Genomic DNA, 72089 nt, shown 5'->3' with positions numbered 1-72089 from the left:
AGCCTAACTTGGCACTTCAAGAACCTTGATCTATCATCCCATTTGGACCATCCTTTTGCTCTATTGGCCTAAAAAACCGCTTTAGATATACATTTCGGCTACCCTTGGGCTGCCCAGGACCTTGGTACTTGCCCTAGCCTGCTGCACTGCACCTGCCTGCAGCCTTTGCTTGGCATTGCACACCTTCCAGCTCGGACCAACTTTGGTTGCACCAATGTTGGCTTGTTGTTCATTGGATGTGCCTCCTTTCTCTCTCCTCAATAAGGCCCTCCAAGTGAACTCCACAATTCCCTAATGTAGAGTTTATCTACGAGATCAAATACACAGAGTGGGTGTCACCAATTGTAGTGGTACCCAAAAAAATGGTAAACTACGAGTGTGTGTAAATCTCAAGCAGGTATATGCTGCTTCAATTAGAGACAACTATCCCTTATCCACCATCACTGATCATGTGATTGAAAGAGTTGCTAGAAAGAAAGCCTACAACTTTCTTGATGGATTTTCAGGCTAATCTCATGATCAAGTTGAAGGATTAACACAAGATGACCTTTGCTACTACAGAATGGGACATATTTGTATATAGGGTAATGCCATTTGGCCTAATCAATGTGTTGACCACATTCCTGAGAGATCTATATGGATGACATGTGTGTGCATTCTCTCAACTAGATTGAACATGTCAAAAATTTAAAGGTCTTTAAGAAATGTAGAACATATCGAATCTTCCTAAACCCTGAGAAGTGTATTTTCATGGTATCTTGGCTCAACCTGAAGAAAAGAACATGGATTTTCCGTTCTATTACTCCAGTAACAGCTCAACAATGTGGAAAAGAATCACACTACCACAAAAAGAGAAGGCTTGGGAATGATCTATTCTGTAAAAAAGTTTAGACATTACCTTCTCGCGAACAAGTTCGTGTTTTTGTGGATCATTAGGCATTGTTATACTTGGTGAATAAGACATGCAATACGGGTTGCATCATTCAATTATTTCTAATATTGCTGGAACTTGATTTTATTGTGGTGGTAAAAAAGGGGACTACACACCAGAGAGTAGACCATTTGTCGCGAATGCTTCATGGGGAATCTCCTTTAGGGGTTAAAGATGATTTGCTTGACTCTTATCTCTTCAACCTCTAGATGGTCCCAAGGTGGAGCAAATAGATTATACCATTGCTCACCGTTGGTTTTCTACAAATTGAGAGACAGCCATCAATTATCAAGCAATCTCACAACTTAGTACTAATTGCAAGATGGTTATATAAGCAAGGACATGATGGCATACTGAGATTATGCATTGAGCCATTTGAAAAAGAGATATATTTGAAGCAGGATTATGTACAAACTACAAGTATCCCTACTTGGAGTGTATTGGCCCCCACATGTAGAGAAGCATACACAACTATGTTAGCTCATATAATGTTTGCGCAATCACACGCCAATTGAGTATGTCACACTTTTCAAAACAATAACGGCACCCAAGTGGGCAAAGTACATTGTGGAGTACTTGGAGCAAGGAATTTTACCAGGGAGCTTGAGCAGAGCCAGATTACGATCGATTCAATAAGAAGCGGAAAACTATGCTATCATCAAAATCCACCTTTATTGAAAAGAAATGGAAGGTAACTTGAGGATTTGTGTTGCAGAACATAAGTACCTGCCGATACTTGAGCAAGCACATGTCGGTCTAGCAGGACATTTTTCAATAGACAAAAACGTAAAATCAATTTACTCCTAGTAGGTATTTGGTGTTGTACTCTGTTGATGGTTGCCAAATATTATGTGAGACTATGTGACGCTTGCGATCTGATGACATGCCACTACAACCTATAACAGGAGCACGTACTTTTTCCAAATGGGGAAGAGACTTTGTAGGACCTATCTTACCACCAACATATAGAATACATTATAGTCGCCACGGATTATTTAACCAAATGGGTTGAGGCTAAAGCCACACAAAAAAGTGATGCTAGAACCACATCACATTTCTTGTACGAGAACACTTTCACGTGGTATGGCCTTCCAATTAAAATTGTAAGTGATCAAGGCACTCATTTCCTCAATGACATGATAGATTATCTATTGCATGAATTTATGGTGCTTCATTCTAAATCAGCTCCATACCACCCTCAAGATAATGGATAAAGCGAGAGCACCAACAAAGTATTGTGCACAATGCTCACAAAAAATGTCAATGAATTAGCTCCATACCACCCTCAAGCCAACAAACAAGTCAAAATAGCCAACAGACTATTGTGCTCATTGCTCACAAAAATTGTCAATGAATTTAGAATAGACCGGAAACAAAAGTTACATTCACCTTTATGGGTGTATTGGGTAGCATTCAAAACACCACAACAAAAAACACCTTTCAACTTAGTGTTTGGGATAAATGCAATATTGTTGATCAAATGATTGATTCCTACACTATGTGTAGCACAAGACTTGGGGTGAAATGGGTATGAGATGTCTGATAGACTAGACCAACTATTGCAACTAGACGGGATAGACTCAAATCGGTTGTAGCTATGTATACGCAAAAATGAAAAATGAAATAATTCCATGACCAGCATGTGAAAAATAAGGAATTTCAAAAGGGTGACCACGTTTTAGTCTACACCCTTAAGCAACATTCCAAAAAACGTAAAAAGCGGGGTAACGATCCATTTGTGATCAATGACATATCGCCAAGTGGTTTTGTCCAACTTGCAACATTAGAGGGAGAGGTGATGTCTAATTGGATTAATGGGTGCAGATTGAAAAGATATCAACACCTCTCACCGCAAAAATGCTCGAAATGATACATTTAGCTAAGGAATGGCGACAAAGAGTACAAGCAAATAAAGATAATGTTTAGAAAGAAGTACGGTTATGGCAATTAAAGCAAAAGAAACAACATCAACCACCACCTCCTATTGGATTAAATCAAGTCAAACAAACCTAGCTTGAAGGTATGGATATTTGAATCGATGTCCAACTGGCCAATGGTAGAAAAGAAAGAGTACTTATGAACACTGGTGCAGCGGTAAATTCTTTACAATATTCAACCTACTTAAAACTTTTAGAGTCCATAATTGAAGCAACTAAGATTGAAATCAAAGAAGATAATCGCAAAACCATGGTTAGTTTAGAATAAGCCAATGTCTAAATTAACATTGATGGCAACCAATACCTACATCAATTCCACGTCATGGCCGACATAGACCTCAACGAGCAAATCATTTTGGGACTTTCATGGATGCACACTTATAAGTCTATTTCACATTGAAAAGATGACACTCTGAATTATTATCTCAAGGATGAGCCCTATATTATGCCATTCATGCAAACAGATCACATTTGGGATGCACATCAACATCCAAATGAGTACACAAGAGGTGAAGAGCTACTTGCATCTCCAATTGAATTACATGCAAGTAAACACAAAGGAAGGGTGCATAAAGTTTGGATCCAGAAATTACTTTCGGAATTAAATCCAAACCAAATATGGATTCCCAAAACAATGCTTGCTGAACAATCTTTCACCTTGATGCAAAAAAAATCCCCAGTGACAGAACCAATAAAGGTCCACAACAACGACCATGCCGGCACTCCAATCAACCATTCAATACTTCAAATGGCTTATGAGATTACAAATAGCTCCCCAAAGATAACCTCAAAAAGCCAAATGAACCAAAGGTTGTCACATGGGAATGGAGGCCAAAACCACCCAATAGACAAACCATGTCACCATCTTCAAAACCAAAACCCAAATGGATCCCTAAAGTCAGATCTCCTTCACTATTGGAGAGCAAGCCAACAAAACAACCAACAAACAAGCCAACCATTCTAGAACAAGCAACTCATCTTTAACTACTATTGATTGGACAACATACAAAGGATGAAACCTCGACAACAAAAGCCACTGAACCATTGATTCAAAACCCACATCTTGCACATCACCGTGTTACCCAATGCATCTTTCTCTAAGCATAATAGGGACACCTTACGTGGTCTTGCATAGACACATCAATTTTTCCCAAGCACATAGCACATACCTTCATCTGAGGCAACTCATAATGGGAAGGGGGGAGTAACAATGGCTACAATAGATGAAGCAGAAAACTACATAATAATAGGCTGCAAGATGTTGGGAGATTATGTGTACAATGTATAAAGTGTGGTTAATGCCTAAATTTTTTATTTTTGACAGCTTTTAGCAAATTTTTACTCTTATCTGGCAAATTATTTTTCCTCAATTGTAAATAATCGTGATTATTTACTTTGGTTGCAAATTTTTGTTTTGACCATACATTTTGTTCCTTGCATGACTTTATGCATCTTTGCTTGTTCAAAAATTGATTTGAAGCAATTTCGACCAGATTATCAGCATTTCAGTCTAAAGGACATTCCAGAGAAAAATCCGACAAATCTACTAACTTTGCACTCTATTCACTGAACAGGAGCAATGCAAGCAGCGGAGAGGGCCAAGAAGAAGCTAAACCAAAAAGAGAAACTACAAGAACTACCTGCGTATCAACTGGACCCCGAGTCAGTCAAAGCGGCAAAGGCATCCTACCTTTCTAAAGAACAGTTGGAAGAGCACCACACTACGATCTTCACTGGCAGGTTCAAGAGTGAAGAAGAGCATCAAGTGGAGTTGCAAGTCCTGCCTAAAGAGGTCTATGATGTAGCTGCCAAGCCAGAAACCAAAGAGGCTAACCGCAGGTTAGGGCTCAGGAATTTCTACGAACAAGAGCCTTGTGGAGTGGAATTTCAAAAAGCTTACGAGCTCTATCCACCATCAAAGAGGATGGAAACACACAAATATCCGATATCCAAGGGAACAAGGTCGAGGTAGTAATCATCAAAGAGATAGTAGCAGAGGCACTCAGATTCCCCACTGAAGGAATGACCATGCGGGCAAGAGACAAGAAAACTGCAAGCACATTTACCAAGAAGACAGTTGTGGCTACATTCGTCGATCTTATCCACAAACAGGTGGAAGAGCTAGCCCGTTTGTACCATCAACACTTTCATTTTCTGGCAAAAAGGCCACCAAGGTACACTACACCAAATCACATCGTGGCCACCACCTTCACTCGGGTTCTTAAGTCAACAACAAGGGAGCCTGTGGACCACGCGCAGTATGTCTTGACAACCTTGAAGGGCACCAAGAAGGAGGGAAAAATCACATACTTGGGCACGCCAGAAGTGTTGACAAGAATAGGCTATCATGCCATCGGCATGGCCAACAACCTACCACCTGCCCCTGATCAGAATACATGGATCTTGGCAGCACAACCCTCTCCATGAGCTACAAGGTCAAGTAAAAGGTCACAGAAATCAAATGATGAGTCAACTGACAGCTCACCAGAGCGGCACAGCAGCGAGAGCTCTGACAACGAAGAAAAGAGAGCTCGGAGTGAAGAGATGAAGAGGAAAGTTGTGACTGTCCACCAAGAGGAGCCATCTAAAAAACAAGCACGTTTTGAAAGAGAAAAATAGGCTTACCAGCACAGTAGGCAAGCACAAGGAAAGGACCCAGAAAAGTGGGTACCCACAGGATTGAAAGGACCTCAAACAAAGCATCATACAAGAAAAGAGGCAGATGATCCAACAGATTATTTAGAAAGAATGTACCAAGAGGCCGAAGCCTTAAAGCTGAAAGAGGCAGAAGAAGCGGCAAAGAACGACGAGGAAATGGCTACACAAGAGCAAAGCCAGGGATCTCCCCGACCCACCTCACCACCTCCGGAACAACAGGACCATCCCATGCCTAGCCCCCCACCATCACCACCAGGCAAAGGTACCAATGAAGAAGCAGAGACTGAAAAAGTGAAAGATTCTAAGTCCACCCAACGAACAAAATCTACACAAAAAACTGACCATATCGACGTACATAAGGAAAAAGAAGCCGAGCCAAAATTGGAGCAGGCAGCAGAAGAGACTCAAAAGCCGAAGGAAGAAACTGATAAGGAAGCAGATACAGAAAAAGAGCCTACCACTACACATGAGACGGAGCCCGAGCCAGAGAAGGTAGAAAGGCCGGCACCTGAAGAGACAGTAAGGGTTGAGACCACACCATCTACTTCTACTCAGACAGAAACTGTCGAGGCATCAAAGCCTTAGGATGGCCAAGAAGAAGACCGACCATCTACCTCCACACAAGAACCACCAGCAATTACAATGCAGCAAGAAGCAACACATGAGGCTGCATTCAAAATCCGAGCTGGCAAGACAGGAGGAGTGGCAGTCAAATGATGAAGTTATAATACAGGTCAGTAAATATGCACGCCAGATTCAAGAAATGATGGAGAGACTCCGTTCAGCAGCTTTGAACCGCAGCACAAAGGCCAAGGAATTAGAAATGGTGATCGACGCTCTTCAAGGAGAGCTTGAAGATAGGATGACTATCATCAATGATATCCAAAGGCAATGCAATAGCTGAAGGCAGAAGTGGAACATCATCAAATAGCCAGGGATAAACAACAAAAAGAAATGGAGGAGTTAGGTGACCTCCTCACCAAATTAACTGATGCCTGCAAGGTAAAAGACGAGCAGCTGACAGAAGTCACGAATGAACTTCTTATGACCTTCTGTCAGCTCAAAAAATTCAGATGGAGTTAGATGTTGCCAATGCTTCCCTGCAATATTCTGAACAGAGAATCAATGATCATGCCATTTTCTTACGGCAAATTAGAGAAAACCCAGCCTTGGCCTCGATCAAGGGAACCGATGAAGTGTACAAGGCACTTGAAAAGAAAAACAAGGACTTAGAACTAGAATTAAAGCTTGAACAGTCATAGTGCAGAGACCTGGCACTGATGCGGGTTCAAAGAGAGGAGGAGCTCCTAAAGGAGATAACAGAACTCAAGCAGATAAATCAGCTCCTCAGAGATGGAAAGCCAGACACGCAGGAAGAGGTGGGAACTTCAGAGCCACCACAAATAGACATTCCCTTGGTCTAGTTTGCTAAGTTTGAGACGCAGTCCACAGCAGAGCCGAGTGCTGATAAAGATTCTCAGATTCACATCAATGATGCAGATACAGTGCCAATGGTCCAGCTATCAAAAGCTAAAGAAGAGGCATTGAAGGAGAAGATCACCTTAGAGGTGGATGAGCAGTGGAAAGCCGCTATGGATTGGGAGTTGAGAATTTTACACTCTGTCAACGTCACTCAACTCACTCCCAATCAAATCAACACTCAATGGAACCAACTATCCCTGTCGTACCCTCTCATCAAAGTAGAACTTTTATAGGTAAAAGAAAGGCTATACAAGGATATGCAAGAAGATGGCGCAGATAAAGACCACCCAAAGTGGCGGTTAAGCTGGCTGAACAAGAATTCGAGATACATGATTCTATTCACAAGAGCACCTGCAGCCTTACAAAGAGATCCAACATTCTGTCCTGTACCCAGAGTAAGGACATGGCAAGCGCATGAAGCACTGCAAAAGAAGAGGCCAACTTGGCTCAACTTCCCTAGGCTACCAGCTCCAGAGAGAGGCCAAGAGACAGAGGAATACATGGTGAAAACCCTAACGGGCGCCATGTCATTCTTCAAGAGTCTGTCAGATCTCTCATGTGCAATGTTATATAAGATCTGCAGGATGCTACTCACATGCATACAAGTTTTCAATGAGCCTGAGTAGACAAGAGCCCCATGGCTCTCATTCTTGGAAGGAAACAAAGGCTTATGTAACGATCTAAGTGGGCAACCTTTAGAAGAAATCCTTTACGGATTCTATGCCAGATGCATGTTCCTACCCTCGCATAATATGCTAGCCTTTGAAGAAGCGTTCTACAAAGGATTCTTCACCTAGTGAATGAAGATATTTGCACCGGTGATAACCAACCTCACATCCAAGTTTGTAGGCTACTCAGCGGTGGAACTGAAGAATCAAGTCACCCATGCAATTTCTGAAAGTGCCTGACAAGGAACAAAGAATCAGATACCAAAAGGCACTGGAAGCACTTAAAGACCGCCTCGCCCGCCGTCAACCTGAAGACTACTTCAACCCATAAAGCTGTGTCAAGGGACGACACAGGCAAGGAGGGGGGGAATGTTAGCAGCAAGCTAATGCGGACACCATTTTTTGGAGTTCTCCTTGTAAACCAATTACTATTTTGATAAATTGGGAATATTGTAACTCCTATTTTCTTGGTAAACTTTGTAATTAATGAGCCGGGGCTACAAGCTTCCAGATTGTATCAGCCAGTCAATTCCCAGCTTTGGTAGAACTCCAAATTATTAGTTTTGACCACCCAAAAACCTTGGCTAAGGTATAAAAGCCAATTTTTGTAAGTCTTTTATAAGTTTTTGGATAAGAAATACACAGCATGAGCTAACAGCGCTCACTTCTCTCCTTCTCGCGCTTCCTACTCCGTCTCCGATTGTCACATTGCGAATGCACTTGTTGCATTGTAACCGCAGGTAAGACCTCTATGCATTGACATAAGCCATTGACAGTATTTTGTAGCTTTTGGTGTCGTCGACCCGCGGCCTAATTTCATCATAACTAGGAATTTACACTTTTAAATCAAAAACTAAGCATAGGTGGGGTATTGGGGCATCATTGCTAAGCATTTAGATGCATTCTGGGTTGAAAACGAAATTCATTGTTGTTAATAATCACGATTTTGGAACTTGACCTAAAGTGGGGTTTAAGACCATAGGCATGTGTGCTTAGGTCTTATAAACTTGTCCTAGAAGTTTTGTTACGTTTGGATGTCATTTGATGCTATAACGGATGTGATTTGCTTGCCGATGAGCGATTGGCTTTTGGTGATTTCAGTCACTTGAGTGTAGCCTGAGTTAGATGCGAGTTGTTAGTTGTTTTTCCAAGAGATTGACAACCTCTTGTAGCCTCTATGCACTACTCGAGTCAGCTTCGTCCCATGGTTTGACAAATTAATCATGGTTCTCGCTAATACTGCAATAAGATAGGATGGTGAGGTTAGACATGCGTCCCACAGAAAGCTACAGAGAAAAAGAGAGAGCGAGAGAGTTTTGGTCACGAAAAAGAGAGCGGACGCGTACACTCTCGGTGGTGCACACACACATGCAAACATTGTGTGTGAGCCTCGACGAGTAAACCAAGGCATCCCCCGTCATCGGTCGACATAGGCTTTTCTTTGGCTTTGCTGTTTGTTTTTGGATTTCTACGACTCGGCATAGGCTCAATAGCGGCTTCAACGTCGACTTGGCGGCTATTCGGCTAGCCTACTTCTGTCCGACAGTAAAAGATAGCATCAAACAAGCTTTTTCTTGGCTTTGACATAGCAAGAGTGAGAGAGAGAGAGCAGTTGGGCTCTCCTCCAGCGTTGGTTTGACAACGACTTCTCTCCCACACCTATTTTGGAGCGGTTTTTCTCCTATGGCCTCTCCCCAATATTCCGACTTTGATTCGTCCATTTTAGCTTCAACGAGTCCCAGCTTCCAGCTTTGGCGGTGCACATAGGTGCATAGCAGCTCTCATGGACCATTCCAAAATAGCTTTTCCTACAAGCACGGCTCTTGGACGTCGATTTTGACCACAGGCAGTTGGTGGTGCTTTACACCTAATTTTTGATCGACGTGCTTATCAACTGACAACATGGTGTGCGCTTGTTTCCAAACATTTTTCTCGCAGTTTGCACTTTCTTGTAGTGCATACTATGTATGATTGTGTGGGGCATCCCACAGAGCAGTTTTTAGCATGGTTTTGTGCAGTTCATGCCATTTATGCATATGCGGATACAACTTGAGCTACATTTACAACGTTTTTGGACAGGTACAAGTTCATAGAGTCGCTCATTCAGAAGTGAGCTTGTTTGCCAGGGTTTTGGCATTACCATTTGTGCATCTATTTACAAAGACACCGAGTGTCTATCTATGCTTTATGCGGTATTGATGATATTTTTTTTAAGTTTTCACTCATTTTTCAGGGGAAACTCTGTCAAAGTTTTCCCAAATTCTCACCATGTTCAATGCATATTTGTAGTTTTACTCTCTGATGGTTTAGTGGTTGAGTTTGACTCCCACTTTGACAGTGATTGAGTGTTCACTCTCACTTTGACAGGTTTTGGTCATCTTGGACATAATTTAATGTTCTTGTATCTACTCTTGCAAGAATGAGGATTGTGTATGCTTGTGTGGCTACAGATAGATAGTCACAACTTTCACAGTTTTTTTTGCAAATTTCTGCATGTACTTTCTCTTGTGGGATGCGTTTTGAGCTAGTTTGATCAGTACTTGCATATATGGTTATGCGCTTTACACTCAGTTGACCTGTTTCTCCCAGATTGTATGCTTGCAAATATAGAAAATTGTGGATATGTGAGCATCGATTTTGATGCGATTGATCATGGTTTCATGATTGTGTATGGGTCGAGTGACCTCCTACTTTGTTGCCAGTTTGACATGGTTTATGGTAAAGATTGTACTTGAGTTTTTTTCTCAGTTTACGGGGGAGACTTTGCCAAATTTCTCCCAAGTTTTCTCGCCATAGTTTCTTGACATTCACTTATGGTTGCAGATATGTGTGACAATTTAGAGTCTACAATGATGACGCGTGAGAGACACGGTAGTCTCGTAGTTGCCGATACATGCGATGTTGGCATTGTGGTCACACATGGCACGTATGTATGAGACAACATCGGAGATCTTTGCGTGCTACACATGAGGTTTTGACACATGCTAGAGCAGTGGCTTCATATGCCAGTGATGGTGATGTCACGTTTGCCTTTAGCGTTCCTCCTTATTATATGTCTTTGAGAGGTGACACTTCTCTATGTTGTTGCTAGATGAGGATGCAGTCTTGCACGTCACACCACATCGTCATTGGTTTAGCACCTTGTCTAGTGGGAGTCTAGTGGGAACTTTGGTTGTGTGCACTTGGCCGATGGTTTGGCGTTTGACATTGCAGGTGCAGGAGATATTTGCTTGTCATTGCCTTGTGGTACATCCTATATGCTACGACATGTGAGCTATGTTCCTTAGCTGAGATAAAGTTTGACCTCAGTAAGACAACTACCAGATTGTGGGTGTTCGACACTGCTTAGAGAGTAGTCTTTCCAAATGCATTGTGGTTCATTAGTGATTTCCAGAGGAGCTCATAGTGGCTTGGTATATCCTATGCATGTATATGGTGTTTGGGATGGTCTTGATGATGCAGTACATGTAGATAGAAAAGGAGAGGCAAGTACAACCAAATTTGTGCAAATGTTCTCAACATTCAAGCGTCTCATGTACAACACACTAATGTCGAGGCCCAACCTAGTAGCTACAGTGGGATCATTTGTAGCAGGGATTGTCAGTTGTATGGTGACTGACACTAGCATGATGCATAGTGGAGTTTTGCAGACCATACAAAGTAGTTTGTGAGATTTACATGCAAATTCTAGCATGGATACGCACACTCACCTACCACAAGAGCCGATATGGCTACATTTAGATCGATTGAGAGAGCCAATGGATGTATGTTGAGAGAGTCTCTCACTTGTTTTCTTGTACATATTAGTAGTTTAGCTAGTAGGACCCACTTATCAATACACTCGCTTTTAAGTGGGAGATTGTTGGGATAAAGACGTCTATATCTTGCTCGGCTACCCAGGCTATGGGCGCCTGCCCACTGCTCACTTTATTCTTGTACATATACCAAGAATAAGGAGTAGCTCAATTGAGCTCTAGTCCACCCACACATGGTCTACTCTCTCCCTCTCCCCTTCTCGCACACACATACTACGCTGAATCCGCACCGTGCACACACACATCTATGCACACACACTCTTCAATTGGTATAGAATATGCCAAATTCAAGAAACAAAAATGTATCCTTCTGTAACCGGACCTTGATAAAGCCTACGATAGGATATCCGGGTCTTTTGTGCAAGAAACATTGCAGACTTTGGGGTTCGATCCACAAATTTGTCAAGCAGTAAGTACTCTTGGGGAAGGGAGCTCCATAACAATAGAAATGGGCAGACAAGAACACCAATTTAGTGATGAGGAGCACTCCATTCCAACCATAGAAATGAGCCCCATGCACTTGTACCATCTAAACCCTTCACAAGGATGCTCCCTATCCACACCTATTTCTAGACGGAGAGACACCAAGGAAGGTAACTAAACGTAACAGACAAGTACACTGGTGTAGTGATGAGGAGAGCTCCATTATAGCCATAAAAATGAGCCCCAAGAACTTGCACCATCTAAACCCTTCACAAAAAATCTCCCTATCCAAAACTATTTATAGGTGGATAGACACCCAAGGGAGGTAAATAAACATAACATACAAGTACATCAGTGTAGTGATAAGAAGCACTCCATTCCAGCTTTCTTAATGAGTCCCATACACTAGCACCACCTAACCTTCCACGAGGATGCTTCCTACTACCCAAACCTATATCTAGGTGGATAGACACCCAAGGGGAGGTAATTTAATGTAACAGAACAATATGTAGGTGTAGTGATAAGAAGCACTCCATTCTAGCCATAGAAATGAGCCCCAAGCACTTGCACCACCTAAACCCTCTACAAGGATGCACCCTACCCAAACGTGTTTCCAGGTGGATAGCCACCCCCCAGAGGAGATAACTATTCATGGATTTTTAAATATATAGGGATCAAAGCTACCGGAATGAAAGCCAATAGGTGAACCTCAACTAAACTTTCTAGTGGAAGCTTTGGAGAGTGTCCCAAAATGGAGGGCTAGAAGGATGGGACAATGTTTATATAGCCACCTCCAAAAATGGGGGACGGAAAGAGGATATAGACAAGCCTTTTGGGCATTCCTGCTAGCCTAGCGTGCCAAGAAGGATGCCCACTGATGGGCCAACAAGAAGGCCCTTTTTTAGCCAATCATCGTGAATTTGATGTTATTAACATTCCCATGGAGTGTTAACACTAGACTGGTAACATGACATTTTTATGTCCTTGGACACTTTTGTTAAGTAACCATTTTGCTTGAATTATTTGAAGAGTATGAAAATGAATTTGTAGGTGCTATATATTGCCACATGATCTGAAAAAAACTTGACATTTTTTTTAAGCTATCGATCTCACCATTAACCTTACTCTGGCACAACAAACCTAAACTGTGTGAAACAACGGGTCTTGTTTTTGGTTTTTCTTTGAAATTTTTGCAACTATATCACTCTAAACCTCATGTTTGTGAGGTTTAGATTGCTAGAGGATAAGCCTTTGTAGTTCTCAACATGTTTTGACACTTCTAGGGAGAACTAAGTATTAAAATTGAAAGTTATGACCAAATTACAAGAATTGCCTAATCCTGTTTTTTGGCCAAAATTAGCACTTTTATGATTTTTCTGGTGGCTTTCTTGATATCCAATGAAATTTTGATTGTGTAAGTGGCATGTATAACATAAGGATAATCTTCCTTGAGATTTAGGGGACCTAATATTCTATATAGCATAGTATATGATGATGGTTGAGTTTTTCGATTACTGAAGAATACGAGACATTTTAGTGTAGCAAGTGTATCTTTCTCAATATTGCTAGTTTCTTAGACCAATAATGTGTATTTTGTAGGTAGTAACCATATCTAATCATAAAATATAAATTTGGCTAGATATTAAGTAGTTTCTATGAGATTCTAGAGGTCATAATGCTAAACCCAGTTTTTTCATGTTTGCTGCATTTATCACTTCATCATTGTCCCCAAGGTTCCACTTAGTAAGAGATCCATAATGCTAAACTTTCTATGAGATTCTAGAGGTCATAATGCTAAACCCAGTTTTTTCATGTTTGCTGTATTTATCACTTCATCATTGTCCCCAAGGTTCCACTTAGTAAGAGATCCATAATGCTAAACCCATTTTTTTCATGTTTGCTGTATTTAACACTTCATCATTTTCCCCAAGATTCCACTTAGTAAGAGATCCATTATTCTTTTGACACGCTCCATGGCCCCTTTTGGATCCAAATGCCCAAAGGGAACTAAAAAAACATGTTTATAGTATGTGTATTGAGTGTGACTATAGAAACTTTGATGATAGGTCCACAGAATGGAAAAAAATGTAACTTTTTTGTACCTATTTTTTGCCCCAAATTAACGAGAAATTTTATCGCATGTCCTACAAAAATCCCCTCTTATTTACATGCAATCAACCATAAGAAATTTCTTTTTTTTGGAAAAAATGCAGTAGTCCATCAACTTTGGAGGCTTGTAGTGACCAAGACATGAGAAATGTTGTAAATTTTTCATTTTTGCCATATGTAGTAATTTGAACCATAAGCTCATGAAAGGATTTTTCAAAATAAGTGGATCTACTATGGTTTTGGAGTTTTTTTCCAAAACCCTGAAAGGACACTTTTATGTCCTGCTAGGTTACCAGACTAGTGTTAATAACATGAGTTATTACCACTTCACACTTCACGTGAAGACGTAAATGAAATCCTTGTGTAAGATGAACTTAGCTCTTTTTTGGTGGGCATTGAGCATAACATTATCCAATTATAGATATGTAGGTTTGGATTTGTTTTTGCTAAAAGCATGCGCACGAGGTCTTATGGGCCCTAGTGTTTAGCAACGGCTGATTTAGAGGGGCATGCACATTCATCACATTAGTAGCTTCTAAAGCATTTCTCACTCTATGTGCACTATCTCTATGAGATTAATTGTAGATCTATCAATCACCAATAGAGGTCATGGCTCAGTTTGGGTGCTTGTCGATTACCTCATAATGTTAACCAAGATGATTGTTCCAAACACTGTTGATTAATTAGCACTGATAAAGAATTGTGATCCCTGTTTACCAGTCATTTTGGTGGATTTTGTCAATAAACGGTGGGGAAACACATCTCAGTGTTGCCAATCATCTAGAGAGGATAGATAGATTACAAGTGTTAATCTTGTGCTAAAGGATATGCTAAGTGCATACGTTAGCACCATGAAATCCAATTTAAAAAGGTTATCTTTCTAGTTGGAGTTTGCTTACCTTGAGACAAAGCATGTTGCAAGACTAAGTTTAGCCTAATTATGTTCAAGTCAGGTTCTCGACCTTGAACACCGGTTATGGTGGAGTTGTTTCCTGATTAAGAATCATATTAAGTCAAGGAGTTATCCTTTATTGATGAGCTTCATGAGCCAGTTACTTTTGTGGAAAGTGAAAAGAGGTACTCTTTTAGATACATTTGACTTATGATAACTCGTTTACCATACTCAAGTGAGTTCTAAAAGGAGTTTATATGCTATGTTAGTTATGGAAAAATTACAAGACGATGGCAAAGGGACAATAATATGAAAAATCAAGATGCTCTTCTTGATTTCATTGAACCTCCTATTGGACCGTGCTCAGTCCAAAGTACAGCTAGATCTATGAGGAATGCCAGTTCCAAAAACATTAGTGTTCTTTATGCCGTTATCACCACTTTTGTTTTTTAGGACAAAAAGGCTTCTCCAAGGGGGGAGTAATGTAAGGCCAAAGGAAACCCAGGGGGGTTATAGACCTAGGCCAAGGGACTGGATATCTTAGATGTGGACCTGGGATCCAATTAGGCTAGGGATAAGACCAACAAAATCTATATATAGGGTGGTAGGGAGGTGGATCTCCTAAGCTAATCCACTGGGTTCTTACAATTCTATTTCGTAATCATCTTAAATATTCTTCCATTTTTTTTCATGTCATGCCATATATATAGAACAAGATTGAAACATTTAGAGCAATGCAATTACATCTTTCATACGAAGGCTTGCTGATAAAGCCCTAGTTCTTTCATAGGGTTCCCCATGAGGGTGATACTAATGAAATGAAACTCTTCATAAGTTTGATAATACTTTGGGCATGTCACATATCACATGCACCAGACAAATAGGAAGAAGCACAAGCATTGCAATAATATAAGACTCACCTTTTGATCCAAAGAGACTCTTGTAATGTTTTTGCAATGGGACCCCCTCTTCGGGTATTAATCTAAGTTGTCCCTTTTCAAGCTAAGGCGGGATATGGGAGCTACTAACCCTCGAGCCTAGACCTCTCTGGTGCATATAATCCAATCAACGATAAAACACGTAGGGTCCAAAGTGAAAAAGGCTCAAGAGGATGCAAATAAGGAGCTAAAGGAAGAAGTAGAGGAACTAAACAAAAGAAAGCAAGAACAAAGAGCTCTTGAGGAAGAGAAAAAATACTTTTTGGAGGCCAAAGAAAAATCATAAAGAGAGGCTAATCTCTATCAAAGCAAAAGCATTGGAGAGGCCAATATCTATTGATGAATGTTGGATTGCCTTGTAGGCAATGGGAAAGGAAAAATCCCCTGGATGGGATGGACTAACTGTCGAATTCTTCAAAGAGTTCTGGGAGGATCTTGAAATCCTGATAGCACAACTAACTAACAGGGATCTGTTGGAAGGGCAATTGGATGGTAGCATGAAAAGAGGGCTAATCAAACCTATTCCCAATTTGGTATTCTGCTCTTTGCTAAAGGATCGGTGGCCTATCTCCATGATGATAGCTGCATACAAGATTAGTGACAAGGTAATTGCTCTAAGAATGGCTCCAACCTTGAACATAATCATCACCACCCACCAACATGGATTCATAAAAGGAAGGTCAATTTACGACAACAGCTTGGCAACCATGGTTAGCATTTGAATGCTCTTCTTTCATCGAGCAAGAATGTATCTTCCTCCAACTTGACCTAGATAAGGCTTATGATGGAATCTCATGGTCTTACATTGAGGTAGTCTTGAAGGTTTTAGGATTTGGACCCAGAATGTGCACAATAGTTTGTAAGCTTGGGGAAAGTATTCACTCTGAGCTTCTCTTCAACAACAAGATAGTGGGAGAGTTTGAGATCAAGCGTTCAATCAAGCAAGGATGCCCCCTAACCCCACTGCTTTTTGAGATTGGCTCTCACAAGCTTATGTCTACACTTGAGGATAGCTCAATGAAAGGGGAAATTCAAGGTCTTGCATTTCATGGAGGAAAACAACTACTTGCAAAGATCTTTGTGGATGACTCATTGCTCTTTCTTCAGGCCAAGACAAAAACGCTAAGAAGAGACCTTAAGATTGTTCAACGTTTTTCCACTTCCTTGGCTCAATGTGTATTGAGAAATCAAGGTTGATATCGCTCTCAGAAGGAAACTCCTTCAACCCCACGGAGTGGTCACGAGAACTCATAGGCAAGGGCAGTGTGTTCGGGCACTTAGGTGTTGCAATTGGGCTGGGCAAAACGGATAAACAGACATTTGACTGGCTATTGACTAAAATAAACAATAAAATGAGAAGATGGAAGTTTGTGATACCCTCCCCTTCCATAGCAGTCATGGTGATTAATTCTTTCATGATACCATACATTTCATTTGTGTCGTCGCTGCTAAAATTGAGAAAATCCAATTGGAAAGAATTCTTGAAGCCTATCAAACGGTTTCCATGGAAAAGCAACGTGAAAGCCACAAGTCCTTACCAATGGGGGAAATGAGAATGGGTAGGAAGTCCTAAGGATCAAGGCTAAGTAGAGATTATTGACCCCATGGTGCATGCAAAAGTCTTGTTTGCCAAACTTGTTGTCTCTTTGATGGACCAAAATAGGAATGGGCTATCATGGCTTGGGATATGATAAATGGCACAAAGCTTGTTTTGAAAGGGGACATGTGGAAGAAGGCCACTATGCTTGACAAGATTTTGGCACCTTTCTGGACATTACTAAAGTTGGGGGGCTACACATGGGAATTAGCACAAAAGAGTAACAAAGCAGCTTCAACCCTGGAGTGGAGGGAGAATTTCAGATATTTCAAGGATTCTTCTTGCAATTGGTCTCCCTAGCTCTCCAAACTTGGAAGGGGCTCCATGGACCCTTTTTGGCGGGAAGTTGCACTACTGGTAACAACAAAGGAATTTCTAAACTTTCTCATCTTTGGGATGACAAAAGCTTCGATTGGAAGGATGTAGATCTCTTGGTGTTGCAGCATAATCCGCATCCAAATGCATCTCAATAGCACTCTCTTTATATAAATGAGATGTAAATTTTGGGTCCTTATAAAGGCCTACAATAACAATTCATCCTAATCTTCTTCCGGGAAAACCACATATGATAGGGATCTACTCTAGAGAACTACAAAGATGAGTAGATGCTTCTTGGGGGGGGGGGTCACTTAATAATTGTGACACTATCACGTGACTACAGTAGAAGGGGTTTTAAAATTTATTTATTTTTTCACATTTTCACATACAGAAGGGTATCGTAAAATGAAATTGGGAAACAAATTATAGATTGAATAGGAAAAGGGTGTATTTTATTCTTCAAAAATTCCTAGATAATGAGTTTAAAAAATAGTCCTTGAACGTACGTGATATATAGAATTTATACATAGTGACCCCCGGACAGATGCTTCAATGTAAATGATGCACAATCTACATACGTGATGTCAAGGCACCTTAGAGGCATAATTTCTAACTTCTAGCCTAACTTCCTCATCAATTGATATGCATACAACGAATCACTTTGTATGTTTAAAAACCATGTTATGTAACAATATTTAAAATTCAAAACTTAGTTCTTACACGAAATATACGTTGTAAGCAAGAAACCCGGATCTTGAAAATGCTGAGAGGGGCAGAAAAATCTAGCCTTGCAAAGCCTGTTTCACCTTGGAGTTTCTTTGTTTTCCAATGGCAATGATTATTACCCTGCTTACTTGGACTATCTTTGAAAACTTAGCTATTTCCAAGGAGTTCTCAAAGATCTTTGGCTTCCAAATGTGTTTGTAGTACTATGTCATGACTTGTGTAGCAATGAGCAGTTCATGGATCTTGAACACCTCGTTGAACACCTTCCCTCCCATGAAGATATCATTCTTGAAGCATCCTATTTCTAGGTCCTTTGGACCCATTTGAAGATCTTCCCTGCAAGGCCACATATCCTTCGGCATTCCTTGAAAAGGTGAATGAGGCCTTCACAAGCTGTTCTTCATTGTAAGCATCTATCTGGACCAATTACCTTGGCAAGAGCCTTCACTCCAGTCGGCATGGATCTCCAAAGCACCTTCCATAAGAAAACTTTCATCCCATGAAACCATTGAAGGCTCTGGATATGTTCTTCATGATTGTTTCCCATCTTGACCCTGGCCAATTTAAGCCCCATTTCTTTTTAAGTGGGGAGAACCAGACCTTTGAAGCCATAAGGGTGAGATAAACATCAGTTTGTGGTTTCAAGAAATGTCTATTCATAGGCCACCACCAAGGTTTCCACTCGAACTTGGATTCACAGTTCGATAGATACCACCTGTTAAGCCGTTCAAGGGATCTGTTGATTAGTAAGATTTATGTCCCACTGAGGTTGAACTGGATAGCCAGTTTCAATAGTCCCAGAGTTGGCTAATGCCCTTGTTATTATGATATTTGGAAAATTCCCTCCAAAAAGGGGTAAGAAGGATACCTCCGACCTTGGAGACCCAAGGGGACAAATGAGGTATAGAGTTGTGGAAGCACCTTTATAGATCTCCCCATTCCAGGGACTCCGTTGCTCTATTGCATTTTTGAATGAGTTCACTTGTCCTACTCCCAAATTTAAGGTTGGCCCAACGAGGGTCCACAGCTTGTCATGCACTTAGAGCCCATTTCATCAGCCTCGAGCACGCATTGGAGCTATCCATCATATCCTTAGCCATAATCACCCAAGCTTGGTCTTGGTTTGTGAGTGCAACTTGCTACACTTTGATCTTGAGGCTAGGAAAAATGTTTGCACAATTTCTAGGGCCAACTTGATAACCTCGGGTCAAGCCTTGAGGAAGAGCAGGGAGTCATCCGCAAAAAGCTTCTCTATGAGTTGGTCATTGATGCAGGGCCAGCCCTTGAATTTCCCCTTTCGTAGCAGTTTCTTCAAGTAATGTCACCAGGGGATGTGATCCAATGCGACCATTAGGGGGTAAGTGGGAAACCCTATTTTATAGATCTTTCGACCTCAAAGGTACCCACAGTTCTCTCATTAAAGAGGAGATCTGAATGGCGACATGCACCAAGGGTGTTGACTAGGCGGCACATCCATGGCCTAAAGCCTAATGACTTCATGACATGATCTTCAATGAATGACCATGTAATCTTGTGATAGGCTTTATCAAGATCCAATTGCAGCAGGATAAAATCTTACTTACTCAAAGCAACATATTCAACGCCAACAATTGTTGTCAAAATGTTTTCATAACCTAACCTCCCCTTGATAAATCCATGATGGTGGGGAGTGAGTACTTTGTAGAGGAGGGGGGAGAGCCTAAGGGATACAATTTTGGAGATGATTTTATAGGCTATTGACATCATTGTTATGGGGTGCCAATGATTTAGTTGGGAAGATCATACTTGTTTGAGGATAGGCTTAATGAGGACTCTTTTAATGCTTGCATCCATGACTCCATCGATGAGGGCTTGGTTAGTCATTCTCGTGATAGGAGATTTAAGATCATCCCAAAATCCCTTGAAGAAATCAGTTGTCAACCCATCCCAACTAGGGGACCTCCCTTTGCCCAGAGCTTGCAGAGCAAGAGATCATTCATCCTCAGTGTGAATGCCTTCTCTAGCATGTTGGCTTAAGAAAGGGATATCGTTCTTTTGATGCTCCCCAAGAGAGTAGATCTGACATTTTCTATCACAAAGGAGTGGATGTCAGGTTGTCCTATAACTTGTTGTAGGTGGTCAAGCATTAAGCTAGTTATTTCATCAGGATTCTTTATGTCATTTCCATCCATATCAATGAGAGAGTGAACTAGGCCCATATTTCTTTTGACTTTGAGGCCCATAAAGAAGTGTGCACGGTTGGTCTCCTCTGGATGGAGAAAGGCTTCTCTGGATAAGATTTCGGCCTTCCTCACCTCCTCTAATTGGTGATCGATTAAATCTGCTTTAGCTTCTATCCATATTCTGTGCTTCGCCCAACGGTGGATCCTTCCTATCTTTTGGCGGTCAAGAGATCAACTTTATTAGCAAGCTGCTTCATCCGTTTCTCTTGGTTCTTCTTCCTTCTAGGGCCTACAATTTTAATAGCTTTTTGTATATTCTTGGCGAAGGTATCCCAGGCCCTATGGCTTTCCGAGTCCACATCTTTCCAAAGTTTACTTAAAGCTTTGAGGGCCAGGATTTGAAGAGCGGATCTTTGAAGAGGTGGGCCCCTGTTGAGAGTAACTTCTTAGATTCTCGGTGAAAGTGATCATCTCCTTGGTTTTCTTCAATTTTATGCTCAATGACAGATGATTTGACACACACTGTGCAGTTACCACCTTCAGTTCAATCCATGAGGGCAACCAATCGGCTTGATGCGAGGAGTAGCAGCGGTGCAAACGAAACGCCGAACCAGCATATTGCAGGCTAGTGTATGTGAATCCTTACGTGGTGCTCCATGGGCCTACCTCCCACATGTCCACCAATGCCCATTTCTCGCAGAGGATTAGCCATTTGAATCTTTTAGATCCAACAAACCTAAAGATCATACATATGTCATAACAAAAACTCTCCTAGAAACATACATGTGATGCATAGAAAGAACTTATAGTTATGGAGCAAAACTTAAGGTCTATATCATATCTTTGGGGCATGAACGATTAAATAGATAGCTTTCAAGGTCTGAACCTCACACATAACTTGCAATTTAAACTCCTTTTAGAAATTTCATTTTGCAAAATCACTTGCAAAACCTACATTGTTATAAAAAACGTACGAAAGTGTGCTTGTAGATTCCCTAGTTGCGTTCGTATGAAATATTTGCACTCAAAAATAAAAAAACCCAAACCAAGCATCAAGTATGAGGTAAATGTTGCAGAAATTAAAATTGAGAATTTTGACATGCGTAGTTTTGGGGAGTTGACAATATTTACCAAATGTATGTCGCATACACATCAAATGAAACCACCTTAGTACATAAGAACATAAAATAATAATATGTTTGTCCTTGCTATCTAATAATCCGCTAAAGTGGCTAGTAACAAAAGGGTTTTATTTCACATGAAGCTTGGATTACCCCATGCTTCATGTTCATTTTTATATGAGACTAGGGAGTGACTTTTAGAGAAACGGTAAGTGTTATTTTCCATATGAGTTTGTGTATAAACATGAGTAAATATAATTTTTAAAGACACGTTGACTAACATATTATAGGCATATAAAAAAAAGATTTTTTAAAGAATTTAAATAGCATTTTATGTGGATTCGAGGAAAAAGGACATTGAAGTGTATACCAAACTACTGTTACGACCTGGGCCTCCAAAAAAGAAGGCAGCACCCCAATTTTTGGCAGAAGTATGTGATAGGGAATAGCAAGCGGGATTAGTAGTGAAATATTCTATAGAACCAGGGTCAGAGGAGACGAAAGAAGAGGAATCTACAATTTGGAGGGAGCGCAAAATAAGATGCCTTTCCATAACCCTTATTTGCAAAGTGACCGCTTCCCATTTGAGTGGTTGTATATAGGCCCTCACTGATAAAATTTGTTATCTCTCCTCCCCATTGAGCCTTTGTTGCCTTTTCTAGTAGACCATTTCTGAACAAGATTGCTGGCTAATAACCGACGTTAGTGCTCCCAACCCGTAGCCACCAATTTCCTGTGACTTTGTCCTACTAAAACAAAATATTTTCCATGTTACTTGGAGTATGACAAAATATGGAATGTACTTTTTCTAAGACAAAGATAGCTAATGATAATTCTAATAGAGAAGTAGAGGACCCTAGTTTTGATGAGTTTCCTAGTTTTGATCCCTCATAAAACGGGATGCTACAAAAGTGGATCTAAAATCCCTATTTCGTTTGGATATGTGCATATGTATGTATATAACGTTTGTGTGTGTGTGTGTGTGTGTGACTGTGATGACACGTCTCTATGAGTGTGTGTGCATGATTAAGCGTATGTGAGTGATTGAGTGGGTGTGTGTGCACGTTTGTGTAATGAACATTCCTCTTGTTAAGTATGGAGCCTGATTTACCCCTTGTAATTTTCTGTGTTAAAAACGCACATTTGTAAGGCCCCCATATGAGGAGAAGCCATGCTGTGTGAAGAAAAATAACTCACCAAAAAATAAAATCACTCGTCGAAAACCAAAAATTTTAACGCCCAGGCTCGAGGCTGACTTTGTCGGAGTATTCCTTTTCCCTGGAATAATATGGCTGGACGGCAGTCGAAAAGTGGTCGAAAATCGATCGATCGGTTGGCCGATTGGCTGGTGGGCGGTAGTCAATGGCCGGTGGCTGGTGATCGGAAGTCAACGACCGGTGGCCGGTGGCCGAATTCAAAATCGGACTTGTCTTCTCAAGGGCAGCCACACATGGGTGGATTGGAGGGTCCGATTTGGACTTAACTACACAAGGACGGCTACACATGGCTGTCTCTCATGAGAGAGGGCAGCCCTTTTGGCCTATAAAAGGAGGCCATTTCTACACATATTTCATAGTGTGAAGTTGATGCAACAAGGTGGGTGTGAGGTGGTGAGAGTGAAGCAAAGCGGGAGCTCCAAAAGGGTATGATCCCTTTGTAACTTACTTCTTGTTTTGAAGTACTAAAGCCATTGAGTGGCTGCTTTCCCGTGGACGTAGCCCACATTGGGTGAACCACGTATATTGTGTGTACTCTCTCTCTCTACTCTATAATCTCTTGTGTGTGTAAATTATCTCTCTTCATTAAGTAATCTACTCAATTATCTACTTAGCTACGTCATATTTCCTAACAACTGGTATCAGAGCAAGGTTTACTCGTAGCTAAAGTATCTCAAGGAAAGGATTCCTTGAATTGAGTGGAAGTCATGGCGGAGAAAGGGAAGCTCAAGATTGAGAAGTTCAACAACAAAAACTACCAACATTGGAAGATGCAGATTGAAGACTATCTCTACCAGAAGGACCTCTATTTGCCATTAGGCGGTCTTGCAAAGAAGCCCGCAACAATGGCAGATGAAACATGGATCGTCCTTGATTGAAAGGCAATGGGAACAATCTGATTAAGCTTAGCTTCAACGGTGGCCTTCAATGTTTCGGAGATGAAGACCACGGAGGACTTGATAAAGTCACTTGATGACTTCTACGAGAAACCATTGGCATCCAATAAGGTATTTCGTATGAAGCACTTGTTCAATCTAAGGATGGCAAAGAATGGTTCAGTCGCTGAACACCTAAATGACTTTAACACAAACATAAGTCAACTTCGATCGGTGAAAATCAATTTCGATAACGAAGTGCGAGCTCTCCTTATACTATCATCTCTACCGGATAGTTGGGATAGCCTTGTGATGGCTGTAAGTAATTCTATTTTTGGCACAAATACTCTTAAGTTTGATGATGTTGTGGGTGTTATCCTAATCAAGGAAATACGAAGGAGAAGCACAGGAGAATCATCAAGTGTTACACTGTCAGTGGAAACAAGAGGAAGGCCTAAGGAGAGGTTCAAAAACCAAAAGGGTCATGATCGCTTAAGACGGAGCAAGTCACACACAAAGTCAGTTCTTGAATGTTGGAACTACGGCAAGAAGAGCCACGTCAAGAAGGATTGCCGGTCTAAGAAGAAGAAGAAGGAGACCGAGTCTCAAGACAACAAGCCAACATCAGAGGCCAATGTGGTAGGTAAAGTAGAGCAAGATGCTCTAAATTCTCTCATTAGACAATGTGTCTAATTCCTGGATAGTAGATTCCGGGGCTTCATTCCATGCGACACCACACAAGCAACATTTCCAAGATTATACCAAAGGTAATTTTGGATATGTATACTTGGGAGATGATGAATCTTGTGAGATTGTCGGCAAAGGTACAATTTTTGTCAAAACTGCTAACGGAAATGAATGGAAGCTTAAAGATGTTAGGCATGTTCCTTCTCTTCGGAAAAATATGATCTCTACAGGACATTGGACGATGAAGGTCACAACATTGCATTCGGAAACTAACGGTGGAAGATCTCAAAGGGATCTTTGGTGTTTGCCAAGGGAGAAAAGGTCGGTACACTTTACTTGTGTACTATCAGCACGCAGTCTTCAGCTTGTGTAACAACTATAGACGTCGACAGTGCGGTGTGGCACTACCGGCTTGGGCATATGAGTGCCAAAGGAATGCAAATCCTTCAAACAAAGAAGCTTCTGCCAGGTTTGAAAGAAGTGGACTTAGAGTTCTGTGAAGATTGTGTTTATTGTAAACAAAAGAGGATAAAATTTCAAAAATCAGGAAATGAAAGAAAAAATAAAAAACTTGAGATGGTTCATTCTGATGTTTGGGGTCCTGCAAGTACACCATCACTTGGTGGCTCATTGTACTATGTAACATTCATAGACGATGCGACTAGAAAAACATGGGTTTATGTCATGGAGAATAAATCCGGTGTACTTTCCATATTTCAAAGGTGGAAAGCCTTTGTGGAGAATGAAACAGGTACCAAGGTTAAATGCCTCAGATCCGACAATGGAGGAGAATATTGCAGCCAAGCTTTTGAAAGCTTTTGTGCTAGCAATGGAATTCGGAGGCAAAGGACAACCCCAAAGACACCTCAACAAAATGGGATTTCGGAAAGGATGAACAAAACAATCATGGAGCAAGCACGAAGCATGCGACTACATACAGGCCTACCGCTTGAGCTTTGGGCGGAAGCTGTAAGTACGTCTGTGTACTTAATCAACCGTTCACCCTCAACGGCATTGGATGGGGGAGTTCCAAAAGAGGCATGGACAGGTAAACCGGTGATTTATGCATTTCTCAAAGTGTTTCGGTGTGATGCTTTCATGTACATAGATAGAAGCCTAAGATCAAAGCTAGATGCAAAGTCCAAAAAGTGTTTTGGCTATGGAGAAGGTGACTTTGGGTATTGCCTATGGAATCTTGAAGATGGTAAAATCTTAAGGAGTAACGATGTAATTTTTAAAGAACAAAATATGTACAAATTAGATTACTTGGAAAGAAAACAAACAAAAGAAACAGGTGATGAGTACATGGAGCTTGAGGACGGTGAAGACTCAAGGACTGCAAACGGTGACAATGTGCAACAACGTCAACCAAATGAGAAGCCTCAACCTATTCTCCAAAGATCTACAAGAGCAACTAGATCTCAGATTCTAGAGAGTCGGAATCATACGAAAATGCTATGAAACACGAATCCAAAGAAGAATGGACGAAGATCATGCAAGTGGAGATGGACTCACTACATCGCAACCAAACATGGGAGTTGGTTGAGTTGCCTAAAGGTAAGCGGGCACTTCAAAACAAATGGGTGTACAAGCTGAAGGAAGAAGAAGGTGGGAAGAAAAGGTACAAGTCTCGGCTTGTGGTAAAAGGGTTTTCTCAAAAAAAAGGTATTGACTTCAATGAAATATTTTCTCTTGTTATAAAAATGAACTCAATTAGGCTTTTCTTAAGCCTTGTGGCTGCTCATGATCTAAATCTTGAGCAAATGGATGTAAATACGGCATTCCCTCACGGTGACTTAGAGGAGGAAATTTACATGCTTCAACCAGAGGGGTATGAAGTAAAAGGTAAGGAGAAAATGGTTTGCAGATTAAAGAAAAGCTTGTATGGTTTAAAGCAAGCATCAAGAAAATGGTACTTGAAGCTCAATCAATGGATTTTAGATCATGGATTCAGAAGATGCAACTCAGATCATTGCGTCTACACAAAGAATTTGGGAGATGGGAAGTTCATCATCCTAATGTTGTATATTGATGACATGCCGATTGCAAGTGCTAACATGCAGGACATCAGAGACCTAAAAGAGGAGCTGTGCAAATCTTTTTCAATGAAATATTTAGGTGCTACAAAGAGGATACTTGGTATAAAGATATCAAGGGAAAGGACGAAGAAGACAATAAAGCTATCTCAAGAGGATTACATCAAGAATGCAAAATGCAAAAACGGCTTCTACACCTTGGGCTGGTCACTTTAAACTAACCAAGGATATGTGTCCAAAGACACAAGAGGAGATAGCCTATATGTCTAAAGTTCCATATGCTGTAGTGGTAGGTTCTCTTATGTATGCTATGGTCTGGACGAGGCCAGACATTGCACATGCAGTGGGAGTCGTAAGTAGGTTCATGGACAATCCAAGTAAAGAGCATTGGCAAGCTGTGGAGTGGATACTTAGGTATCTAAAAGGGACAACAAAAAATGCTTTATACTTTGGAGGAGCTGATATTTTTCTAGAAGGGTATGCTGATGCAGATATGGCAGGTGACAAAGATACTCGAAGGAGCACTACTTGTTACCATATACATGTGGTAGTGATGTGTGTGAACACACTAGGACCGCCGGCGCATTTTTTTCCCTCTTTAGGAGGTTTTTTCCCCCGAGCATTGTATATACGCCCATCACTCTAGGGCTATCTATCTTTCCATTGCACACTAAGTAACACACTCTCTATTGTGTGCCTTGAGCTTCCTTCGTCTTCTCCAAGCTGTGTGCGTTTCTCTACAATCCTAATTCCAACAATTGGTATCAGAGCAGGTTACATCCTCCAGGGCTTAGTCGCCAGCTGCTCTAGCACATGCCTCCTCACTTTCTCCGATTTGAGTGAGCTTTGGAGAGCGTTCGTAGGTCGACAAATAGTTCGAACAAGCTCGTGGAGCTTAGTCTGCTCAGATTTGTGATTCGGACTTATTTCGGCCTCCGTTTTCACTACAGGTAGTGCTGCACAGGCCATTTTGTCATTTTGTGTAAAATTTCTGTCAATGCCGTTTTCTGCATAACATGTGCCTTACAGTCTTCTATGGTTTGTGCCATATAGCATGTGTTGTCCCCGCTCCGTTTCTCCTATTTTCGGGCAGTTTTCACATCAGGTGCAGCATTTATCATGGCTGACAACAACACAGATGTGTTCAAGATGTTTGCTGTTGAGGACAGGTTGGATGGGGACAACTGCCCTATGTGGGCTTATATGATGCAACATGTTCTTGTGTCAAAGGGCGTCTAGAATATTGTGCGGGGCATTGATGTACGTCCTGGTTCTGAGGATGCAGCCGATGTTGAGGATGTTGCAGGTCTTGCTGCAAGGATTGTGCTATTAGAATTGTTTTGCCTATGGCGGAACAATCTCGTTGGGATGTAAAGGATGCGTAGGCTCATGCATTGATTGCGTTGTCTGTGAAGCGCACCATTGTTCCTCACATCTGTTCAGCAAAACCTGCAAAACTGGCTTGGGATATTTTGGCTAGTCTTTATGCAAGACGCAATGAGGCTAAAATTGCTTTGCTACGTAAAGAGCTAGTCGAAGATTATGCATGAGGAAGATGATATGGACACTTTCCTTGCTAGTGTCAAGGATATCAATGAGCAACTTATTTCCGCAGGTGAAGTCATTTCAGATAGTTCCCGTGTGCAGACTGTTCTTGATGCCTTACCAGATTCTTACCAAATTTTTGCTAGTACTTGGAGACTTATGACCCAAGGAAATCCTAAAGTTGTCAAGTTTGATGCATTATGCACATTGATGTTGCAAGAGCCACTTTCCATAAAAAACAGGACTAGGCAGCGTGCAGTTGAACAGGCTTTTATTGCTTCTCAAAGAAAGGGTGGTAACAACAATGCAACCACTTCTTATGGTTCTGCTGCGAGTGGAAAAACTTATGTTCCTAATGCTTCTGCTGGCAGCAATTCGTCTGAAAATTCTAGTAATAAGGGCTAAAAGAAGATGCATTGCCATTATTGTAAAGCTAATGATCACTTGATCAAGTCGTGTCCTAAGTTGAAGGCCAAAGAGGCTAAGAAGAAAGAGGGTGGTTCCACTGCAAATGCTAGTTCCACTACAAATGCAGCCATTGTTGAGTCTTCTGTGAAAGGATATAGTAATGCTGATGTTGATGTGGAATGGGCTTTTAGCGCAGAGTGCACTTACAATCCTGTTGTCCATAATGCATGCTTGTCAGTTGCTGCAGATTCACATGTGTGGTATTTCGACAATGGTGCTACAAAGCACATGACCTCACATCATGAATTGTTCACCTCTCTCGAGTCTATCCCTCATGGAAATTCTATCACTTGTACCAACAATGCCTCTTATCCAGTTCAGGGAGTTAGAAACATTTTTCTTACTGTTGCAAATGGAAGTTCCTTCACACTTGTTGATGCACTTTATGTACCTAGGATAAAAAAGAATCTCTTGTCTGTATCCGCACTTGCTAGACTTGGACTTGTAGTCAAATTTGTGGATGTTGGAAAGATGTACAGTTCATGATCTCAGTTTTGGTGATGAAATTGTTGCATCTGGCCTTTTGTGCCGTGGACTGTATAAGCTCACTTTGTATGACAAGTGTGGATAAAATTTTGCAAATGCTGTTGCAGATTCAAGGGCTATTTCAGATGCAAAACTTTGGCATGCATGTTTTGGTCATCTAAATTTTGCCAGTTTGCTACATTTGCAGAAAGCTGATATGGTTGCTTCTTTTCCGCCTCTTGAAGCACCTGTCAAACATGTTTGTGAAGGTTGTATTCTGGGTAAGATACAGCATTCGAAGTTTCCAAAGGATGGCTCAGTTAGGGTCACATGCAGGTTGCAGCTTGTGCATAGTGATGTTTGTGGGCCCATGCAAACTCCGTCCTTGGGAAATTACCTGAACTTCGTGACTTTCATTGATGATTACTCCAGGCATGCATGGGTATTTCCGCTTAAAGTGAAGTCCGAAGTTTTTATGTGTTCCAAACAATTTCTGGCTATGGCTGAAAATGTCTCGAAATGTACTATGGGCACCCTCCGTTCCGATCGAGGGGGGGAGTATATGTCTCATGAATTTAATGCATTTCTGGCTAGTCATGGGATAAAACACCAATGTACAATGCCCTATACACCTCAGCAAAATGGTGTTGCTGAGAGGAAAAACAGGTCACTGACGGAAATGGCACGATGTATGGTCAAAAGTCAAGCTTTACCGCATTCTTTTTGGCTTGAGGCCATCATGTGTGCCACTTATGTACTAAACAGGTGTCCTACGAAGGCTTTGCAGTCTATTACTCCATATGAAGCATGGCATGATAGAAAGCCTTCTATTGAGCACATGCGTGTTTGTGGCTGTTTGGCATATGCTTTGGTGCCACAAACACAACGCAGAAAATTGAATGATAAGGCTATCAAATGTATTTTGTTGGTTATCGTGCTGAAAGCAAAGGTTACAGGTTGTATCATCCGCAAACAAAACGTATTCTGGTTTCACGGGATGTAGTGTTTGTGGAAGATTCTATTCAGTCCTTGCTGTCATGTACTAGAGACAGTAATGTAAGCTCACAGGACATTTATGACACTTTCTTGCCTCTTTTCAGTGGTGGAAATATGAATGTAAGTTCCAATGAGGCAAATGTACAACCTATGGGGGTTTCTGAAAATGTTTTAGATCAGCCTATTACTGATGCAGATGTACATGATGTACTTGATGAGGAAAGGGCTGAAAATGAGCAGGCTAGAGGTATCCCAAAATGGCTGGTGCACACTTTGCGTGACAGTAAATTGGATGCACCTTTGTCTAGTCGTACTCGTTCAAGCTCTCGCCATGCATCTTATGCATCAGATTGTTATGCTTTGGTTGTGTCTAGCTTACATGATGTTGAGGAGTCTCTGTCTTTTGATGAAGCATAGAATTCAGAAAATTGGATGGTTGCCATGCAATCAGATTATGATGCACTTATAGAAAATGACACATAAACTTTATGTGATTTGCCTCCTGGCAAAAAGGCCATTGGTACGAAGTGGCTTTACAAGTTGAAACGCAAGCCGGATGGTCAGATCAATCGCCATAAGGCTTGACTTGTTGCAAAGGGTTATGCACAGCAAAAAGGCATAGATTATGAAGATACCTTTGCTCCCACTTGTCGTATGACTACTGTGCGTTTTCTATGTGCATTGGCAGCTCATTTTGGTTGGGATGTACATCAATCAGACATTGTTACTACTTTCTTGAATGGTGACATATTTGAGGAAGTTTATGTAATGCAGCCTCGCGGTTTTGTCATAAAAGGACAAGAGGACATAGTGTGCAGATGTAAGAAGGCTTTGTATGGGTTGAAGCAATCTCCTCGTGCTTGGTATGAGAAAGCTGACACTCATTTGGTCAAACGAGGATTTTGTAACAGTCCAACAGAAAGCACATTGTATGTAAAGCGTGAGGGTGATGTACTTCTCATTGTGGTTCTTTATGTCAATGATTTGCTGATCACTGGACCAAATGAGAGACATATTGCTGAATTCAAGGATGATTTGAAAGCTACTTTCAAGATGAAAGATTTGGGGCTGTTGCATCATTACTTGGGTATACAGTTTAAGCAGTGTGATGGTGGTATTTCCTTTTGTCAGAAAAGTTACATAGAGACATAGAGAAAAGTTTGGACTTGAGGATTGCAAACCTATTGCCACTCCCATGGAAACAAGTTTGAAGTTGAGTCTACATGATGCTGGCGATCCTGGTGATGTCACTCTTTATCAAACTGCTGTTGGCTGCCTCATTTATGTATGCAACATGAGACCGGATATTCAGTTTGCAGTCTTAAAGGTCAGCAGATTTATGCATAGCCTAGGGTCTAAGCATTGGCAGGCTGTCAATAGGATTTTTCTCTACCTTAGTGGCACTTTACATCTTGGCTTGTTTTATCCCAAGGGGCAATCATTGCTACGAGACTTACATGCTTTTTCGGACTCAGATTGGGCTGGTTGTTTTGACACGCGAGTGTCCACAAGTGGTTTTTGTTTCATGTTTGGCAGTTCATGTATATCATGGTTGAGCAAGAAGCAACCTACTGTGGCCACTTCGAATTGTGAGGCTGAGTACAGGGCAGTCTTCACAGCTACGGTTGAGTGTGTATGGCTCAGACGCCTTATGGATGATTTGGGTGTTGGACAGGACACAGCCAACACTATCTACACTGACAGTCAAAGCGCATTGGCAGTTGCGAGGAACCTAGTTTTCCATGCTCGCACAAATCACATTGAGGTGCAAATTACCACTATGTTAGGGAGAGGCTCTCAGCAGGAGAGATCAGCTTGGCGTATGTGCCAACACAGGACAACCTTGCATATCTTTTCACAAAGGCATTGTCTCGTGAGAAGCTTGAAGCTTTCCGCAAAGCTTTGGGCTTACTCCCCTTTGTGGACTGATCATTTCCTCAGGGCATGGCATTTCCCTTTACTCATGTACCAGCTCTCGTTCACTGCATCACTCCAAGGGGGATTTGTTACCATATACATGTGGTAGTGATGTGTGTGAACACACTAGGAGCGCCGGGACATTTTTTCCCTCTTTAGGAGGTTTTTTCCCCCGAGTATTGTATATACGTCCATCACTCTAGGGCTATCTATCTTTTCAGTGCACACTAAGTAACACACTCTCTATTGTGTGCCTTGAGCTTCCTTCGTCTTCTCCAAGCTGTGTGCGTTTCTCTGCAACCCTAATTCCAACACTACTGGCTATGTCTTCACGGTTGGAGGCATAGTAGTAAGATATGCTTCAAAGCTGCAGAAAGTGGTCTCACTTTCTACCACGGAAGCAGAGTATGTAGCAATAACGGAGGCAAGCAAAGAAATTTTGTGGCTTCACAGATTCTTAGAAGAGCTTCGATTCAAATAAGACAATTGTGCCTTGAACAGCGATAGCCAAAGCGCTATCCATCTTGCAAAGAACTCAGCCTTTCATTCAAGAAAAAAGCACATTGAGGTGAGATATCACTTCATACGCACTCTTTTGGAAGAGGGACAACTAAAGCTAAGAAAGGTGCATACAAGTGAAAATCCTGCAGACATGTTTACAAAGGTGGTCAACAAGAAGAAGTTGAGCTTTTTCTCATCTTCAATCGGCATTCAAGGATAAGAAGCCAAGATAGAAAGCAGTCACAGGTTTGGTTTGGAGATCAGTCTCCAAGTGGGAAATTGTTAAGTATGGAGCCTGATTTACCCCTCGTAATTTTTTGTGTTAACAACGCACATTTGTAAGGCCCCCATAATTAGGAGAAGCCATGCTGCGTGAAGAACAATAACTCGCCGGAAATAAAACCACTCACCGAAAACCAAAAATTTTAACTCGCCGGAATATTATGGCCGGACGACGGCCGGAAAGTGGTCGAAAAACGACAGGTCGGTTGGCCGGTTGGCTGGTGGCCGGTAGTCAATGGTCGGTGGCCGGTGGTCAGAAGTCAATGGTCGTTGGCCGGTGGCCGAATTCAAAAGCGGACTTGTCTTCTCAAGGACGGCCAGACGTGGGCGGATTGGAGGGTCCGATTTGGACTTATCTACACAAGGGCGGCTACACATGGCTGTCTCTCATGAGAGAGGGCAGCCCTTTTGGCCTATAAAAGCAGGTCATCTCGACACATATTTCATAGTGTGAAGTTGATGCAACAAGGTGGGTGTGAGTGGTGAGAGTGAAGCAAGGCGGGAGCTCCAAAAGAGTATAATCCCTTTGTAACCTACTTCTTGTTTTGAAGTACTAAAGCCATTGAGTGACTACTTTCCCGTGGACGTAGCCCACATTGGGTGAACCATGTATATCGTGTGTACTCTCTCTCTCTCTCGCTACTTTATAATCTCTTGTGTGTGTAAATTATCTCTCTCCATTAAGTAATCTACTCAATGATCTACTTAGCTACGTCATATTTCCTAACACCTCTAATGGAAACTGTTGTAAAAACTAACAACCTTTCTTAGAACTTGCTATTACATGCATTTCTATGCAACCTTCCAAACACAATCTTGAAATCATTTTTGTGATTGCACGGTCCGGGGTTTGTTACATTGAGGTGCTATTATAGGCATGTAGATACCTTCCATACTAAGATTGCTTGCACTTCTAATTGTGTCCTCCATAGCTGGAAATTGGTGCAATGGTTCCTCCCAAAAGCATGCCATTGGAGACATTTACGAAGTCTGGGCATCGTAGGTCAAGACAGCCACTTGACTGGTAGAAATCATTCTGAAACTCATCAAAACATAGAGTATCATTAAAACATACCAAAGGGCAACTCTCCAGATTTGTGTTAAACAAATCGTTCCAGAATCGTAAGAACATACTAGGGCAAAACTATTCAATCTCCTTAGGTACATAGCTTGGGGATTCCTACAAAATAAACGTTAACAAGGTTGAGCTTCAAAGACTTACAATACTTGAGAGCTAAAATTTCTCTCTCTCTCTCTACATATACATATATATATATATATATATATATATATTTTGTGGCATAGCCCAACAGCTGAGTAGCCCAACAGCCAAACAAGTATGTGCCCACGATGTAGAAAAAATCAGTAAAGGAGAATCAAAGGAGATTCTACTCTGTCTCTCGCTCTAGTTATTTTACTTTAAGACTTTCTGGAACTGCACTGTGCATGAGCCTCCATTGAAGTAAACAACTAGTTGCTAGATCAGATGGGCGGGGTCCAAGAGAGGATGCAAAATACTCATAGCGTGCTTAAGAAGACCTGCAACCCGCCTTGTCGAGAACCTTCAGCCGGCCTTTTAAAGCCTCAATGAGCTACGTGGTCACCATAATGTCATTCAACATCAGACATCGTGTAGAGACACAGAAGGTGGGCGAGGTGCAAGCCAGTAGGCAACATAGACCAATGGAGATGGGTGCAAAGACACAACAATGGGGAAGGTGGGCAAGAGGCCGCGTAGACCAAAGGAGATGGGGGGGTGAGAGAGAGAGAGAGAGAGATGGGGGAGGTGGGCAAGTACAGGCGAGGGCGTAGATTGTGAAGGAGCGCTAAGGCGCAGCTGACGAAGGAGCCGCAGAGGGGTTTTTGTGTTGTTAGGGGGCGAATCGAGATCTTCTTACTAGTGATTTTTAAAGCCTACCAGTATTAGCACTGATAAAATGGAACATGAGCGACCTGGGTTTTGGGTTCATTGTCGCTTCTTCTGTGTATTCCACATTGGTGGAGACTGCGGGCACTTCATTCTCTGATCTGTCCACGCCCATCTTGCGTCACAGTTCCTCTGATGCTTGCCTGAGTCATGAGCCGCCCAACTTCTCCACGCCAAACCCCTCAATCTCCCGTATACGAGGATGCATATATGCAACCTGAGTACACTGACAGCCGGTTTAGATGGAGCATCTGTTTCAGGCGATGTCCAACATGCTTCTGCAGGTTAACCACACTAACCAATCCCTTCTCAATTTCCTATTATCCAGCGCATCACATAATCACCGACCAGATCCTAAGATTCGCCCCAAGTCATTTTCAGGATTACCAACAACTGAGGACGTATTGATGTGGCTGGATCATTTCCAAAATGTCTCCAGCTACCATAATTGGTCTAAAGAACACAAGGCCATGGAGGTCTGCATGTTGCTGGAGAGTGTCACTGCAACCTAGTTCATCCAACAGCAAGAAGATACTAAAGGTGATTGGAAGGTTTTGAAAGGATTGCTGATTCAAAATATTGCACATCAAAATATTACTCAGATAGCTCTACAACAACTCAGTGCGTTGAAACAACAACAATCTGAACCAGTCGCACAATTTACGGTCAAGATGAATCAGCTGCTTCTGAGGGCAGCTCCTACAATGTCAAAAGACATGAAACTATTTTTTCTCTGGCCTCGCCTCCATCATGACATCTCCAGACGGGTTCGAGATCAAGGTCCAACCTCTTTCCATATTGCAATTCAGATCGCATAGCGTATTGAGGCCTCTGCAAACCCTAATGCTCCAATAACCTTTGTCCCTCAGCCAATTACAAACCGCCACTCAAAGGAGTCCAATCCCATGCCCATGGACATTGACATTCAGAATTCTTAAGTGACTTCATGCAAAGCATTGCCCGCGCGGGATCCACAGGGTCGACCAAAATGTTTCTATTGTAACAATTATGGTCATGTTCGACGACATTGCAGACAGCTTCAAGCACGACAACATCACCAAAATTTCCAGGTACAACTTGTAGATGTTTCCTCTCTAACAGAGCTTCTGGGAAACATCTAGGCGGGACGCTGGTGGAAGAGCATCGCCCGCAAATTCAAGCCGCCGCATCTTCCAACCGCATGGTGTGTTCCACATTAGCCCATATAGAGAACACATCTCAAGACATACTTCTAGATTTAGGCAACAATATTTCCTCCATTAGTGAACAGTTAGTTCAAGAATTAGGTTTACACACATCCACACCACCGCCCATCAAGGTTTTGTTTGGTGATAACCAAAAGGTCTCCCACTCACATACACAAGCCCATTGTACTTTCTTTCTAGCTCATCAACAATTCACTCATTCCTTTTATAATTTAAGCAAGCAATTGTTTCCCATGACTCTAGGCTGCGATTGGTTTGTGAAAGCCAAGGCTCGCTTACAATTCGACTCACAACAGTTGGCTTTACCCAACTCTCTCTACCGATACCGATGTTTATATGTTCACAACAAAACCCCACTGTCGTACACAAACAATGGACTTGGGAAAACTCTCACATCCATTTGCATGATATCCGCAAAGTCTTTAACAAATTCTCCAAATTGTTTCAACCAACTTCTCAAACCTCACAGACAAACTTTCCCACACAGCATGTAATAAACACAGGGGATGTTCCTCCTGTCCGCATGGCAACCCGACGTAGGTCTCCCTTGGAAAAGGAGAGGATCAATCAAACAGTCCAAGGTATGCTTGTCTCAGCCTCACCTAGCACGCAAGGACGACGATACTTATCGTTTTTGTATCGATTTCAGACCACTGAATAAGGTGATTATCGATGATCTTTATCCACGTCCTAGGATTGAGGACCTATTAGACCAGTTAGGGAAGTCCAGGTACTTCACCTCTCTCGACTTGGCGTCCGGCTATTGGCAGATACCTCTGCATCTGAAAGATGCACATAAGAGAACTTTTTTTACTCACATGGGATTGTTTCAATTCACTCATATGCCATTTGGTTTGTCGGATGCTGGTAGCACTTTTCAAAGAACGGCTAATACAATTTTTCATGACCTAATAGCTCAAGGTGTCGTACTAGTATATTTGGACAACAGTTTATTACACATACAGACATGGCAGCATCACTTACAGGTTCTAGAGCAAGTACTCAAAAGGCTCCAGGAAACTAACCTATAGCTCCAATTTAAGAAGTGTCGATGGGGTAGTACGAAGCTCAAGTTTTTGGGATTCATCATCTCTGTAGATGGTATTCAAATGGACCCATCTAAAGTTACAGCTATCCAGAACTATCCTCCTCCTTCCTCAGTCAAAACCATCCAAAGCTTCCTTGGGATAGCAAATTTTTCTCTCCGATTTGTCCCAAATTTGGTTGCTATAACTTATCCTCTCTGTCAGCTTCTCAAGAAGGGTAACAAGAACACTTGGACCTCAGCATGTCAATAGAGCTTCATCCAATTCAAGCAAGTAATCAAAGATGCTGCTCTCCCAGCTCACCCCAACTTCTCCTAACCTTTCAAGTTACAAACTGATGCATCAAATCAGGGTCTGGGGGCTGTACTACTGCAACAGGATGACCTTCAACGTTGGCAACCTATCTAATTCATCAGCCACTCCCTCAGAAGAGATTTATTCAACAACTGAAAAAGAACTGTTGGCAATCGTGTGGGACTTCCATAGATTTCACCCCTATCTCCATGGCAACAAAGTACATGTAGAAACCGATCATCAACCACTGGTCTCCCTGATCCACAAACACCACCCACCTGGGCAATTACTACGATGGGCACTTGGCTCTGCAGGAATACAAGTTTACATTGGTCTATTGCAAGGGATTAGATAACCTCATTGTTGATGGTCTCTCTTGATACGAACATCAAGCCACGCAGTTTCTCCCTCAACCCCTAGACCTTCATGTTCACATAGCTCAGATGGCTGCATTACAACAAAATGACCCAGTCATCAGGTAGATAGTTTTGCAGATGCAGTCCCCCCAACCAAAAGAACCCCATCGCAGATTTATGATGATCAACAATGTCTTGCATTATGTCGCCAATAGCCAAGAACCACGCATCTATGTGCCCCAGGTACTCCAACAGTCATACTTGGATTTCTATCACAATCATCCTCTTTCTGGGCACTTGGGTTTTCATAAAGTATTACACAAGGTCAGGTTGCATTTACTATTGGCCCAACATGCGGCAGTCTGTATCTCAGCATCTTCTCCAATCCGAGGTGCGCCAGAGCATCAAGTCCCCACCTCAGAATGTCGGGTTTTTGTCTCCAATTTTTTGGTCAATGAGCCCTTCCAGCTGTTAGGTTGGGATCTAATGGGCCCCTTCCCCATGTCTACTACAGGTAGCTGCCATATACTCGTCATCACGGAGTATCTAACTCGATGGTGTGAAGCAATTGCACTACCAGAAACTTCCATTGTGACTCAAAATTGGCGACAATTTTGGAAAACATTTCTTTTGCAAAATTATAGACCACAAAACATTGGTCAAGAATCACAAGATAATCTTGAAAATAGCTATTTAGTTAGAAAAATCTTTGCTACACAAATGATAAAAAATTTTCTATAACTTTTTTCCTTCTCACCTACCTTGAATGGTTCTCTACAAGACACTTGTGCTCTGATATGAATAGAAATAACCGTGTGTACGAGAGCGTGCATATGTGAGGAATGAGATGAGACATGAATGTGTGGGTGGATCACCTCTCAAAATGGTAAGAAAACTTATTACTCTTTTATCTATTAAGAACAAGGGTATGCGTACAGATGGGCATAGATGGACACTAAGTTGATGTGCATGACTCTTAGTAAAAGGCTTACTCGCATTTACCCCAACACTCAAGTAGTGACCAATGAGTATCAAATCATGTTCATATAAATCCTCTAAAAAAGAATCAAGTGCATTTGAGAAGAAAACATTTTCACCCTTGGCATGAATAATAACATAGAATTTTGGGCCTACATAATCATCTTCAACAATCATAGTGTCTTCATTCGCATGCCTTGCTCTAACTACTATCTCTACAACTAGACTCTCTTTACTTACATTATGCCCAAACTCTAGGTATAAGGACTTAATGTATGTAATCCACTACAACATATCAATGTCAGGATTTCAACAACTTGTGATCATCCCAATAAATGGAAAGCAATCATTTTTTACAAATATGAATGCGCCAAAGAAATACTCTTGATCACACTTCAATATTGTAATCACGCCCCTAAACTCTCTCTTTACCCATATATAAATTCATCAAAAGTTATTTAGAATATATATGTTTTATCATGCCTTGAAAAGGCAACATTGGTCACAAAAACTATTCACACTATTCTCAAATTACAATGATCAAGTCAAGTAGACATAGTGATCAATCCAGTGCTATCTGGATCGAAGCATATGCACATATACATTCAACAATATAGTGCTTACATCAAAAACTTTGTGCATGAATTTTACATTGCCTATACGGACGAATATGTCCATGTGTGACCAAAGGACTATGGAAAAAAACAGTTCATCTATTTTACAAGAAGGTAGAAGTGAAAAACTTTTTTATTTTTATGGCAAAACTCACAATTGTTAGTGGATAGTATTAAGAACATCAGAAATATACACCAACCTCAAGCTCAGATCGAGCCTTGAGGGTCAAAGGATTACAAGTTTTCTGCTTGACAGAGAAACCACAACTACTCCTAGGCTTTACTTATTACAAGATGTCATCATGACATGTATTGTTCTAGACCAGTCCTCTGAGGCTTGTTTGCCTCCGATCATGTGGATCGTCACTCTGCTCTCTTGTATGATTTCAGAAAAGCTTGCCACAGCCAGACCCCCCTCAAACACACGGCGGTTCCTTGCTTGCCAAATATGTCAAAAGAAGTAGTACCTAATTATTTGAGTGCAGACAAGAAGAGCAGGACTTCCCAACCTATTACTACCAAAGAACAGATCAGTCTTGAAGAGCTTAATTTGCCATGTCCTTTGAATCCACTTGCATATTTTCCCAGACATGCCACTGATTGCCTGGCATCCCATGAAAAGGTAAGCTAGGTCTTCACTAGCTATTCTGCACCCCGAGCAACAATCGGACCCGATTCCTCTTTCTTGTATCTTTACGCCCGTCGGCAGAGCACCCCACGCATCACTTTTCTCCATGACTCCCTCCCACCATTTTTCCGTCTAGTGCCTCTTCCATAATTTCTTGAGGGGGCTACACCAATTAGCCTTGTGTATTAATGCATGGTAAATGCCTTTAGAATGTGGTTTCCAAAAGAGGCTACTCCCGGGCCATCTCCAAGCGTCCGATTCAAAGTTGGATTCACAAATTGGCATCACCACCTTATCAAGCTCTTTCATCACCCATGTAGACTACTAAGATCTCAAATCCATTCAGTTCAAATTGGATAGCTAAAGAGTCAGTAGTTTCCCAGCACTTCTTGTTGCCATCCCAGAATTGCTCTAGCCGAACGAGCCCCTTATTATTCACATTCCTGGCCATTTCTATCCAATAGGGGCTTTGCGGCGGCCCCAATATTTTAGAGATCCAAGGGGACCGGTGCAAAATGGAGTTCTTAAAGTATCTGGATACTTTCCTCATTCCAAAATCTCAGTTGCTATTTTGCACTTCCTCATCAGTTCCCCTAAGAGTCCACCAGATCTAAGATAAGACCACTTCGGGGTGAGAAGTTTGTCGTGCATCACAACCCCCTTCCACTTTCCCCCTTTCGATCCCAGTTTTACTGCATCAAGCATTTCCTTGCTCATGATAGCCCAAGCTTGGTCCTGTTTAGCCAATGAGACCATAAATTTGGCACAAAGGGCCTTAGCATGGAATAAAGGGTTAAGAATGCTGAACCCTCCTTGGTCTACCGGGCGAGCAACTACCTCCCATCTAGACCACTACCATGGCCGAGAGGTTTTCGTGTTGTTCTTTCAAGAAACCTTTTCACTAGTTTTAAGGATTCTTTCCAGTTACACTTAGCCATCTTGAGCACGGGGCTGAGGAAAGCAATATACGGGATCATAAAAGAATTAATCATTCTAATCCGGCTTTGGAAGGGGAGGAGAACAAACTCCCATCTTCTTATTTTTTAGCTTATTTTTTCAAGGGCCCATTGAAATCTTTGCATGTGGGTTACGTCCACCCCTATGGGGGCTCCTAGGTGTCTGAATACACTCCCTTTTGAGATAATCTCTCTTGTCCAAACTGCAGGGTCAAAAGAGTCGTTCTCCGACAGGGAGATAAGTCTTGACTTCTCTATATTGAACTTGGATCCCGAGGCCACGGAAAATGTTTGCACAATCTCTAGAGCTCTCCTGACAACTTGAGGGCACGCCTTCAAGAATAGGAGTGAACATCTACGAACATTTTGGCCAGTAGCTGGTCGTTGCCCGGTAATGCCAGACCTTGAATCTCTCCCTGCGCAACACTGTCTTCGAGCATCGTAATGAGAGGATGCGACCCGATGGCGAAAAGAAAGGGGACCAAGGGACATCCTTGCTTAATAGACCTTTTAACCTCAAAAGAGCCCACAATTCTGTCATTAAATAGGAGCTCTGATTGGCTACCAACGCTTAGTGTGCGTATGAGGCGACAAAGGCGAGGCCCAAAGCCTAGAGCTCCCATGACTTCTTCTATATAGGACCATTCTATTCTATCATAGGCTTTGTCGAGGTCTAGCTGCAACAAGATGCACTCTTGCTTGGAGAAGGATGCATACTCTATTCCTACCATTGTTGCCAAGATATTGTCGTATATAGATCTCCCTTTAATGAACCCGTGCTGATGGGGAGAGATGATCCGACTCAGGAAAGGGGTCAGTCTGAGAGCTATCGCCTTGGCAATAATTTTGTATACTACTGACATCATTGTAATGGGACGCCAATGTTTAAGTTGAGAGGAGCAGATCTGTTTGGGGATGGGCTTGATAAGCCCTCTCTTAACACTTGCATCCAATGACTCTTCGAAAACAGCTCGATTGGCCACCCGTGTGACTGGACCCTTGAGATCATCCCAAAATTCCTTGAAGAATTCAGCTGTCAGTCCATCCCAACCGGGGGACTTTTCATTGCCAAGAGCTTTTAGTGCTGCCGAGCATTCCTCCTCAGAGAAGGGCATTTCCATGTGGTTGGCTTCCTCCTGGGGAACCTTCTTTTCAACACTCCCAAGTAAAGACGCTCTGGCTTCTTCCACTTCCTGAGATTGGGTCTCTGGCTGGCTGATAATTGAGAATAAGTCCAGCCACCTCATCTTGGTTTTGAATTGTATTCCCTTTCTCATCGAGCACTTGCACGCGGCCTCGACTCTTCCTCACTTTTAGAGCCTTAAAAAAATGTGCTTGGTTAGAGGGCTGTGATTGAAGGAAAGTTTCCCTAGAGAGAAATCTTGCCTTCTTGATTTCCTCCAGCTGTTCGTTGGCCAGGTGAGATTTAGCTTCAAGCCATCGCTTGTGCTCATCCTCGGTAGCCAGTCCGACAGCCTTCCTAGAGGCTAATTGCACTACCTCCTCTGTGAGATGTTTAATATGTGTCTCATTGGCTTTTTTAACCCGAGGACCCGAAGTTTTGATAGCTTTTTGGTACACTCCGAACAAATATATTCCAAGCACTAGGTTTATTCATCCCCACATCTTTCTTGAGCTTTCCCAACGCTTTCTTGGTGATGCTTCTGAAGAGAGGGTTTTTGAATAGGTGTGTCCCTACAACCAGAAGCTTTTTCCCCTCCCCCCCCCCCCCCCCCCCCCCCCCCATTATCTTTCTTGAGTTGTAAGTGTAATGGCATGTGATCGGAGAGGCTTTTTGTTGAGATTACCTTCATCTCTAATGTCGATGAGATCCAATCAGCTTGATAAGAGCAGTAGCATCTATCTAGTCGGGAGGCAGTGCGGGCCTACTGAAGGCTTCTGTAGGTGAATTCAGGCATGTTGTTCCATGGGCCCACTTCCCACAAGTCAATCATAGCCCACTTCTCACATAAGCTCAGCCATTTAGACTTTTCTGAGCCACGCAGTATACTAGCAGAGCCTGTTCTGTCCTTGCTTTTTTCGACCATATTGAAATCTCCAACCATCAGCCACTCCTCTTCGATCGAAGTATCCTTGAGCTGCATCCACAGTTTAGCTCTATCCTTTGTGTTGCAAGGGATGTAAACATTTACTATGGTGATAGGTTTATTGACCCATCTGATCCTAACATCAAGGACTCTTCCGGGTGGGTGGTTTAGAACCATCTTTGGCTCCAAATCTCTGTCAGCAATGAACAAGACACCACTAAAACCGTCACTTCCTTCCCCATAAAAGATAAGATTTTTTCCTACAGCCTGTTCTCTTTTGCTACGAGCATTGAAATGGTGCTCTTGGATGGCCCAGCTATTGACTGCCTTCTCTTTCTTCACTTCTTCCTAGAAGAGAGTGCTCTTCTTTCGGGTTTTTAATCCCTTCACATTCCAAGATTGAATAGAGAGAGTATCCATCATTGGGGAAGGGGGACAAATTCTTCTGCCTCCAGGAACTCTTCAATAGAGTTCCCATTCAGGTTGTCCTCTTCCATTGGCTCCATTTTTGCTGGAACCTGCATGGTATCCAACTTAGAAGTGAAAAGGTCCTCTTGATTCGTCTTCCCCAAAACTTTGAATAAGTTCTCATATAGGAAAGGAGGCTTTGGGAAATCCAGCGGGAGACCTTTGTTTTGTCCCAAAGCCCTGGCCTACGCTTTGAAGCGTTTACATGAAATATGAGATATTTGTTGCCAGCCCTCATCTTTTGACCTAAGAGTTGGAGACATCACGGTCTTTTGCATTACTAGGGTGGTATGGGACAAAAAGTGGATCACCAAGCGGAGCTGCGAGGTCCTTCAAGTTCTTCCTAATCCATACGGGGAGGTTGACAAACTCCACTCATATTGAGCAAAGATCCTTGAATGCCTCGTTAGATTCAAACAGAGGGTCCCAACGGAGCACGCACACCGGTGCACGATTGAAGAACAACGGGCTTTTCGCCAAAACCCTCTCAATCATTGCATTGTCGTTGAACTGAACTAACACGAATCCTTTTGCTATATATTGGGTGAACATTACCGTGCCATGCTGATTCAGAACCAGTGGACTGCAGAGCGAGTTACTGAGCTCAATTCTATTGGGAACTCTCCCCATAAACCGAAGACCAGAGTGGAATTTGCAACCTCCGCAAGTTATCTTTTCACAATGGTAGGGGGAACAAACACCGTAACGGCATCTTCAACCTCGACACGCTGCGGGAGCGTCTTCTTGAGTGCTTGGAAAGCTCTGTCCCCTTTGGCCACTTCAACAGCATCCTCCTGCATCGCCGAATCTTTGCGCGACCTTTTGTTCAATGATAGTGCACAAAAGATTGTCGTTAGGTCTTTTTCTACCTGCATCTTTCTTTGTTTCGACCTCCTTACTCATATTAGTAAGGGAGCTTTGGCCACTATCATCGGCACCCGGTTTCGTAAAATCGCATGTCGAATCAATAGCCTTCAAAGCGTCGGACTGCTCTTTGCCTGCCACTGCTTCGACGTAGAATGACTTAGAGGAGCTCGTCATGACGCGATGAAAGACCTCACCGACACCAAGTCACAAAAGAGAGATCTTAACGAAGGAGATAATACTCGCTTATCCTCCACAGTAGGTGGTGGTGAAAAGCCTGGCGGGATAAGTATAGGTTGAACAAAGCAACAAGCAAAAGCTATTATTAAGTAAAGGCTCAACAAAGCTTAGCTTGAAATGCGATTATTAAAGAGATAATAATCGCGATGCCGGCAAACACAAGGGCGCAACAGAGAGGGAGTTCGTACCCTAAGCGCTGCGAGCAGAAGTTGGTTGATGGGGAGGTGGTCGCTTTGGGCTGCAGGCGAGGTCACAGAGCCACAGAAGTCCTCCCAAGGGTTGAGATCTGATCTTAGCCAATCTCGAAACCACCCAAGAGCACCAATGAAAACAAAGCGATGGCAATCGCTATCTTGAGCTGCCACGAGAGGCAGCCACCAAAGACAGCACACAGGGCAGGACAAGAACGGTAAGAGCCGCTGGCTGTGTAACGTATCATTAGATTAGAAAAGAAACTACTCTTGGGTCTAAATTCACTTTCATTAATTAATTTGCTAAGGAGATTCCTTCAATACTATAACTTTCAACACTAGCCTCTCGGACAGATGGAGTTGATGCACACGCTGGATCGTGGAGCAACCTCCCCCTTTTGCTTGTCACCCCTCGGGGTTCGGCACAGATGCACACTGCAACATACGTTGACCTGTGTGCTCCTCTTCCTGTGCCTGGTGTCTGTGCCTCCTCCACAATGCCTAGCAGCCTTGCGATCCGCATGACCAGCAGAGAGAGGGAGAGAAGAAAGAGAGGTGGATAGTGTGCGTGCTTCACAATGCAGGACAATATCGCTTGCTCATTCTTACCTTGCAAGGCGATGCACCCTTGAGAAGGAAACACCAACCTAAGTGTCTCTTTGCATGCTAGACACCGCCATCTACTTGCGCGCACACTACATAAGTTGATTCACCCTTGGCTGCAGCTGTTGATTTAGGCCCCTCCCCTCCGTCGGTTTCTGCTGCCTCCCACATCAACAGGGTCTACGACAGCAAGAGCAAATAGCTCGCATCCTCCGTCGCTCAGATGCAAGAGGAGATACTCCATCGCTTCGTCCACGGCACCCTTCTCCTCGCAGGCCAACCCCTTGTCATCGTAGCCTTCCCTGTTGTATTGCGTCACCTATGGAGAGAGAGAGAGAGAGAGAGAGAGAGCCCTGCTCCGATCATGGCCCTTTGCCCGTCTTCCTCTTGCAAGCTCATCAAGGTCTACATCCAATTGCCCCTGCGCAGACCTGACCTGTGAGAGAGAGAGAGAGAGAGAGAGAGAGAGAGAGAGAGAGAGGCGCATTGGCGTGCATCTCCTGCTTTGCGAATCGCCTCTGCCACCCGTCCTTTCCCTCTGGGCCCTCTCTTTTCTCTCCCCCTCCACGTAGCTAGCATTGGCTTTTTTCTTTACTTTTCCAAAGGGTATCTATTGAGATACTCTCTAATGAAGCACCTCAAACAAGATTAGAGGCACATATTTTCGAGAGTCCAACATCAGCTTTATGTGTGACATTTATTCTTCGTGATCAAAGAGAGAAAAATCCATATAAATATCCCATGGATTCTAGAGGAATGCTATAAACATGACGATGAAAGATTTAATTAGCAAGATTTATTTGCATACATGTTTCTCCATCTTACAAACGATCAATTGAAGTGTCGCCACAAATTTCAAAGTCATCAATAGATGGAGATTATTAAGCTTGTGGCTACCCTTATGATTAACAAAGTGATACTATGACTATAAGACAGACACAACCCAGATTCCTTCTCCTAGTTTAGCCAAACTAAATACTCTGACTTTGGCCGCCCCCCCGCGGGGGAGAAACTGCACAGATTTGGTGACTTGATCCTCATGGCGCCCTCCTCTGCTCCACATGCCTCGCATCGTGCAGTCTTATTTTGGCCATACTCACTTTCCGTTCTTCCGATGTGAGTTGTGTCCCCCTCTCCCTCTCCTCGCTACCCTTCATAGCTGCCTGAGGCGAGCCTCTCTGTCTTCTGCATGCACCTTGGACTTCTAGCACGCCAAAAAGGGAAAGCTTGACATTTAGAAGCAAAATTAGTGCTACCTACGCTTTCGCTTTCATGTTGGCCTGCAAGGGCATGCCCCCTGCTTTCACCCGCATGTCTTGCCTACTCCTGCCTCGTTCGCCATGGTTCTGTAGCTCCTGCCTACTTCCACGAGTGTGCGTCATGGCTTGCCTTGCTGTATTTCTACTGCTCGTTCATTGACTGCAGGCTCGTGGCAGCTATCGAGCATTTCTAGTGTTGGTGCTCGCGAAAATCATTTCTTCAAAAATACAAAATTCCTGATCATAACACATAGAACCTATCTTTCTCTTCCTTTCTCTCTCTTCCCCTCCACGTGCCACCTTCCCCCCTTCTCCCTCAAACCTATAAGAGCAACTCCTAAGATTCCTACGAAAAGAAATGAGAAAAAGATTTAGAGGGGACACTTTTAATATACCTGGGTCTAACTCAACTTTCATTGGTTAATTACATCGTAAGATTCCTACCCGAGCCTCTTTGAAAGCAAAAGTGTTGCGCTCTTGTTGTTCCCACGCACTCGCCCTCCCCTCAGCGTACAGTTGCCCATGCACCTTCCCCCATTCTCGCATCTGTCTTGCTCCCTCGCTTTGGTTTGTGTGTTCGCTCTCCATCGTGCCCTCGTCACAATTGCGCTCTAGACCTATTCGCCTCTAGTGTCTTGCCAGGCACGGCTCGCATTTGCAATAAGCCCCTCTTTCTCTTGCAGGTCCTCACGCACGAAAAACATGGTGCTGCTCCAACTGCTCCAACCCAAGCTTGCCTTGCAGAGGAAATAGAGAGAGAGAGAGAGAGAGAGAGAGAGAGAGAGGAGCTTGCATAGCATTTTCGCTCGTGTGTGCCCTCCTCTCTACGCACTCAGGCAACAAGCCCCCCCCCCCCCCGGTCACGCCCGTCAGCCTCGCCTTGGGTGACACCTGCCCTTGATTGCATCTGCAAATCGTGGCACCACTGTTCTGCCAACTGCCCCATCTTCGTGTTGACGAGATAGCACGCCCCCAGTAATAATTTGCGATAAATTCCCAAAATGCCCTTCAAATTTCGGATAGTCTCAAAATATCTCCGGTTGTGAGGGACACAAGACGAGAGAGGGGAAAGGGGCACAAGAGAAGAGAACGAGAGAAGAAGAAGAAGAAGACGAGTATTTTATCATCGCAGGAAAATATCCCAAGAGACCTTAAAGATCTATCCGACGAGGAGACTTGAACTCAAGCCTGTTATTCAAGAGGGATACGACATTTCTCAATGTACTAAAAATGGCACGATATCAAGCCGAGCCACATTTTCCCCGAACATTGTTGCCCTGGAAAAAAGTTTGCCGCTTTTCCTTTGAAGACAAAAAAAAACTCTCTCTTTCCCTCTCTCCGTCTCATCGATGTGCCATGCCCATGGGCAAACCCCCCCCCCCCCCCCCCCCCCTTCCTAGATTACCTTTCATCCAAACTTTTAAAGAAGCATCTTTTGTGATTCCTATAAAAACTAATGAAAGAAAACGTTTGTGAGACCTACTTCAAACATTCATATTACCTACTGGGTCTGCGCTCGCATTAACTGGAATCTAGGCAGATGCTGTTGACGTGGATCCAGAGATTACATAGTCGCTGTTTGCTGCGCAGAGAACAAAAAAAAAACATACAAAGCCTGTGCGCAGCCCGCCTGCCGTCCCTCAGCTGGCACAAAATGACGTTCGGCTCCATCATGAGGAAACGATCGGACACAAATTCTTTAATTGACTGCAAGATGTACTCTGTGGCATGAGCAAGACAGAGACAGTGCTGACACTGTTGAAAGCAATGAGAGAGAGAGCAATGCTTTAAACGATGTTGTATACAGCAAGGAGGGATGACAAGCCTATCATAATGGAACTCTGGCATGAGAAGGACAGACAGAGTGGTGAGACTGTTGAGAGGAATGAGAGACAGAGCAGTGCTTTAAACAATTCCAATATTGTTTAGAGCAAGTAGGGGTGACCAAGCTACGATAATGGAACTTTTTGTTTGAGATTCTGTACAGACAAAAAAACCAAAAGATCTCTGAGCTCGAAGTAGTTCCATTTAGATTATTAGAAGCTGGGAGTAGTTCCATTTACATTTTCAGAATTTATGACAGGTTCTAACTGCGATTCACCATATTTGAAAACCTACATAGTATTGCATTAAAACGATTCACTTGGGCTTTGAGAGCTGTCAGTTCTTTTTCCAATGACAAAATCTGCTCTTCCAGCTTTGTCACTTGTATGTCAGCGACGTTGATTGCATAATCCTCGATAGTACCCCTCGAACTGCGTATCGCTTCAATAAGTTCCGACTGGAGCGGACGGGTATTTGTGGCTTGATCTCCAGCCAACTCTTTCAAAATTGCAGCAAGAGCATCCTCTATCCTGTCGATCTGTGTGTCTTCTATCATACCAAAAGACTCGTCTGGTTGTGTCTCACTCAGTCGAAGCATTTGATTTTCATCTTCTTCATCCATCTCAACACTGCAGCCAAAACAAATTGTTATCAGTTTATATTTTTTGGTCACAATAAAAAGCATTAATGCTATTGGTAGCAAACACACCACACTAAGCAACTGTCGTCACGTCAACACGATGTACAAGCGGAATGAAATTATCCCCTATTTCTGCATCTCTTATGCCAAGTTCAAGATCAAAATCATTGACAACATTTCTTGCTGGACTACAAAAGACGTACGTCATGGTCAAAAACTCGGCAACAAACATAGTCCTACATCAACTATTATAAGCATACCTTTGTCTCTCTTGCCAACGGGAATTGAACCACTCTGCACGAGATTGTGTGTTTGCATAGACATCATCATTAACAAAAATATTGACAATGTCTTCATATGTTGTTGTGGATGGGTATATCATACACCTCCACAATGCTTTGATTTTTGCAAGATGCATTCCACGACCCTGATAAGGAGTTATCCAGGATGATGATGGATAGTACTTTCCAGTTTTCACCATTATATGCAATGTAGATAGAAAGTCGTTGCCTTCTGGATGTCGAAGCTTAAATTTCCAATACATTAGGGCCCTATCAAAGATGTTTACTGGTGTTAAGCAGACCCTATTCTTCAATTCATCGGCTCCATATAAGCTATACAACTCTACGCCGGAATTCACATCGTTACTACTTATATTGTAGACAACCTTTTGAAAATGTGGTTCATCCTGGTCTTTCAAACAATACCCCACCATGCCCTCGAACGTATGCATCTTGTGTTGTTTCAAGCCGCGACACAAAACCATTCCCCCTGCAGGCGCTGACTTACCCCAACCTAAGTACGCTTTTATCTTCCTATTCACTGCAATCAACGAGGTTGCCCAAAGACGAACAACCATTTGCAAATGAAGGTGCAACAGGGCTCCTCCTCTTTCCAATGCACGCAGTCCAGCCAATGTTTCCCTTTCAAGAAACAACCGCATGCACCCCAACAACCCTATGTCTACATCGTCACCACCGACAGATATAGTAACACTGACTTCCATTACTCTTGCCTCTGGTTTCTTTGCTTTGGAGGAGACAACATTGCAGCCTTCAGTATTGGTAACACCTTGCTTCCCTTTCCCTCGCACCTCAGACTTTAGCCTGCCCATTGTTCACACCTACAAGAACAGCACCAATGCGAAACACCTATCGTCGGCCCAACAACAAAGACGAAAACACAAACCATGCAGAAGCAAAACCAGGCTCACTACAACAAAACAACCAAAGACCACTAAAACAACACGTCTGTCACACATAGACTTACTTGACGACTTACCTTATGAGCTGCAGTACCTAAACACACACTGTAATTACTTGACGACTTACTTCATGAGCTGTAGTAGCTAAACACAGAGAGTAATAACCAATAACTGCTCTCAACAGCAACAGAAGAAGACAACAATGCACTTTCATCAGCGGGTAGCTAAACACATATAGTAATAACCAATAGGTGCTGTCAACACTAGCAGAGGACTTACTCAGCAGTTGTAGGCCTCACAAAGAGTCGCAGAGAAACGTAACCACCACTAGCCGTCAGCGACAATCCCAGACACACGCAACCAACAAATATAGCCGTGCCTTGTTGGAGCTGCCCTGCCTTGCTGGAACCTAGGTGCAATGCGTCAGAGGCAGCCAAGCTTTGCATGACATGCAGTGTTGCATTTTTTATTAATCCACATAAACCAGAGAGCATCTGCACAGATTCCGTGTATTAGATCTGCTTGCCAAAATTGGGCGCACCTACTTCAAACATTGCATAGTTAACTGTTGAACTTAGCAAAACTAAGAAGACTAAATTCATTAATGTTGAATGACTCTAATTCTTCCTAAATTGAAAACCTCAACCATGCTTATATATCTAGATACCTGTTGGGGTATTGGGTGCCCCAAAACTCAAGGAAGTAACTTACTGGCTCCAATTTCCAAAAGGGGTTTATTAGATGGAATCTGTTCAAGATTCTATGTTTATATGAAAGCAAAAGGGTTTCTCTTTCTCTCTCTTTGCATGTCTCTCTCTCTCTCTCTCTACGTTGCACCATTGGTTGTTTGCAACTTGACCGACTGGAGCCAGGCTCTCGCTGCTCACACCATTTTGTGCCTTGCAAAGCCAACAAGACTTTGGGGAAGTTTCAAGGATGCGAGGAGGAGAAGCTCCATGACTTGTGGGAGGGGGAATGCAGGGGCATAGGTAGAAGAGCGCAACAGAGAGGTGTAAGCCTTATGTCCTTTTCCTGATTCAGTGCGGAACAATGAGTGTTGTAGAGGAGCAACCCTTGGGTGTTGCCCAATGCAATGATAGAATGGAAGGGCGGTGCCCATTCAGAGGAGGGCCTACTGAATGCTCATTTTCATTTCGTCGTGATGTAACAATTAGGGAATCTTGTGTCTGTGTGTTTTAAGGCGGGGTCTCACAGTCAATGTTGTAACAGCTTGTGCCTCGGGGTACTAGTGTGGAGGGCGAGGTTTCCTCAAGGTGGTGTACAGGGCAAGGTTTGCCTTGATTGGAGCCAGAGGACGCATGACTCTCTCTCTCTCTCTCTCTCTCTCTCTCTCTCTCTCTCTCTCTCTCTCTCTCTGAGTTCTATTCATCCGCTTGGTAGCGCCTGGTCTCACTCATCATGCGGTTGGGAGCTCTCCATCGTGCATCCGCGCATGAGTACATAGATAGGGCAGACGAGAATGAGGACGCAAACAAAGGCATTGATGAGAGCAGGCACGGAAAGTGTGCTGCCGATGGAGATATTGTAGATATGCCTCAAGATTGGGATTAAGAGGAAACTATTGCAAATGTGTGTGCACACGAGACAGATGCACGACAGGAGCATGCACAGATCTGTGTGTGTGTGTGTGTGTGTGTGTGTGTGTGTGTGTGTGTGTTCTTGAAACAGCATGTCATGCACAGCAACCGACATAGTTCGCTTCTGTAGATTGTATGGCTAGCTGCACCAAGGAAAGGGGCAGGGGGATGTTGTGGCGCCGCGTTCAGAATGAGGTGCTCCAGGCGATGGCGACAGGCAAGCGCAAGGTGTTAATGTGAACCAGGAAGAATAGTTTCTTATTATGAAACCCACTTGCGCAATCAAAAAATTTTCTCGATCTTATTAAAGTCACTAGAAAAATCTTAGAAGTATAATTTTTTGGAAAAATAGGATAAGTAAATTCTTGTATTTAGGTCACAAATTTAACAGTAACCATTTGATTCTCCTCTGAAACATGAAAGCTGTTGAGAATTACCAAGCATAATTCACTATCCTCTATATCTCACAAAGATGGGGTTTCATGTGTTGTAGCTATAATTCTTTGAAAAAGCCAAATACATTTCTACTGGGTCTACTTTACACTTTCATTAATTAATTAGGAGGAAAGATTCCTTCGTAGCGGAGAGTCCAAAGGGAAAGGTCCCATGCCACATCACCCAATCACCTAACCTTCCCTTGCAAAATGGGATGCCATGGAGATCTCGGCTCTGCTCACAACCATCACACATGCATGCACTTGCTGACCTCAACCACCACCATCGACACACAAGTGCCTGCCCGTTGCACTTGGGAATGCTCCCCACCCTTGCAGAGTGCGTCCATCTTCTCGCTTCTGTCCGCTCGTGCCATACGCCTTGTATGTTGTTGCATGTGTCCTCATTTCCCTGCGCAGGCCTCCCTCGCTTCCTCGGCATGAAGCACGTTGGCCTGGCTCCATAGCTTTCATTACCCAAAAATTCTCTACTTGTTGTAGCCCTGCGCACACCTCCCTCGCTTCCTTGCCACGGAACATGCTCGCCTACCTACACATTAACCCTCATCGCCCAATAATAGAGGGAGCCCCTCGTTGTCTTTGCATGTCCGCCTTTGACCTCGCAAAACACCAGATCAGGCAAGCACCGCACGTTTTATCCTTGTCCATCTCTTCTGCTAGCACGCTTGGCAGGAAGCCCCTCCCCCTCGGTCCACTGCCCTGCTACTACTGCGCCCCTCAACTCCATGCCACCTACCACATAGCATGTGTGCGCATGTCTTCTCCCCATCCATCTTCATTAATCTAATGCATGCTCTCTCTCTCTCTCTCTCTCTCTCTCTCTCTCTCTCTGCGCGCCATAGCCCTCGCAGAGGCCTCTCCCTTATGGCTGCAGCTTTGGTATGCTGGCTGAAGATCTCCAATAACGGAGCAAGGCGCAGTTAGTGTCTCCATGAAGGTGCCCTCCTGCTTTGAGGACGCAGAGAGAGTGGGAGAGAGAGAGATTCTGCCCCTATCGGCCCTCTGCAATTTGCATCTGTATCTCACCCACACGCAGAGACAACCACATTGCCCTCAAAAATATCTCTCAACTGCCTGCCCAGTGAATGCCCGCCTGGCCCCTGCCTTCCCTTTTCCCCTTAAAAGACCCCAAAAACAAAATTGGCCGGACCTATTTCTTTGAAAAAGCCAAATACAACACATGTTTTTTGCATAACTTTGGTTGAGGAATGCTTTGCAATAACAAGGTTATACGAAGAATTAGTTGCCTAAAATGATGTCAAGTTTTTTCCGCTCATAAGCCAACTTTGTAAATATATATATAGCACTAAAAGTTTAATTTTTAAACTCCTCAAACAATACAAAAAAAAAAATTCACTAAGCAAGGCACGAAAGTGTCTCAGAACACATAACTGTCCCATTACCAATCTAGTGTTAAAACCAAGAGCATGATCACATATCTAATCATGATCTCTAAACATGCCTATATATTGAGCATTGTCTAGGGGATTAAAAGGGCCAAAACGTGAAGTCTGATTTTTTTTTCATGTTTGTTGTTTTAGTACTTCCTTGTTATGCACACCTTTGTCAATGGTGAAAGTGTTTTAATGCTTTTTAAGTGTCCCATGCATACTTTTGAATGTAAGGGACCATGGAGACTTGAGATAATATGGATCTAGCAGCAGTAATGGGCATGGCGATATAAAGTTTGATGATATGTTAGAAGAATGGGAAATGCAAATTTTTTGAACCTTATTCTTTGTCCCCAAAAAAAATTGGTGAGGCTAAAATAGCAACATGGTATGATCACTAACTCAATAAAGTTTACGGGAAACATTATGATATGGTTTAGAAAACAAGTAGGAGCCTACTTAGTGTGCAATTGATTGTAAGAAATTGTTGTTTTGAGCAAAATGATATGATACATCAACTTTGGAGGCTTACCATGATCAAATGGTGAGGAATTTTCACAGTTACTCATTTTTTCCATAAGTAGTGGTATCTGAAATTCAAGCATAAGAAAGGACTTAAAAAAAAAAGAAGATTTTATATGAGGTTGAAAATTTGTTTCAAAACCGTCAAGGTCCAGGGTCAGGGGACAGGCAATCTGAGCTGTTCATCTACTCCATATGACTAACAGTAATTTTATGAACAACCGTTAGATCTGCGACAAGTCAGCATGTGTAATAAAAAATATCACTTCATTTAGCTCTGCCATCCACAACACAACACATCAGCATCTGTAATTAAACCACAGTCTGACACATCAGCACTCAGAAAAAATGATGACACATAAATTTTCTCACTAATTACTGTGCAGTCAGAACTCAGTGTGTCACTAAAACTGTCTCAATCTTATCAAAGTTCACTCAGAAGCTGACTGTCACAAGCTCAGTGTGTCACAAGCTCAGTGAAGCTGACTGTCACAAGCTGACTGTCACAAAATAAGACTGTTGATAACTTTCACAAACCAAAAAAGTTCACTGTCCCAAGCTGAGAATTTAATAATAGCGTCAGTATGTGCTGATTCCAAAACCTATTACTTACATATGTCATGAGCCAGATTAAACCCCTAGTTTAGAAGGAACATTCTCCTTTCCTGAGAACACATTGATCACACAGTTGTTGAATGTGCCAGCTGACAAAAGAGAGAATCCACGACTTGGACAATTCTGGGCAGCCACATTCAATACACGAGTCGTCTCCTCCGGAAGGTGATTGAGTAGCTCCTCATCAAACGGAATTTCATCTCCAATCTTGTATGGCTTGAAGACTATGCCTTGAAGACTAGGATTCTTCATACCGAGTCCCCTGTCACCAGCAGCTCTACACTCCATGTTGCCAACGGACATGATATTCCCAGCCTTCGATTGCCTGCTACCACTTGCGCAATCCTTGCCGTATATATTCCCTGCACAAGTATATATGTATTACAAAATATACATCACACGAAAGTAATCTTAAACTCTTTAAGTCAAAGATAAGAACCTTCTATGTTCTCACAAAAATTACTGAATTTTTTCTCTAGAACTTGCGGGTAAACTTTAAGCTTTCCAGATTCATCATACGGATCAGACAAAATCTCCTGCGCCGCAGCCATACGAACTTCATTCGACATATCATACCTCTCATACGACGTAAGACGCTTGTGACCAGTAATTAACATCCCCACCTCACGTGGCACCTGCCCAAGGCTCATTCTTGTAACACACGTATTGCGTAACGACTTGTTGCTGAAATTCCCTGCAAGTCCTGATCTTGCTCCAATACTCTTCACAAGCCCTGTCAATACCTTCACCGATACCCTATTCCGACTATACCATACCTACACACAAAAAAGTCAAGAAAATACATCCAATTGAAAAGAATACACAAAGTTGCTACAGTCATTGACACACAAAACCTAAACTCACATGTGTTCGAGGATTATTAATGGGTTGCAAAAACATAAAACCCAGATTCTTGTCACCCAAGACAAATATCGGCATGTGACGCATTAGTTGCTCATATGTTGCCAGCACATCCTCGTCGCGCACGGTCACAGGAGGTCGAAAGTGCTCCGGCTGAAAGTGATTTAGATCAACTTTGTAGTTTTTGCTTGATCTCTCACAAAATCTGAAACACACATGCGTATTACAACAAGAAACAGACACAAAACAAATTGATCCAAATCACAGCAATAAGACCAGCAAAATACCTGACATAAGCCCCAAGCTCATCTTTCCCAGACGAAAACATCGTTCGCTCTAGTTTGTACAGCTCATAGCCACCTCTAATGCAAAAATGCAACATGCAAAAGAATGCGAACCTCATCTGACAACACCGTCCATGCATGATGCTAAAGTCGATGTCGCCAAGGATTGCTTGCTCCAAACTAACCCCAATGACAGAAGCCTTTTTTCTATCTTTGCAAACCCCTTGCGCAACTGATCTACGCATGGCAGCCATAACTGAATTCTGAGTTCCTTTAAAAATCGGATTCCTTGCAATATCAAACGGCACCTCAGTCACACCCGTTTTGGCGATCCTCAAGTCTTGTTCTTTCTTTAAAAGCCTACCAAAACATCTCAGCATTCCCATTAGCGTGTCGGAGGGAAACAACTCACCACGCTTCTTGCAAACAACTAAGAAAAACTTGCTAAGCAGATCCTTCAAAGTATGTAAATCCAGCTTCTCCAACGCTATGCTAGAATCTATCCCAGAGAATTCCCTCCATGCATCAAATTTCTTCCGTGCCCAATTATTCTTCTGCTTGGTTGAGTTCTCTCCCAGATTTAGCATCTCCTCCTCCAATGCAACATCAACATCAAGAAACCCGCCTGCATTGCAACACATTTGCCCATGCTGTACATGATCAAGACCGCCTGTAACTTGGTGTATGGCAGATTTTTGCGAATGCACACCTGCAACTTCAACAACACCACCACCTGGATGTTCAAAATCGGCACAGGTCCTGACCCCTTTCCCATTATAATCTCGACAGCATACAGTCGTTGTGCTTCTTGGCGTAGCTAACTCCATATCAACAGGCAGGAGAGAAAACGAAGGAATGGAGCCTGCATCACCTAGTATGTCTGGCGGAGTCGACTTGTGAGCCCTCTCGACCATCTTCTTGCCTCGCCTAGATCCCATACGAGCGCAAACAAAAATTGCATACCTCTGCTTCAAGCTAGTGCACGACACACAGGTAGCGCGTAAACCAACCTCGCACCCTAAGTTCACGACTTTCACATTTGGCCCCCTTCCTCTGGACCTTGACGGCCGGGAATGGTCATTTAGTGACCATTCCCATAATGTTGACTCCCACATGGCTCCCGGCCTCCGCCGATCGCCACGTGGTCGTCAACATTATGGGAAATGGTCACTAAATGACCATTCCCTACCCCATGAAAAGACACTTTTATGTCTTGTTAGGTTACCAAACTAGTGTTAATACATTTGTCATAACAAAAACTCTCTTAGAAACATACATATGATGCATAGAAAGAACTCTTATTCCAAAACCTATATTTAGTAAAATCAAGGTCAAATCTGTTTGATGTCAGCTATCATGTTAAGCAACATACAATTGATGCATATGTACTAGACATTGACGTTGTTAAATCCAATATAATTTAATTAATATTTATAGTATATACATTTGTAAAATAAAAGAAACACTTATCTCCTTATGCTTCAAATTGAACTACAAGAGTAGAAAGAAGGAAAGAGGAGTGGAGAAGATGAACACTACAGGAGAGCAAGTGCTACTCCCCCCTCATGGGAGCATAGACCATCTGGCTATTGCACCCATGTGAGACCTTGTTTATATAGAGTAAGAAATGCTACAAAAATAGAGAGTAGCCTCTCCTAAAATAGAGAGTTGTCTAAAGAGAGTGTGCTACACATAAAAAGGGTTTTATAGAGAAAGTGCTATGAGAGGATGAGCCTCAATAAGGAGGCGTATCTTTGCATGTTCTATGTGCATGGCTTATATCATCCCATACCTGTGCACACATAGACTATACTCATATGTCAATTCCGGTCAGTCAACCTATCCATAACAATACACACACACACAGACCACTATAGTCTTTTATTGCATCCACCTTGCATTAATCATTGTAAATTATGACTCTTCTATATGTAGATTATGTGTCACGATGCCTCCACACCTCTTGCCACTCATATAAAAGTTTTTGTGTCTTAAAAGTTTTTTTTTTGCAAAACTCACAATTGTGAGTGAATAGTATTAAGAACATCAGAAATATACACCAACCTCGAGCTCAGACCGAGCCTTGAGGGTCAAAGGATTACAAGTTTTAGATGTCATCATGACATGTATTGTTCTAGACCAGTCCTCTGAGGCTTGTTTGCCTCCTATCATGTGGATCGTCACTCTGCTCTTTTGTATGATTTCACAAAAGCTTGCCACAGCCAGATCCCCCTCAAACATGCGGCGGTTCCTTGCTTGCCAAATATGGTGAAATAAGTAGTATCTGATGATTTGAGTGCAGACAAGCGGAGCAAGGCTTCCCAACCTGTTACTACCAAAGAACAGATCAGTCTTGAAGAACTTAATTTGCCATGTCCTTTGAATCCACTTGCATATTTTTCCAGTCATGCCACTGATTGCCTGGCATCCCATGAAAAGGTGGCCTAGGTCTTCACTAGCTATTCTGCACCCCAAGCAACGATCAGACCCGATTCCTCTTTCTTGTATCTTTACACCCGTTGGCAGTGTCTTAAAAGTTTCTTAAGTGAGACATCCATGTGATGCTTCATAAGTCCCAACCCAGTAACTTCACTGGTGAGAAAAGGACATTAGGCAAAGTGATGGATAATTGGATCAAAAAGATTGATTACTACTTTGACGTCTCATAGTCCATTGATGAAAACAAAGCTATTATATCCGGGTCAAATTTTAGAGAAAATTGCAAAAATGTTGGTGGAGAGATCATTTCTAGAAGAATAATATTAATGCAACCACTACTTGGACTTATGTAAGCTTATAAAGCACTATAGGAGTAAAACATATCATTCCGAGAACATGATGAATTCCTTAATAGAACTCAAGAAAGTAAGGATTGGGAAACTTACTACCAATACTTCCTCATTTTATTGAGTGTGCTTGTACAAGGATGGCACAATAAGCAAAGGCTACACAATTTGTTTCTAGATTGCAATCCCTGCTCAAAGAACCACTCCAAGAATAAGGGCTTTTTCTTGTGGATTATGGTTCATGCGGGTGTTTATTTACTATCTCTTGTAGGTGTAGACTGATCTTGGATGTTTCTACTATGGCTTACTAAGGTTTGTAGCACTCAATCTCCAATGTATGATTGTAGATCAAGCTGAGGACAAGTCAACTATCTTTAGCTCTTTTAGGAAAGCTCTCCCTATTTTATGGAAAGCTCTATGCTTAGAATCTTGTACATCTCTTTATTTATATAATAAAGGTCTCGCACAGGTGCAAGTAGGCTCAATTGTCCCATTCCCTCATGCAAGGGGGAATAGCCTCGGGGGGGGGGGGAGGGGGCCACTAAGTAATTATGTGACTATCACGCGAGTGCAGTAGAAGGGGTGATTAAATTTCATATTTTCACACATTTTCACATATAGAAGGGTACCATAAAATGAAATTGAAAAAAAAATATAGATTGAATATAAAAAGAGTGTATTTTATTTGTCAAAAATTCACAGGTAAAGAGTTTTAGAAATAATCCTTGAACACACATTATATATATTTATACATAGTGACCCTCTCCCCCCATCAAAATAGCCTTCACTCCCATCTAGTGTCTATCTTCTGATCTCTCTATCCCTCTCCCCATCTCCCTTGTGCATAGTACTCCAATCTTGAAGGTGCACACTCACTCACGTACATGGTCTCTCATTCTCTCTTGCATGGTGTCACGACAACCATCTCTCATCTCACTCTTGCATGCAAGATGTATGCATAGATACCAACTTTCTCTCTATCTCTATCTCTCTCTCTTTTGCTCTCGCTCTTGTCCCTCTTTCGGCTTGCAGCAATTGTATCAAAGCACCTGCCGATGCTCGTAGGTCTAGTCGAACAATGTCTTACAAGTTTTTGATGACCCGCTCTAGCAAACATGGTCAGCTCTCTCTCTATAGACGCATCCTCTTTCCGTCTCTCTTGAAAAAAAAGGAGGCATGCAAATTTTCTCTCTCTCTCTCTCTCTCTCTCTCTCTCTCTCTCTCTCTCTCTCTCAACTTTTAAAAGGACTCTAAAAACTTGGCATTAAGGGCACATGCAACCCTTCCAACCCAAAAGAAAGCACCAAAGGTGCAACTTGGCAACAAAGCTGTGTGTGCAGACTGCTAGGCCGAGAGGGAGCATGGAGTAGACAGGAGAAGAGGCATCACACTACCTAATAGGAGCCAGCTCCCCTGCAACACATCTCATTTGTGTACTCGCCTCAGATTCGACCCACATAGTCCGACGCATCCACCTTTTTCCACCCCGTGTTACTACCATTTCCATAGCTTCTTCTTGAATCCTCCCATACATATTAGGGCACCCAAATTAAAAGCCCTTAATCCCTTTGAAGGGTACATTCCCATGCTCAATTCCCTCAACCCTCTCTCAAGCATCCAATGCATTATGCCCCTCTTCTTGCCAGAAAATTCAAGCCACCACTTGGACGATCAGAGCATCGATCCAACGCTTCACGCTCATAGTAAAATCAGAATACCTTTGCCTTCAAGGGGCCAATTCATGAATGTCTTTCCATTGCAAGTAAGGGTAGGTTCAGACTAGGCGGCCGAAGAGAAATGCAAAGGGGCGTGGATTCTTCATGGCGAAACTTGATTGGATGGATTTGAGGCACTCTTCCGTCGGGCCCTCCATTTTTCTTCCGACCCCCCCCCTCAGAAGAGTTGATGGCCTCTCTCAACCCCCTTAACTTTTTCACTTTTCCTCCTCCACACTGTTCACACTAGGCGGCGGTAGATTTGCGAAGTCTTGTTTCTTCCGCCGCTTCAGTCTGAACCCAGCCTAAGTCCCTCAAGAGTGCCTCCGCCCTTGCATCATGACTTGTCTCTGATTTAAGCTTGTTGGCATCCTCTACAGACCAATCCGACTGGTTTATTTCTTTATCTACTATGGAAAGCTTCAAACAAATGGAATATGCTCTCTTATATTTATAGATCTATTCTCAAAAATCTATGGGATATTAAACCGCTTTTTCATCAAGCGGATTTCTTTTTGGAAAGTTTTTGCCATGCTTATGTGCATGTGCTTATGGTAAGATTTCACATTCTTAAACTATGCACTCACTTATGCTCTTTTAAAGTCCTGTGGTCACATATAGATAGATTCACCGGTCTGCGTAATGTACACTTCCTACACATATACGTTGGTTTAGGTAGTCTATGGCTATATTTATACCTCCGCACTATATGGCACATGCATTTTCAAATGGGACCAACGGTGGGGGTCATTCGGGTCGTCAGATGTATTTTTGTAAATTCGAGCCTTCATGTAAATTCGGGGCAAAAAGGAAATTCGGATCGGTTGTATGTTCGGGCCAGCAGGTAAATTTGGGCCCGTACCTTGATCCTTGAACCCGCAACCTCCCCCGTATGATGCATGTGCTCTAACCACCATGCCCGCATGCGTTTACTGAAGTATGTGGCATTTCAATGACACATGTAAGTGCGGGCCGAGTTGTAAATTTGGGACAATTTTGTAAATTCGGGGCATGAAAATTTGAAAGTTCGGGTCGCGCGATCTTGTAAATTTGGGCCGCCCGATCGCATGACACACAATGCACGCGCCTTTCCATTTTCACATCCGTCCTTGATTCCATTTGAACACGCCTGTGCCATACAGTGCTGAGGATTGGTGAGCGCTAGCACTCGCCTTTGGCTTGCGAGACACACACACACACACACACACACACAAAAGAGAGAGAGAGAGAGAGAGAGAGAGAGAGAGAGAGAGAGAGAGAGAGAGAGAGATGGTTCTGTTTGCGTTTTTGCTGATGAGTTTTATCGCATCTCTCCCTCCAATTCTACTTGGTGCTAGCGCCCATTATGAGAGAGAGAGAGAGAGAGAGAGAGAGAGAGAGAGAGAGAGAGAGAGAGAGAGAGACTATTGAGAGAGAGGTTGAAAGAGAACGGGGCTAGTCTTTTGGAATTTTTGTGGAAACTTTTCTTGCTTCCTCTCTCTTTTTTTGGTTGAGAGAGAGATTCAAAGAGAAGAGGGTTAGTCTTGTGTCTTTTTGCATCTCTACCTATTACACTTGGTGCTAGCACCCACTTTGAGAGAGAAAAAGTGAAAGAGATGATTGAGAGAGAGAGAGAGTCAAAGAGATAGTTGAGAGAGGAGAGCCTATCTATAAGAGCTAGTAGGTTAGATTTGCAAAGATTATTAACGATTTTGAAATTGAACTGAGAACCCTGTCTCTATCTAGAACCCTGTCTCTATCTTTTTCTCTCTTCTCTTGACGGTAACGGGGGGGGGGGGGGACAGGCGTGAGAGAGAGAATGGCAAGGGGCAAGGTGCATAGAGAGAATGGTGGGAAGAGAGAGAAAGAGAGAGGGGGAGAAAAAAAGATAGAAAGTAAGTGAGAGAGAGTGAAGGAGTAGAATATAGAGAGATAGGTGGATGAAGGAGGGAGTAAGGGAGGGTGGGAGGGAGCAGTTTGTTGGATGAGGAAAGAAGAGAGAGAGTGATAGGGGGCAAGGTGTGTAGAGAGATCGGGGGGGGGGGGGGGGGGGGGGGGGGGGGGGGGGGGGGGGGGGAGAGAGAGAGAGAGAGAGAGAGAGAGAGAGAGAGAGAGAGAGGGGGGGGGGGGGGGGGAGGAAGAAAGATCGAGAGTAAGTGAGAGGATTGACAGAGGGAGTGGGATTGAAGATGAAGGGAGAGGGAGCAAGGGTGGGTGGGAGAGAGAATTGAAAAGGGGAAAAGAAAGAGAAAAAATAGATAAAAATTTTACTTCTTTTTTTCAAATTAGAGCAAGCGTGTTACTTTCAGTTGAGATTAAAGACGGCCAAGAAATCTGACATTGGCGCTTACATTGAGTTCATTTACAACAAGAGGCGATTAATGTATGTCAAATAGAAAACATGTCAAAGTTGGCTAAGCTTCATGGGAGCAGATTGCCATCCGGGTGCTTGTCCATTGTGATGCTAGAGGTATACGAAGGCAAGGACGCTCCTCTACCTCATGTTCCTTCAATGAAGGAAGAAATGACTACTCTAAAAAAGGCAAAAAAAAAGTCTTATTGTGTGGTCGAAAATCAATCTGGTAAGTTTTGGGTCCATCTCGATAAAGGTTTTGAATTGAGTATAAAGTAATAAATATCTACTGCAATTTTTCTTGCTGAATGATCATTATTATATTGTTTGTTTATTAGAGAGTTACCAAGACAAGAAGGAAAGAACCACAAGGAATGTCTCACTCTATTAGTGTGTCTCTACCCAAGAGCAAAACAGTTAGTGCTATGTCATATCCACCGCTTGCAACATCAAAAAGATCTAAAAAAGCAGCAAAAGGAAAGGCAAAAGTAAAAGAAGGAACGTCATTTGGATTTGTTGTCGATGTTGACAACTCCAATGAGGAGGTCAATGATAAAGAAATGGAGGCATACAGATAGCAGGGGCGAATGCTGGAGGTGAATTTTCGATTAATAAAGATGTTACAGATTGTCAAGATATGTTATCAAAACATCTTGGAAATGTGAAGGTATATAAGAGCATTTGAGTTTACAGAAGCAAGTACTGTTGTAAAGTTTGGGCTTTAAAGTCATTTGAACAATGTTAGGTAGAGCATGAAATTCCATTGCCTTGGATTTCTCTTTGCCGTTTGGTAAAGCTAGAGAAAGCAAGACAAGTTAGTTGGGACCCCAAGAAGCGACTGCAACCATTGGCCAATACATTCTTGTTGGAGGGATATTATGAGCCCAACTGATGCTTCATATGCTCTCTTGATGCACACGGACATTCTTCTATTGACGTGGACAATGATATCGTGCAAACATGGGATCCCTTGTACTTCCAAGTGGCTAATGAGGAGTTCAAGGTGGAAATCAAAGACACTTGTTGGATCGACCTCTGTGGAAAAATGTTGTATACTTGGGATGGAAACCATAGGCTAGCTGCTTGGATGGGAGTTCTTAAAGAAAGTAAGCTTTGTTGTTAATTGTGTTAGATTTCTTACATGGTCTTGAATGCAATTAATGTGTGACCTTTCCTTTGGTTTTAGGTGTTGCTTGCAAAAAAGATGCCAATTTGAACCCAAGAGTTTGAGTAGAGCTAGTGACAGTAGATTCTTCAAATGATGCTGGTATGTTGAGCATTGTGATGCATATAAACAAGTAAGATCCTTTGAATCTATTTTCTTGTGAAATAGCTTTAGTATCAAATGATCTAATCAAATTTTTTCCTTCACTCCAATGTAGATTGAACAAGATAGGATATATGGCTACCTCTTACACATACATGGTTTGGCTGGTATGGGCAATGGGCCTTGCCTCAAAGGAGGCAATTATAGAGAAAGTATCATGTGTAGTCTATAGTTGGATGCAAGCACACATTGACAAGAGGATAGGAAAGAAATCGTGGTACAATGTGCTCGTCGTTCTAATGTCACGACTTCTTCATCCTGTAATTGGCATCAAAGTGTTCAATTAGTAATGAGCATAAATTCTTACTATCAAAGAATAGACTTATCATTAGTACCATACTGTGTAGGAAAAATATACCCTTGCCTTGAAATAAACTATATCAGAGAAGGATAAATTTCTTCCCTCAGAGTTTCAAGTCCAATACAAAAAGTCATTCTTTGAAACAGATGTGTCATCCAAAAAACTGACAAAACATGCATTGGCCATTCTTGATCTTGCTTTGGGAGATGATTGGTGGAGGTTGGTTCTCTACTGATATAAGAAAATACGGTTGGAATACAACTTGAAATTGATCCCTGTGGATATCATTGTAGGACATTGCACACAATCGAGTGGACAAGCCATCCAAAGTGGTTGATGGAGGAATGATTGTGCGGGCTAGCCTGTGCAAAGCTTCCACCTATCAAAAAAACTTTTATTCTAAGTGCAATAGCTTTTAGTGATCCAATGGATGTTAAGATTTTGGACATCCCTTGGACTAGTGAGTACATTGACTCTCAACGTTGTTGTTCTCTAGTTAGGTGATGAAATCAATGGAAATATTCAATGTTTTATTGGTGAAGCGTAATAGCGTCCTCCATTGATCCCTTTGTGTAGATTGATTCCTAATGAGGCAATCCACACAGTCTCTAACCAAATTGAGGTATTTCGTGATTCCTTTGATAGCCATGGCTATGTTGATGCATCTGCCCTTTTTTTGGTCTCCCTCACTTGCCATAGAAGCTCTATCTACTTTGATGTGACACAACTAGATTTTCAAGAGTGGGGGGCAAATTGGGTTCTTCAACATCAGACATTTGAGATAGAAATGGAAGGAACAGGGTGGGATCATTTCAAAGGTAAAATATTTCTAGTGTGGGATGATAATCATCGTGTGAAAGCATGGATGTCATGTGTGCACGAAAGTAAGATGCTTTTAAAGTGGCTAAAGTTTTTTTTAATTATGGAGAGAGATTCATCCTAACATTTTTTAAGTTTCTTTATTGCTAGCTTGGTCACACATTCCATCTCGCCATGTGCGTGTAAGGTGTCATTTTTTGGTGATTGACAAGAAGCAAGAAGGAGAGATGTTATTGGCTTTGAAGTCTCAGAATGAGTAAGTATCCTTAAATTCAAAATTAGTAGGTAGACTTAATTTTTTTTAAAAATCATTAAGTACTAATCTTCATTGACAAAATATGTGGTGTTTTATAGATTGGTGCGCACAATTGTAACTCCTACGCTATCACATGAAATATTTATGTTTCAAAGGCTTGGATTGGCTGACAAAACTTCAGTATTAGAGTGTTTGGGTGAGGATCTAAGGAAGTGGGATTTCATGTAGTTTAGCTTGGAGCGATGCAATGGAGAGAAATGGTACAATACTCCTGCTACTATTTTAGGCCAACTTGTTTGGAAGGTAATGATTTAGTTTACTTTTTTTACCAATTTTTTATGTAGCACACTATAGTTGTCAATGAGTATAGACGTTTTCAAATTTTGCAAACCTCTTTTAATAGTGCACTGAAGATGACTATAGATTCAATTGATAGACATAGCATAGGCTTGGAGGAGTATGTTGCAAAGTGTGAGAAGGCAAAAGGAACCATGGAGAAAACATTCAGAGATAGAGCATACAAAATGCTCACCATTGCAAATCCAAATAATGGTTATGGATTGTTTTAGCTAATCTTAAACTATGATTGGTCAAAGAAGGGTATGGTTTCTCTAACAAAGGAAAACCTCTACACTCTGGCCACATCTTGTGTTCAAGCAGAGAGGTATGCCAAAATAGATACAATGCTGAAAATCTTGTATTCATTCAAAGTTTTGAGTCAATTGTTTATTATGATATTGTTTCTATAAATAGGAAGATGGAGGTGTTGCATATGCTTATGACGGGAAAGGTGAAGGATGAGGCAACTATAGAGATGTTTGGGGATTCCAAAAAGACATTGTTGCACATGAGAAAGGAACTCTACTGGGAGGACCTCATAGATGAGGCTGAGACTATTGTGCAGGGGCTTTTAATATATGATGATGTGCCTACAGATGGATTTGGAAAGTGGGTGAAAGAGCAACTAGCAATGCATGTACGATGGAGTCTCCATGAAGTGTGGAAAGATCTTTCTAAAGTAAAGGAGGGAGAAAAGCAACTGGTGTTTAGGAGGCTGCCAAGAGAGTTGTATACAGGTATATTGTAATCTGTAGACATGTAGTAGTGTTAGTGTGTATACGCGCTTCACCAAGGGCACTTTTCTCCCACTGGGTTTTTCCCCGTGGACATCCGTTGTGAAAGGACACCTTATCTCTTAGGGTTTCATATAAGCTTTGTAGCTCTGAGTTTGTATATACACTATTATTCCAATACAGAGAGATAGACTACAGAGATCTCGCACACAAGCTCTGTGTCTTCTCCTTCTTCATCTTCTTCCTACTCTTAGTTGCTCTCTTCCTTCTGTTTCCTGTTTCATCATCTTCAACAATTGGTATCAGAGCAAGCTGATTTCCAGAGCCTCTACTTGCGTTTTCGCGTCCGCGCGCGTAATCGCAGTGTTCAGGCAGTTTTCGAAAAATTTGCTCATGGGAGCATCCTCGACGTTCCGGGAGTATTCTAATGAGGCGACCTGGGGTTTTGCCCCCCTTTCAAAGCCGTTCGAGCCCTCAGAATTTTGTTCTGAGCAGCGTAGCAGAAGTTACTTTTCGGAGGCGTTTAGATCAAGAGGGTGTGCTTTTTGACAGATTTTCTTCAGGTAAACAGTTCTTTTGGGAAGCAGCTTGTCTTAGCTTTGTGCTGAGATTTTGTGTAGAGTTTTTCTTGGATTGGAGAGGAGATTTGTGAATCTCTTGGAGGTTCTTTTTCTCTCTTGTGTGCATCCACAGTATGGCTCAATCTACGGAGAAAGAGATTTTTGGTGCGTTTACATCCGAAGACAAATTGGATGGTACCAACTATTCTCTTTGGTCTTTTATGGCCAAAAATGTTTTGGTTGGTAAAGGATTGTGGGATTATGTATCTGGAGATGAAGTTCGTCCAGGTAGCATTGCACCTGCCACGCCTGTTCGTGGTGCAGCTGTTGGTGCAGGACCCTCACAAGTCACTCCAGAGCAAAAGAGATGGGATACTAAAGATGCACAAGCTATGGCTGTGATTGCCTTAACCATAAAGAGGACAATTGCACCACATATCAGATCTTGCAAAACTTTTGAGGATGCTTGGAACACTCTGCAAGCTATGTTTGGAGGAAGAAATGCTTCCAGAATAGAGTTTTTGAAGAAACAACTTGACAAAATACAGATGGACGAAGGTGATGATATTGTCGAGCATCTTACAAAAATCAGGGATCTTAAAGAGCAATTGCTTAGCATTGATGAAGTGATTCCAGAGAAGGACTTCGTTTCCAAAACACTCAATTCACTACCACCATCTTATCTGACTTTTCAGACTTCTTTGACTCTGTCTTTGCGAGCTAATCCTGAGCCTCTTCATTTTGAAGAGTTAGTGGCTTTGCTATTGCAGGAGGATCAATCACGTAAGAACAAATCTTTACAGGTGGATGGTATGGATCATGCTCTTGTTGTATAGAACAAAAACAAGGGTAAAGAGAGTGCTCATTACTCGAAGTCTAGTGCAGGACAATCTTCAGAGAAGTCTAAAGGTGATTCTGATAAGTCCAAGAAGAAAGGTGAATGTCACTACTGCAAGAAACCAGGTCACTACATTAGTGAGTGTAAAAAGCGAATTGCTAAAGAAAAGAAGAAAGAGTCAAGTTTGGTTGTTTCAGCTTCTGGTGATTCTTCTACAGCTAAAGAAGAGTCTGCAAACTTTGTGCAGGATTCTTATGCTTTCGTAGTATGTTCAGATTTTTCTGCTTACAGTGTTGACAAGACACAAATGATTTGGTACTTTGATAGTGGTGCATCCAGGCATATTACTTCAAGGAAGGATTTGTTTTGTTCATTGGATGCAGCTCCAGCAGGAAAGAAGGTGACATGTGCAAATAATGCTTCTTATCCAATCAAAGGCGTTGGTAAGATTTTGATTACCATTTCACATGGTTCAGATTTATGCTTGCCAGATGTCTTATATGTTCCAGGGATCAAGAAGAATTTGTTGTCTGTATCCTCTCTTGCAAAAAATGGTCTTCGGGTCATTTTTGAGGATGACAGATGTGTTGTACGAGATCGAGAGAATGGTTATTCTCTTATCACTACAGGTACGCTGGAAAATGGACTATTTGTGCTAGATCGTTATGAAAAGCAGATTCAGGTATGTATTGCAGAAACAAAGACTCAGGCCATGCAGGATGCTGAGTTGTGGCATGCTAGATTTGGGCATGTTAGTTATGGCAGTTTGATGACTTTACAACGTCATAATATGGTGCATGATTTGTCTTTATTGGAGATGCCACCAAGACATGTATGTGAAGGTTGCGTTCTTGGAAAGATGCACATATTTGCATTTTCGCAGGATGGTTCAGTTAAAGGGACACGAAAGTTGCAGCTTGTACACAGTGATGTATGTGGTCCTATGAGGACGCCATCTATAGGAAACAACCTTTATTTTGTGACCTTCATTGATGAATTTTCCAGGTTTTGTTGGGTGTATCCACTCAAAGCAAAGTCAGATTGCAGTTTTTCAACATTATGTCGCCATGGTTGAAAATGAAACAGGTTGCAAAGTACAGACTCTTCGTACCGATCGAGGAGGTGAATACATGTCAGGTGCATTTAAGGATTTTTTGGGAAAGAAAGGCATTAAACACCAATGCACTATGCCATACACACCACAACAGAATGGTGTTGCAGAAAGGAAGAACAGGTCTTTAATGGAGACGGCTAGATGTATGCTCAAGGCTAAGAGTTTGCCTCATAAGCTATGGATGGAGGCAGTTGCTTGTGCAACACATGTTTTGAACAGGTGTCCTACTCGTGCCTTGAAGACCATTACTCCATATGAAGCTTGGTATGACAGAAAACCTTCAGTCAGTTATCTTGCTTATGCTCATATCCCTCAGTAGTTACGTGGGAAGCTTGATGATAAGGCAATCAAATGTATATTTGTGGGGTACAGTAGTGGAAGTAAAGGTTATAGACTTTACAATCCTGCTACAAACAAGATTCTTGAAAGTCGTGATGTAATTTTTGCAGAAACTACTGCTCAACCTATGGTTGCTTTTGATGTACCTCATATGCAGACACATGATGTATTTGAAGGTTTGCTTCCTTCTTTTGTGGAGAATCAAGAATCACAACAGGTTGATAATCTTGATCAATCTTTTGATCAGCATGTGACACCTCATGATGTAGAGGAAATTGTGCGTGAAGAGCAAGAAGTTCTCAGGGAAGAAAGAACCTTGCCTAAATGGGTTCATAAAACTTTGCAGGATAGCAAGTTGGATGCACCGCTGCCACGGAAAACACGTGCTGGTACTACTTTTGGCAGAGAGCAAGTAGATTTGGCTTGCTTTAACACTCTTTGTGATGCAGATGAGCCTGATTCATTTGAACAAGCTTTAGAGTGTGTTCAGTGGAAAGATGCTATGCAGTAAGAAATTGATTCTATTCATAAGAATCATACATGGGATCTAGTGGACTTGCCTACAGGTAAAAAGCCTATTGGTACAAAGTGGGTTTTTAAGGTAAAAAGGAAACAAGATGGTATTGTTGACAGGTACAAAGCAAGGCTTGTAGCAAAAGGCTATGCGCAACGGAAAGGCATAGATTATGATGAAACCTTTGCTCCTACTTCTCGTGCGTCCACAGTTAGATCACTAGTTGCAATTGCTGCTCATCATGGTTGGAAAGTGCATCAGTTGGATATCAAAACTGCTTTTTTGAATGGTGATTTGCAGGAAGAAGTTTATGTAAGTCAACCAAGTGGTTTTGTTGTAAAAGGTCAAGAGCAAAAGGTATGTAGATTGTGTAAAGCTTTGTATGGTCTCAAACAGGCTCCAAGAGCATGGTATGAGAAGATACATACTTATTTGATTGGCCAGGGATTTCAGAATAGTCCAACAGAAAGTACTTTGTATGTCAAAAAGAGAGATGGATTTTTCATTATGATAACACTTTATGTGGATGATATGCTTCTTACAGGTAATACAGCAGATGAAATTGAAGCGTTTAAAGATGCTTTGAGAAAAACCTTTGAGATATCTGATCTTGGTTTGCTACATTATTACTTGGGTATTCAGTTTGTGCAATCAGAGGATGGCATATACATGTTGCAGGCAAAATATTTGCATAAAATTTTGGACAAGTTTGGTATGCAAAATTGTAAACCAATCTCTACACCCGTAGAAACTGGATCAAAGTTGAGCATGCATGATGCTGGAGAACCTTTTGATGTACATACTTATGCAGCAGCGGTTGGTTGCTTGATATATTTGGTAGGAAACACTCGTCCAGACATTCAATTTGGGGTTTCACAAGCAAGCAGATTTATGCACAGCCCAGGTATACATCATTGGCAGGGTGTGAAGCGCATACTTCGTTACCTTTCACGTACCCCTAATCTTGCCATGTTCTTTCCAAGGGGGGATATGTATGGAAAGCACAGTTCTATGCAGCTTCTTGGTTACAGCGATTCAGATTGGGCTGGTGATTTTGACACACGACATTCCACAAGTGGCAATTGTTTTTTCTTGGGAAATGCATGTATATCTTGGCTAAGCAAGAAGCAACCCACAGTGGCTACATCAACTTGTGAAGCTGAGTACAAGGCAGCTTTCACGGAAACAGTTGATTGTGTATGGATACGCAGGTTATTGGCAGATCTTTGTGAGTGTCAACAAGCACCCACTACCATTTTCACTGACAGTCAGAGTGCTATGGCAGTTGTAAGGAATCCAGTATTTCATGCAAGAACAAAGCACATAGAGGTTCATTACCACTATGTCAGGGAAAGGCTACATGCAGGGGAGATCACACTAACTTACTGTCCTACACAGGATAACATTGCAGATCTATTTACGAAGGCGTTATCACAAGAAAAGTTTGAAGCTTTCTGAAAATCTTTGGGCTTACTCTCATACACATGATGATCTGCTACCTTGTACGGATTCACACTATCACTACAGGGGGGATTTGTAGACATGTAGTAGTGTTAGTGTGTATACGCGCTTCACCAGGGGCACTTTTCTCCCACTGGGTTTTTCCCCCAGGACATCCGGTGTGAAAGGACACCTTATCTCTTAGGGTTTCATATAAGCTTTGTAGCTCTGAGTTTGTATATACACTATTATTCCAATACAGAGAGATAGACTAAAGAGATCTCGTACACAAGCTCTGTGTCTTCTCCTTCTTCATCTTCTTCATACTCTGAGTTGCTGTCTTCCTTCTGTTTCCTGTTTCATCATCTTCAACATAATCCACAATTTGACTTTGGAACACCATTCACGAATTCATGATATAAAAAATATTTTGAGAACTATTTGATTATTCATTGGTTATTTATATGTAAGTGGATCCAACAACTCATTGTTGAAGGTCTCATGGATGAGGAGGGAGAAATGGTGAAATATTGGGCAAATGGTTAGTTCCAAGGACACTATGTATCCTAAGGCATGGGTGGAGAGAGGTGTTTCTGAATGGAAACTTGAGAGATTCCCTTGGTGATTGGACTATCCACTTGGACAAGTGCCTCTATGTGAGAAGCACTTATGAAAGGTATTTTCTCATTGCTAAACCATGCAAAATTTTGTACATGTTTTCAAAGATAAGTCTATAGGGCCTCTTAAATCTCACTACTTGCTTTTGTCATTTGATTATTGTTTCATAGAGTTTGAAATCATTTAGACAACTCACATTGAAAGTAATACAGAGTCTTCA

General features: G+C 42.2%; 3 protein-coding genes and 1 pseudogene across 3 annotated transcripts; all 4 read right to left on the bottom strand.

The window, feature by feature from the left end:
- Nucleotides 1-22108: 22108 nt before the first annotated feature.
- LOC147450052 (protein neprosin-like) lies at nt 22109-34808 on the bottom strand (annotated as a pseudogene).
- A 9011-nt stretch (nt 34809-43819) lies between these two features.
- LOC147450051 (uncharacterized) lies at nt 43820-44376 on the bottom strand. Its single transcript, XM_086520642.1, has one exon. It carries the CDS (start codon nt 44325-44327, stop codon nt 44067-44069), a length of 261 nt encoding a protein of 86 aa, XP_086376768.1. The 5' UTR covers nt 44328-44376; the 3' UTR covers nt 43820-44066.
- Nucleotides 44377-48529: 4153 nt separating this feature from the next.
- Nucleotides 48530-50021, bottom strand: LOC147450050 (uncharacterized). The gene is made up of 2 exons (XM_086520640.1): nt 49450-50021; nt 48530-48896 (listed from the first exon to the last, which is right to left on the bottom strand). Exons 1-2 carry the CDS (start codon nt 50019-50021, stop codon nt 48530-48532), a joined length of 939 nt encoding a protein of 312 aa, XP_086376766.1.
- A 4650-nt stretch (nt 50022-54671) lies between these two features.
- LOC147450049 (uncharacterized) lies at nt 54672-56955 on the bottom strand. Its single transcript, XM_086520639.1, has 5 exons — nt 55841-56955; nt 55557-55758; nt 55316-55468; nt 55132-55228; nt 54672-55054 (listed from the first exon to the last, which is right to left on the bottom strand). Exons 1-5 carry the CDS (start codon nt 56950-56952, stop codon nt 54708-54710), a joined length of 1911 nt encoding a protein of 636 aa, XP_086376765.1. The 5' UTR covers nt 56953-56955; the 3' UTR covers nt 54672-54707.
- Between the last annotated feature and the right edge of the window lie 15134 nt (nt 56956-72089).

This window comes from Adiantum capillus-veneris, chromosome 9 (assembly GCF_014529385.1).
Source record: "Adiantum capillus-veneris isolate H3 chromosome 9, ASM1452938v2, whole genome shotgun sequence".
Lineage (NCBI taxonomy): Eukaryota > Viridiplantae > Streptophyta > Polypodiopsida > Polypodiales > Pteridaceae > Adiantum > Adiantum capillus-veneris.
This window is presented reverse-complemented; position numbering and strand designations above follow the sequence as displayed.

What these genes read in the sequence shown, in the direction of transcription:
- LOC147450049 (XM_086520639.1), bottom strand. Translation starts at nt 56,952, where the DNA reads ATGTGGGAGTCAACATTATGGGAATGGTCACTAAATGACCATTCCCGG. An exon ending in GAGCTTGGGGCTTATGTCAG is followed by an intron (nt 55,759 to 55,840) that starts GTATTTTGCTGG and finishes TGTGTGTTTCAG; the next exon opens with ATTTTGTGAGAGATCAAGCA. An exon ending in TTTTTGTGAGAACATAGAAG is followed by an intron (nt 55,055 to 55,131) that starts GTTCTTATCTTT and finishes ATACTTGTGCAG; the next exon opens with GGAATATATACGGCAAGGAT.
- LOC147450051 (XM_086520642.1), bottom strand. Translation starts at nt 44,327, where the DNA reads ATGACGAGCTCCTCTAAGTCATTCTACGTCGAAGCAGTGGCAGGCAAA.
- LOC147450050 (XM_086520640.1), bottom strand. Translation starts at nt 50,021, where the DNA reads ATGGGCAGGCTAAAGTCTGAGGTGCGAGGGAAAGGGAAGCAAGGTGTT. An exon ending in ATCTTTGATAGGGCCCTAAT is followed by an intron (nt 48,897 to 49,449) that starts GTATTGGAAATT and finishes TTTTGGCTGCAG; the next exon opens with TGTTGAGATGGATGAAGAAG.